The sequence below is a fragment of the Lactuca saligna genome, chromosome 6, assembly GCF_052625555.1.
Source record: "Lactuca saligna cultivar CGN05327 chromosome 6, ASM5262555v1, whole genome shotgun sequence".
In the NCBI taxonomy this organism is placed as follows: Eukaryota; Viridiplantae; Streptophyta; class Magnoliopsida; order Asterales; family Asteraceae; genus Lactuca; species Lactuca saligna.
Genome location: NC_136422.1, coordinates 43879658 through 43950572, shown reverse-complemented (window position 1 = coordinate 43950572; position 70915 = coordinate 43879658). Strand labels below are relative to the sequence as shown.

The 70915-nt window shown below is 36.3% G+C and overlaps 5 protein-coding genes across 5 annotated transcripts in view; 3 read left to right on the top strand and 2 right to left on the bottom strand.

The window, feature by feature from the left end:
• The first annotated feature begins 20256 nt into the window (after window positions 1-20256).
• CYP71 (cyclophilin71) lies at window positions 20257-24160 on the top strand. The gene is made up of 14 exons (XM_078960668.1): window positions 20257-20519; window positions 20922-21007; window positions 21088-21176; window positions 21243-21482; window positions 21554-21675; window positions 21780-21855; window positions 22033-22140; window positions 22239-22415; window positions 22531-22748; window positions 22835-22967; window positions 23071-23294; window positions 23396-23549; window positions 23642-23793; window positions 23883-24160. Exons 1-13 carry the CDS (start codon window positions 20353-20355, stop codon window positions 23723-23725), a joined length of 1878 nt encoding a protein of 625 aa, XP_078816794.1. The 5' UTR covers window positions 20257-20352; the 3' UTR covers window positions 23726-23793; window positions 23883-24160.
• A 947-nt stretch (window positions 24161-25107) lies between these two features.
• Window positions 25108-26451, bottom strand: LOC145002498 (uncharacterized). Its single transcript, XM_078961755.1, has 4 exons — window positions 26410-26451; window positions 26180-26317; window positions 25939-26082; window positions 25108-25734 (listed from the first exon to the last, which is right to left on the bottom strand). Exons 1-4 carry the CDS (start codon window positions 26449-26451, stop codon window positions 25264-25266), a joined length of 795 nt encoding a protein of 264 aa, XP_078817881.1. The 3' UTR covers window positions 25108-25263.
• A 956-nt stretch (window positions 26452-27407) lies between these two features.
• Window positions 27408-28656, bottom strand: LOC145001957 (large ribosomal subunit protein P2B-like). The gene is made up of 4 exons (XM_078961282.1): window positions 28544-28656; window positions 28177-28265; window positions 27707-27933; window positions 27408-27612 (listed from the first exon to the last, which is right to left on the bottom strand). Exons 2-4 carry the CDS (start codon window positions 28262-28264, stop codon window positions 27583-27585), a joined length of 345 nt encoding a protein of 114 aa, XP_078817408.1. The 5' UTR covers window position 28265; window positions 28544-28656; the 3' UTR covers window positions 27408-27582.
• Window positions 28657-36889: 8233 nt separating this feature from the next.
• On the top strand, window positions 36890-48754 carry LOC145000357 (DNA polymerase epsilon catalytic subunit A-like). Its single transcript, XM_078959567.1, has 46 exons — window positions 36890-37054; window positions 37143-37208; window positions 37284-37343; window positions 37429-37524; window positions 37626-37786; window positions 37894-37982; window positions 38080-38297; window positions 38406-38492; window positions 38580-38714; window positions 38802-38924; window positions 39008-39091; window positions 39622-39786; window positions 39889-40065; window positions 40161-40274; window positions 40351-40455; window positions 40680-40798; window positions 40879-41017; window positions 41072-41166; window positions 41254-41439; window positions 41527-41703; window positions 41800-41887; window positions 41988-42068; window positions 42148-42291; window positions 42405-42500; window positions 42648-42848; window positions 43027-43081; window positions 43171-43313; window positions 43429-43959; window positions 44037-44234; window positions 44328-44402; window positions 44477-44667; window positions 44751-44934; window positions 45040-45104; window positions 45203-45437; window positions 45521-45604; window positions 45731-45805; window positions 45908-45967; window positions 46057-46319; window positions 46396-46444; window positions 46530-46690; window positions 46770-46836; window positions 46958-47065; window positions 47159-47332; window positions 47419-47601; window positions 47673-47779; window positions 47855-48754. The coding sequence occupies exons 1-46, from the start codon at window positions 36890-36892 to the stop codon at window positions 48219-48221; spliced, it is 6546 nt and encodes a 2181-aa protein (XP_078815693.1). The 3' UTR covers window positions 48222-48754.
• A 12225-nt stretch (window positions 48755-60979) lies between these two features.
• The window catches only part of LOC145000356 (DNA polymerase epsilon catalytic subunit A-like), a 12601-nt gene continuing 2665 nt past the window's right edge, over window positions 60980-70915 (top strand). The window contains exons 1-36 of the mRNA XM_078959566.1: window positions 60980-61275; window positions 61365-61430; window positions 61509-61568; window positions 61689-61784; window positions 61917-62077; window positions 62174-62262; window positions 62363-62580; window positions 62658-62744; window positions 62832-62966; window positions 63074-63196; window positions 63283-63366; window positions 63456-63620; window positions 63895-64071; window positions 64165-64278; window positions 64355-64459; window positions 64675-64793; window positions 64874-65012; window positions 65108-65202; window positions 65292-65397; window positions 65491-65570; window positions 65662-65838; window positions 65933-66020; window positions 66120-66200; window positions 66280-66423; window positions 66527-66622; window positions 66812-67012; window positions 67787-67841; window positions 67935-68077; window positions 68214-68792; window positions 68881-69078; window positions 69300-69374; window positions 69483-69673; window positions 69759-69942; window positions 70016-70080; window positions 70166-70400; window positions 70504-70587. Coding sequence (XP_078815692.1) covers window positions 61114-61275; window positions 61365-61430; window positions 61509-61568; window positions 61689-61784; window positions 61917-62077; window positions 62174-62262; window positions 62363-62580; window positions 62658-62744; window positions 62832-62966; window positions 63074-63196; window positions 63283-63366; window positions 63456-63620; window positions 63895-64071; window positions 64165-64278; window positions 64355-64459; window positions 64675-64793; window positions 64874-65012; window positions 65108-65202; window positions 65292-65397; window positions 65491-65570; window positions 65662-65838; window positions 65933-66020; window positions 66120-66200; window positions 66280-66423; window positions 66527-66622; window positions 66812-67012; window positions 67787-67841; window positions 67935-68077; window positions 68214-68792; window positions 68881-69078; window positions 69300-69374; window positions 69483-69673; window positions 69759-69942; window positions 70016-70080; window positions 70166-70400; window positions 70504-70587 — 4977 coding nt within the window. The 5' untranslated portion in view covers window positions 60980-61113. The remainder of the gene's footprint in view (window positions 61276-61364; window positions 61431-61508; window positions 61569-61688; window positions 61785-61916; window positions 62078-62173; window positions 62263-62362; window positions 62581-62657; window positions 62745-62831; window positions 62967-63073; window positions 63197-63282; window positions 63367-63455; window positions 63621-63894; window positions 64072-64164; window positions 64279-64354; window positions 64460-64674; window positions 64794-64873; window positions 65013-65107; window positions 65203-65291; window positions 65398-65490; window positions 65571-65661; window positions 65839-65932; window positions 66021-66119; window positions 66201-66279; window positions 66424-66526; window positions 66623-66811; window positions 67013-67786; window positions 67842-67934; window positions 68078-68213; window positions 68793-68880; window positions 69079-69299; window positions 69375-69482; window positions 69674-69758; window positions 69943-70015; window positions 70081-70165; window positions 70401-70503; window positions 70588-70915) is intronic.

Sequence of the window (70915 nt, the reverse complement as noted above, 5' to 3'; positions counted from 1 at the left end):
TATTTGTGCATGTAGGATTAATTCTAGACCAATCATTTTAATTATTTTAAGAAAGTAATTAATGCATATTACATGATGAAGATATTATGAGTATTAATTAAACCTTCAGCATTTAATATAAATTAATTACTTTCTTAAAATAACTAAAATGATTGATCCAAAATCAATCATATATGCACACAATAGATGCTAGAAACAATTGAATCTAACTCTCTCTCTCTCTCTCTCTCTCTCTCTCTCTCTATATATATATATATATATATATATATATATATATATATATATATATATATATAACATCCTAAAATTCAAGGCCAAAAATTTCGTTTTTAATTAGGTTATTACATAAAACCCAAGTGACAATAATCAAAGCATTTTATCATAAAAGCGTATCAGAGTGTAATACCAACAATCTCATGTGCGGAAAACATAGTGTGATGCGTTGCGATCGAACCGGCTCCTTTCCTTTGAAAACAAAGCACCTGAAACCAAAACTGTAAACCGTAAGCACGAACCTTAGGGAGTTCCCCCATCATACCACATACCACATAGTACCATTGGTATCTTTCAACCGGTATCTGTCATCGGTATCTTTCAACCGGTAACCGGGGACTATTTCACCCCTACCACCATCACATAACAATATATCATAAACATACTGATCACATACTAACATCATAACATACTGATCACATACTAACATCATAACATAATGATCACATACCAACATATCATAAACAAATAGATAAGCATTGCATGGGTTATGTATACCCCTTCGGTATCTTTCAATCGGTATCTATCATCGGTATCTTTCAACCGGTATCTGTCATCGGTGTCTTTCAACCGGTAACCGCCATCGGTATCTTTCAACCGGTAATCGGGGACTATTTCACCCCTACCACTATCACATAATAACATATTGGCTCCATGATAACATAACATAAACATATGGAATCACATAATGGCATATCATAACCATATTGGTCACTTAATAGCATATCATACATGGGTTCTGTCTATCCCTTCGATATCTTTCAACCGGTAACTGTCTTCGGTATCTTCGATATCTTTCAACCGGTAACTGTCTTCGGTATCTTTCAACCGGTAATCGGGGGCTATTTCACCCCCTACCACTATCACATAATAACATTTATGATCATACTGCTAGGCATGCACGGGTACTATCTACCCTTCGGTATCTTTCAACCGGTAACTATGGGCTATATCAGCCCTACCACTACTAACACATATGTCATAGCATCCTAGCACATAAAGCATATCAGATAACAACACACCAGATAATTATCACAAAGACAATCATCTAACAAATAACTCTTATTAGTGGGTCGGCATTGTGGTCGTAGACCCACTCCTACTGGAAGGTAACTCACCTCGCACTGTTGAAGTCCCAAAGACTCAACCCCACACTGCTGACGTCCCGCAGACTCAACCCCAGCTGCTGGATGACAGATTCTCGGTCTGTCAATATCAAAACATTACCCAATTAATAATTGGGTTCCACTTCATAACCATAAGTACATGCTTTGGGTAATTACCACATTACCCCTATCTTGGCTTATTCAAGCCCAAAGCCCAATCTAAAGGTCTAAAAGTCCAACTATGGCTCAAAGCCCAACATATGGCCTAATTTTCCAAATTGGGCCCAAACCCCTTACATGACTTTATTCTAAGGCCCAACATCACATATAATCATTAAGGCCCAAACTATGGCCCATCTATGGCCCAATTTTCCAAATTGGGCCTAACTCCTCAAGCCCATTAATTATTCTAGCCCAATTGCTTGACATTGGATGGCCCAATAATAATCCAATCATGAAGGCCCAATAGAAAGGCCCAATAATAAACCCAAATGAAATTAGGGTTTTCACATAAAATGATGATTAGGGTTAAGTGTTTCTCACTTAACCCATTAAGGACCTAATCCATTAAGTCCATCATTCTTCTAAATAAGTCATATGGTGTGATTGGGCTTAATCACACAATTCCATTCCAATGGCCCAAAAGTGGGTCCCAATAAGTCCAATCCCATAAATCCAATATTAGGGTTTTCTAAACCCTAATTAGGGTTTCCAACCCCATCTTAGCCCAATAGGCCCAAAACCAAGTCCTTAAGCCCATTAGGGTTTTCCTTAGGCCAATTAGGGTTTATTACACCCATTAGTCACATGTTTGGGCTTTTGGGTCCATTAAGCATCATTGGGCCCATTAGGGTTCATTAAGCCCATTAAGCCTCATTGGGACCATTAGGGTTTCTTGGTCCCTTGTCCAATCATCCAAACGAGTCCAAACACCATCAAAGCACACCGCCACCCGACACGGCGGCCGGTGGCGACAGGAGGCGGCAACCACCACCTGACGGTGGTGGTTTCGAATTCCTTTCTCATTATTCCATTTTTTTGTTACAATGTACAATACGAAACCCCAAAGAACACACACACTAATACAACACACATACACACGCACAACCACCTTGTGGTGGCCGGCGGTGGTAGATGGTGGCAGCCATCACCTCACGATGGTGGTGGTGGTGGCTTTTCCGGCTAATTAAACCCACTCACATACACCTCTCGTCTTATAGCAGCAAAACCTAGCACACACAACCCACTTTGAACACAAAAACGCACCCCATTAGCAATCTTGAGGCAGCAGGAATGGAAAGGCAGCGATGACTGCCGTTCTACAGCGGTGTTGATGACGGCAGCCACCATGGTTGGCTGCCATGGTGGTCTTCATGCGTTTTCCAGCCAATACCTCCCACACACGGCTTAAATTCGATACACCCACTGCATGAGATACAACACAAAGAAGCCACCCGAAAGAGCTTCCCTCGTTGTGGCGGCGGCACCCAAAACATAGCAGAACCACCGCATGGAACGACGGCGGTAGCAGCAGCGAGCGACTGCTGCGAAGTCACGTCAGGAGCAAGGGCAGTTGAGACGTCGGAGACCACTATGAATGACTACGAACGGAGACAGAACAAAAGGAGAAGAATAAAGGGTAGAGGTGTGGCGGCAACGGTCATCGACTTCTCTCCGTCGCCGGTAGCAGAACGGAGATAACAGTGCTTCGACCGATGGTTCCCGACTCCGACGACAATGGCGGCTGGACACGAGGTTGGCGGCTGGAAGATCACCCGGTGGCTGCTCCTTAGGTTTAGGGTTTCAGCGTGTAGCGGGTTTATATATCCCGCATCATCCAAACTTCCTCCCATGTTTACACAAACAATCCCTCTTTCCCCATTTTCTTTCAAAACAGACCCAAGATTTACCTTTTTAACCCCTGATTCCATAAATCTTCACAATATAAATCCGGAATTTACATTTTATCCCTTGCTTCCATAATTCCTTTCATATTGAGTCCTAATTGTTACCAAGCAGCCCCTGTCTTCAATATTACTTACAATTTAAGTCCAAATTTTACACTTTAATCCCCGCCTTCTAAAATTATGACAGTTAACTCCTCGAGACCATCACCTTGCTATATAATTATTTATTTTAGGGCTTCAATTCATTCGTTAATTTATTTTTTTTATTAAATAAATAAACGGAGTGTTACAATATATATATATATATATATATATATATATATAGAGAGAGAGAGAGAGAGGGAGGGAAGCGTTCAATCAAGAACATTTCTTATCGCGAGAACATTTGAGAACAAATTTGGACCACACAATTTTTTAATTAAAAATATAAAATAATATTTATATAAATCAAAAAATAGTTACAAACAATTAAAAAACTCACTAACTAACACCACTCACCACCCAACCAACACCACCCACCACTACCACCCCCCATCACCACTCATCACTAACCACCACCCACCACCCATCATTACCAACCAACAACAACAACAACCACCCGCCACCACCACCACCATCACCACTCGTCGCCACCACCCATCACAACCGCCTGCCACCACACCCAACAACCACTACCTACTACCCATAACTACCCACCACCACCAACCACTACCCACCACCCGCCACCACCACCCACCACCACCAACCACCACCCACCAAAACCACCACCCATCACTATCACCACCAATTGCAACCACCCACCCACCAATCACCACACACCACCACTACCCCGCCTCCACCACCCGTCGCCATCACCCCACCCCCACCTACAAAGATTTGTTATTGTGTTTTTGATTCATTAGTTTTTATCGTGTATATAATAACATGTGATTATACGTATCGAGTCACATGTGATTATATGTATCGAATCATATATGATTTATATGTTATTAAATACATATAATCACATGTGATTAAATACACGTGAAAAACTAGTGAATCAAGAATTCAAAAATGAATATTGTTCATGTAAATCATATGTGATTAGATACATATAATTACACGTGATTATATGTATTTAATAAAATATTATTTACGTGGGCCGTATTATTTTTCGTGTTTTCGATTTAATAATTGGCATCGTGTATTAAATCACATGTGATTATATGTATTTAATCACATATGATTTACATGGACAATATCTGTTTTCACTTGTCAATAATTGTTCTTGTGTATTTAATCACATGTGATTATATTTATTTAATCACATATGATTCGTATGGAAAATATTTATTCTTGTGTCGATTCAATAATTGTTCTAATATATTTAATCACATATGATTATATGTATTTAATCACATATGATTTATGTGGACAAGATTCATTATTTCTTTCTCAGTTCAACAGTTGTACTCATGTACTTAATCACATGTGATTATATGTATCAAATCGCATATGATTTATATTGATAATATTCATGATTCAATATTTTTTCTTATGTATTTAATCATATGTGATTTTATGTATTAATCACATATGATTAATGTGGAAAAAGAAAAACTATTTAATCAAAAAGACGAAAATAAATCTTGTGTACAAAAATCATATGTGACTAAATTTACAAGAACAACTATTGAACAAGAATGTGAAAATGACTATTGTCCATATAAATCATATCTAATTAGATACATATAATTTCATGTAATTAAGCACACAAGAACAACAACTGAATCGAGAACGCGAAAATAAATATTTTCCACATAAATTCTATGTGATTAGATACATATAATCACATGTGATTATATGCATTTAATCACATATGATATATATGGACAATATTTATCTTTGTGTTCTCGATTCAATAGTTGTTCTTGTGTATATAATCATATGTGATTATATGTATCTAATCACATATGATTTATATAGACATCATTATTTTTTATCCGTATAAATCATATGTGACTAGATACATATAATCACATATGATTATATGTATTTAATCACATATGATTATAGTGGACAAAGAACAATTAATCAATCGAGAATGTGACAATGAATCTCATCCACATAAATCATATATGATTGGATACATATAATCACAAGTGATTATATGTATTTAATCAGATACGATTTATGTAGACAATATTTATTTTTGCGGTTTCGACTGAATAATTGCTTTTGTGTAATTAATGACATGTGGTTATATGTATATAATCACATATGATTTGAGGTGGACAAGATTTATTTTTTCCTTCTCGATTCAATAGTTGTGCTCATATACTTAATCACATACGATTATACATATAATCACATGTAATAAAATACACGACAACAACTATTGAATCGACAAAGCAAAAATGAATTATGTCCACATAAATCATATGTGATTAGATTCATATAATCACATGTGATTATATGTATTTAATCACATATGATTAATTTGGATAAAGATTTGTTTTCGCGTTCTTCGTTCTTGGTATGACCGGCGGCAACAGCACGACGACATCAACTACGGATGGTGACAGAAAGAAGGAGAAGAAGAGGCACGGAGGAAGGAAAATGCAACAGCAGCGGTAGTAACGGCCTTTAGGCCCATCGTCGGTGGTTAGTTGGGACCGCAACAATGGTGGTGGCAGACAGAAGAAGACGCAAAGAGGTGGCGGCTTCCACCGAAAATAGCATCAGCAACACCCCAAGGGTGAGTTCCTTCCGATCTCCCGCCACCATGACGTCCAAAGGTGACTTTGTCTTTAACGGATTGGCACAGCGGTGGCTCGGAAACATGAGAGGAATGGAGTAGTGGTGCGGCGTCGAAATGAGGAAGTTAAGATGGCGGCAGGGAGGAATGATTAGGGTTAGGGTTACATGGGCTCTCCATTCGACGGTATGGGGGCATCGGGTCTTAAATCCTGTCTTCATGCAACCTATAATGAAAATGGCAGAACTAGTCCCTCCTATTCCCAATCTCTTCAAACAAAGTCCAATATTTACCATTTATACCCTGCCTTCTGAATTTCCTTTCAAACCAAGTTTGAAATTTACCAAATAGCCCTCCATTTTCAAAATCCGTTCATGATAAGTCCAAATGATACCAAACACCCCTGACTACCAAAAATCTTTACAAAATAAGTTCGAAACTGCATGTAACGTCGTGTTTCTAGTGCGCATTTAAAGTATTATTTTTCCTTCTTATTTCAGAAGCTACCCGACAAGTCAGCGACCCTAACTCGTCAAGTAGCAGCGGGTCAGCATGTGAAGTTGGCGTGGCGACTCGACGAATCCATATTCCGGACTCGGCGAGTCCGCCAGTCTGGATGAAGCCCTAATTTTTAGGGTTTGTACCGTATTTAAACACCATTATAGCCCCAAACCAGCCTCCTTCACCTCTCAGAGACTTATTCCCGAAACCCTAGCCTCCTTGAAGTGTGTGTGAGTGATCTTTGCCCTTGTGAAGGAATCTTGGTGCATTGTTGAGCAAGAAGAAGAAGGAGAAGGTGGAAGAACTCAAGGAAGAAGAAGTAGATCCAGATTATACTCCTCTTTGGCCATCCTTTCTGGTAATAAAGCTTTCATCTTGGTTATTGTACTTCTAGATCTAGTTTGTCCCCAAATTAATGGTGTTGAGCTCAAAAACCCCAAATCCCTAGTGATGAAGCTTTGTAATCAAGCCATATCACGAATCTAGCCTCTCTTGAGTTCCAGGAGCTCAAGAAGGCAACCTTTTGGCAGCCATGGCTTTGTTCTAGTCAAGTAACCCCCATAATAGCCAAGTTTGAGTGTTATTGTTTTATTGCATCATAGATACACGTAAAGTTAGCAACTTTACGTGTTCAGATAGTCCCAGAAACCCAGATCTATGAATTGGATACAATAAAACTGATTAGAATCGACTGAATAGAAACTACACGCAAAGGAATCGGCGAGTCGTTCTTCTGACTCGGCGAGTCAGGTCACGAGTCTTAGATTCCCTGTTCAGTAGTAGCGAGTATGTTTAGTGAGTGGAGTAAAGACTCAGTGAGTTAAGACATGGATCTGAGTCTAGAGGGACTCGGCGAGTCTACGCCCTGACTCGGCGAGTCCAAGGCAATCTCCTTACCCGTAAGAACAGACTCGACGAGTTATTCATACAACTCGGCGAGTCACAGACTGGACGTGTTCTTACGTTGAAGGTGAACTCGACGAGTTGATCATACAACTCATCGAGTCAGATGAAGGTTGGTAGGATATCAGTAAAGAAGGAGAACCCGTCGAGTTTTGGTTAAACTCGACGAGTAGAGTCGGGAAGGGGAGTAGAAGGAAAGATAGGGACTTGACGAGTTGGCGGCCCAACTTGGCGAGTCAGGTCAACGGATTGTTGACTTTGACCAGGGGGTAAAATAGTCATTTTACCTTAAGATTAGTTATCAGTGTTTGATTAAGTGTCTTTTGGGAATTGTAGCCGGGGAGTTACCGGAGCAGCAATCAGACAGTTCCCGAGCAGCATTTCAGCAGCCAGCCTTACGAGGTGAGTTTCCTTCGAGTAAGAACGGGTCTACGGCCATAATGTCGGTCTGTTTAGTTAGCAATAGTTTAAGTTTTGGTATGTGGTAGTTTGGGGGAGCTCACTAAGTTTCGTGCTTACCGTTTAAGTTTTGGTTTCAGGTACTCCAACTAGCAAAGGAAAGGGCTCGGGATGATAGCATGGCACACACACCACAGTTTAGCCTGGGAGATTGACTCTGATATTTTTATATGATCTTGACATTAGTTTTGATTTGATAGTTTAGTATGACATTTGAGATACACGATTCATGGTTTTTATCTTTTGATATCTGATATTATGGTTTAGTAAGGTTTTTCAAACAAAAATTTTTGGGTTGTATTTTTGGGATGTTACAAGTTGGTATCAGAGCCTTGGTTTGAGGGATTCGGGCACACACTCTCGGGTGTGTATGAACTCAAACTGAGGATGTGATATGGAAATTTTCAAAAGGAAAGCAGTTTTCGTAAAAATGGATTTTTAGAAATGAAAAAGAGTTTTAGAAAAAGCGAAAAGAATTTAGAGAAAAGGAAAGAACTTTGAAAAGAGAAATGGGTGTGGTGCATGCAATTAGCCGAGTTCAAGTAAGTTCTCCCAAAATACTCATACAAGTTTATGTTATGACTATCAGTTTAGTAGAACAAGCATGCTAGATTAGGACTAAGGATCTAGGAATGATGCCTTATGTGCCTGTTATATGTGTATGAGCTTTATGAGTTGCATGCTAGTATAGATTCTTGTTATGTGGATATAATTGCTTGATTATGTTCTCGTTAGATTTTCCTTTTGTCTAAATGCTACTTGCTTTGTGCTTTGTGGGACTCTGATTGATGGGAGTTAGCCATTAGGTGAATGCGGCAAGTTACATGTGACCAGGGTTAAATAATCTCAGAGTGTTGGATTTGGCACTATTATGCAACTCTCGTTTGAGTCAAACTGTTGTAGGGACGAGTCCTTTACTCGAAGGATTATCTGAGCCTCTTCACATGTGATGGTATTCAGGTAGTGACTAATTGGCATTATAAAAATACCTTCAGTAGCTGAGTACTAGGTTCAGGGTGGAGGATACCACTGGGCAAGACTAGGATGATATTAGTGCTGAGAGCAATGTTAGTAGAAGGGACTTAGTGGAGTTGAGGCAATTCTTGTGGAAAGTACGGATAGATGTGGAAGGTAGTATGGGCCCGTCCTACTGAAAGCAGAGGATCCGTACTCGATTCGAGAAGTGTCGAGATGAGACCGGGAAACTTGTAGCGTGTGTATGATTCCGAAGCAGTAATGTGTATTTGATAGTTATTTTGATATGTGTTCAGCATGGTGACGTTGCGAGAAATACCAATTGGCAATTTAGGAGCCGCGTAGCTTGATGATTGGATGAGAGAATTTATCTCAGCAGAAATTATGCGCAACATCATGGATCAGACTCCTGTGATCTTCGGTTCGGTCAAGGAGACCATTGTGGAGCTTTTAGATAGCCGCCTCGGGGCCTTTCGGGCCAAGATTGTAGCAGAGCAGGTGGGGGCTCATCTGGAGCCCGAAGCTTGTGGACCTCTGGGATCCTTCTGGAAGGAGGATCCTACCGCTAGTTTTTGTAGTTTGGGGTCAAAAGTGAATGATGAACCATGTTTTTAAGGGAGTCAATTACAGGATTGGATTGTTGCAGAGGTTTCGCGGCCCCTCCGCGAAGAGTTACCAGACACCTTTGGGCGTATCACCGATAGAGTGGTCGCCAGGATCGAGAGGCGGGCCTCAACTATCTAGGCAGTGGGTGAAATGGTCACAGTGACCCAGGAACAGGAGATTGGTTCAGATAGTCAGTTGAGGAAAAGGAAGCGGTCTTCCGATCTAGCTCGGCAAGATGGACAGATGGACGTTGCCGTAGTTGGTGCCATGCACCCGCAGGGTCGAGATGGTTGAACGAGAAGGGAGGGAGCAAGGGATGATGTGCGCAGCAAGTCTAAGTGCGGCAGATGCAGATGGAAGGGTCATAGACTCCAAGAATGCACAATAGAAGTAGAGTTATGCCATCGTTGCCATCAGCCTGGTCATGTCAGGGCAAATTGTCCCGCTCAGCGGATGGGGTAGCCTCAGTATCATCGCAGGCTTCGGAAGGAAGGAGGATTTGGGGGTTCTTTAGAGCAGGTTGTGGGTATGAATCTTCCTCTCTCTATCATCTTATGTTATGATTTTATTGTTATGGTTCTGCATCGGCATTGATAATGATATTTCGGAATTTTGTTGCCTGCTTGTGATTGAGTTATATGCCATCTGCATGCCTTGGATTTTAGAATGATATTTAGAGGTCGTCTCCTTTAGAGCGGGTTACTTCGAATACAATAACTGTAGCATGTATGCGCGAGACTCGGTAGTGTCTCGCTAGTTTCAGGAAGGTGTCGTTTGGGATAGGTCAGTTAGATCCCTAGCTGTGGTAAGCTTGGGGTGTTCAGCAGATCGGTCAGTGGATGATAGGAAGGATTGGGAATCCTTTTCAAGCACTGAGTCGTAAGGTATTAGGATCAAAGTGGGGGAGGACCCTTCAAGTATTCAAGGTCAGTAGCATGCTAGACTTAGAAGGATTAGTGACCTCCGAGAAGGAAGCGAGAGCAGACCGAGGGGGTGACTGGGTTCAGGAGTTGAAAATTTTGGAAAACTTCCCAACGTCGGGTTCTGGTATTTGGGATTAGTAGACTATTGGTTTGGGGAAACCAAGCTGAAGATTTTCTCGACAGGATGTGAGTATAGCAAGGATGTAAGACTACAAGGTGGTTTTAACATTTGATGACTAAGGGCTGGTTTTGGAAATCAGGTTGGAGGATCGCCAGCAGGACTCGGGTGAGTCAGGATGCCCTCGGAATAGTATTCAGTAGTAGAGACAGCATGGAGAATGTAGTAGGACTACGGAATAGCCGTAGCTTTCCCCAGCAGCAAGTTAGTGAGGGAAGTGTTGTAAGTATACGAGTGTAGCTGTAGCATTCACTAGCAGCCAGATAGTATTAGAGTGTTGTCAGTCTGCGGGTGTAGTCGTAGCATTCACTAGAAGTCAGATAATATTAGAGTGTTGTAAGTATGCGGGTGTAGTCGTAGCATTCACTAGCAGTCAGATAGTATTAGAGTGTTGTAAGTCTGCGGATGTAGCTGTAGCATTCACTAGCAGTCAGATAGTATTAGAGTGTTGTAAGTCTGCGGGTGTAGTCATAGCATTCACTAGCAGCCAGATAGTATTAGAGTGTTCTAAGTCTGCAGGTGTAGTCGTAGAATTCACTAGCAGCCAGATAGTATTAGAGTGTTGTAAGTCTGCGGGTGTAGCCGTAGCATTCACTAGCATCCAGATAGTGATAGAGCGTTGTAAGTCTGCGGGTGTAGCCATAGCATTCACTAGGTTGGTAGAAAGCATGAGTGCGTTGTTAGGATGCGGAAAGAACAGTAGTACCCACCGGTTCGGGTGTAGCGCTGAGGATATGGGAATCCATGGATTGGATTTCGGAATTTCCCAGACAGATTAGACCTGGTTAAGCTAGTGGTAAGACCGTGGAAGCGCCACTACAGCTATAAGAGCAAGGAAGCAGTGGACTGCTTAAGGTCATTTATGACATAAGGCTACCAATGGTCATTGTAACGCCCGGGTTTCAGAGCTAAGCATTTTTGTCAATGTAATAGTCTAGGTCAACTCTTGTAACTCTTTTTGAAGTAATAAAGGTGAAATATTTGAGTATTATGTGAATTATGTGTGTTTATGTGTTTATTATTTAATTATAAATGTATAATTAATAAAGAATAAAACTGAGCGTCAAAATTAAAGTGTAAGATAATCCCGATATCTCTACATAAAGTTGTAGAATATGTCTCAAGGTTTCCGTGCATATAAGGAACGCCGAAATCCGAGTTATAACGAAGAAGTTATGACCCGTCGAAGTTTCACGGCAGAACCGGCACGATACCGGGAAGCGTGAATAGTGAATTTATGATAGAGCGAGATTTAGCCTTAGCGATCTAAACAAAAGTCGTAGAATATGTTAAACTAAGAACATCGATAAAAAGAACGCCCAAATCTGACTTCGTATGAAGAAGTTATGAGATTTTAAACAGACCAATCCTGTCCCGGCCTGTTAAAAATATAACTTTAAAAATAAGGTCAAAATTAGCCGACGGAGTCTAAACGAAAGTTGTAGAGTACGTCTCCACCTACGCGTGGATATAAAGAACGTCAAAAACGGAGTTCGTATGAATGAGTTACAAATTATAATAGCATATTTACGTATTAAAATAAAGTATAAATCATGTATATACGTACACATATATATACATATGTATATATCATTAGAAAGGTATCGACGATGCGGTCATTATAAGACTAATATTGAGTTCTTTCGACATTAGTTTAGTACAAATATCATTAAATCCATTTAAAATAGTATTATAGAGGGGTGTTTAGTTGTTTATATAACTAAAAGGTCATTAAGTAATTATGGAGGATAGTTTTTGAAAATTCAATTAGTATAAATAAGAGCCTTGGGCTCTCATATTTCTTGCACCATTCTCTTGATTCAAGAGTCTTTCTCTCCTTATCCCCCGAGCATTTCGGTCCCTCGTGATTCGACTTCTCTTTCTGTAGTTTAGTATAGTAAGGTGAGCGCTGAAGCGCTGCACGAATCTTTCTTAGAAAGATTCAGCGACGAAGTTCTGCCCCTGCAGAGACCGACTCCTAGCTAAAACCCCCTTGTAAATAAGTTATGCTTACCTTATTTTAATATAGCTTATATTTAAAATTAGTATTGTTATTATGAACTTATAATAAATACTTGGGCTATTATTATGGGTTATATAAGTATTTTTTTAACGCTTATATAATAATAATAATAGCTAGACTATTAATTAGTCTCGGCGAATAATAGACTAAACTCTAGTGGTAATAATACTAGGTTTCGTCGAAGAAAAATTCTATTTAAGAAGCGAAGCGCTGTCTGAGTTCGGAATCACCACCTTTTCAAGTGAGTGCATAGTTACTTTCATCTTACACATAGATATGAAGTATTTTATATATTACGTGCTATGTGTGCATATTATCTGTATACTTGTTATCTATGTTGGATTAATGTTTTTATACAAGTTTTAAATGATTTAAACTGTATATGTATTTTATATCTACAAAAATGGTGGGGTAAAACATGGGTAGATGTAATAAGACGATGTGTGATAAAATGATGAGAGGCCTCAATGTTGTTGTTGTTGATCCAGTCATCTAGCGGAGTATAGATGACGACGACGGACTCTTCTAGACAGTCCAGTGGAACGCTGGCAGGCTCGCAACCTGTAGGTGTTGTGAACGATGTGTTCACCGGTGTACTCCATCCCCCACATGGTTGCCTTTAGGACATTTATTGTTGAGGAACCCCCTTAGCAGTAGTGTCCGTCCCGATAATGATCCTTAGGCTAGGTCCCTTATGATAGGTGTTAAGGGACGTAAAGTGAGGATAACGGGAACGGGTAATCGGGTTATTGTTGATTGATGAAATTAATAAACTTATTTATTGTGGGTTGAAAACCCTATGTGCTCACCAGGCTCCCAAGCCTGACCCACTCAGTTTTATGTATTACAGGTAGTGACGCATGAGCATAGGTGTGATGTTTTGGACGAGGGATTACGGATATAGGCCTGTAGATATGAAATAATGTAGTAAGGCTTATATTGTACTGTTTATACTTTTGATCTGTAGGAACATGACATCCCGAGTCTTTTAATGAAATACATTTCTATGGAAATGCTTTTGATAAATCTTTATCAGATTATTGTTTTGGGACAAATTCCGCAACCCTTTTATTAAAAGATAACTCTGATTTTGAAATAAAGTATAAACAAAACCGGTCTTTTATGGCCGTGATTTTGGGGATGTCACAGTTGGTATCAGAGCCAGGGCACGGGTCGTTGTGTTCGATGGGGACGTCGAACCCTATAATGGGGGGTGAAGGTGGGTTAGATCTGATCCCACATCGGCTGGGAAGGAGAACTAAGCATTCCTTATAAGGGGTGTGGATACCTTCCCTAACACAACGCGTTTTAAAGTCGTGAGGGCAGCAGATCCCATAAGAACTCTGCAGTTAAGCGTGCTCGGGCGGGAGTAGTACCGGGATGCGTGACCCCCTGGGAAGTCCTCGTGCCGAGTGGCCCAAAGCGGATAATATTGTGATACGTGCCAGAGGGGGTGTTACAGTCATGTAGCAATCACTTTTAGCCTTGGGTTTAATGACGTCAGGATTCGACGCATGGAACCAATCAATTAGACCAGAAGGTCGTTAGAGCCACAGTGACAAGATAATTAGTAGCAAATAGTTCCAGAGAAGGATTTTGTTTGGAAGTCGAGTGAGGCGACTAAGTAGGGAGTCCTTTGCCTTTGCAGTCGGGTTAGAACCCGATAATTTAGATGATTGGCGAAAATTGAGACCATGTAGGTCTCGGTAGATGTTGGGAAGTAGCCATGTGGCAGAATACGGTTTCGGACAGTTTAGTGTTCGGGTAGTTCAGTGTTTCAGACAGTCGGTGTTTTAGGCAGTTCAGTGTTTTCAGGCAGATCAGTGTTTCAGACAGTTTTGGGTCTCCAGCAGTAATGGTATTTGAGGACCTCATGTATGATAAGCGTAACAGATTGCTAAGTAATGCTTAGTCACCCACCGCGGGGTTCATCAATAATGATTCAGTAAGAGTGGTCTGTTAGGGATTTAGAACATCTCGAGACATCAGAATTCAGATGAAGTAAATGTGATCTTATCGCGAGGGATTAGTTCGCCTGTAGATGTTAGGGTTTTGTGATGATTGGTCACAGCTACCCTGAGAAGGCTAGGGTGCGCCCAGGATGGTGACCGTGTTACTAGAGTGGTTTGGCATATAAGAGATGGTGAGGAATGATTTCGACGAGTTTTGGAAGCGGTTCCATAACGAGATGGGGACTCATCTCCTTTTCAGCACCGCTTTCCACCCTCAAACGGACGGGTAGAGCGAGAGGACGATTCAGACTCTTAAGGACATGCTTTGGGTATGTGTCCTAGATTTCGGGGGCAGTTGGGATACGTACCTTCCATTAGCGGAATTTTCGTATAACAACAATTACCACTCCAGTATAGACCGGCCTCCCTTTGAGATACTCTACGGGAGGAAGTGTAGGACCCCAATCTATTGGGGGCGAGGTCGATCAGAGAGTCATGGGGAGCACAGAGGTGGTGCTTAAGACAACAAATTTGATACAACAGGTTCGTAGCCGGCTCCAGACTGCTCAGAGTCGGCAAAAGAGTTATGCCGATAGGAGGCGTTCTGACTTGGAGTTTCAGGTAGGTGATATGGTCCTCCTGAAAGTGCCACCCTGGAAGGGTGTCATCATGTTCCGGAAGAGGGGCAAACTAGGCCCCAGGTTCATTGGACCCTTTAGGGTTTTGGCCCTGGTAGGTCGGGTTGCATATTGGTTAGATCTTCTAGCAGAGCTTAGCTAGATCCACAACACTTTCCATGTATCTCAGTTACGGAAGTGTTTGGTGGATGAGTCAGCAGTTGTACTGTTGGAGAGTATTCAGGTTGACAACAACCTGAATTACATCGAGAGACCCGTTGCGATCTTGGATCGGAAGACGAAAACCTTGAGGAACAAGGTGGTTCAGCTAGTGAAGGTGCAGTGGCAGCACTGGGAGGGTTCGGAATGGCATGGGAGACCGAGGAGGAGATGAGAGAGCATTACCCGGAGTTATTTTCAGATTCAGTAGCAGACTTCGAGGAAGAAGTCTAAGATAAGTGGGGGAGAGTTGTAACGCCCCGTTCCTGGTGTGCATTAAAGTATTATTTTTCCTTCTTATTTCAGAAGCTACTCGACGAGTCAGTGGCCCTAACTAGTCGAGTAGCAGCGGTTCAGCACATGAAGTTGGTGTGGTGACGCGACGAGTCCATATTCCGGACTCGGCGAGTCCGCCAGTCTGGATAAAGCCCTAATTTTCAGGGTGTGTACCATATTTAAACACCATTATAGCCCCAAGCCAGCCTCCTTCACCTCTCAGAGACTTATTCCTGAAACCCTAGCCTCCTTGAAGTGTGTGTGAGTGATCTTTTCCTTTGTGAAGGAATCTTGGTGCATTGTTGAGCAAGAAGAAGAAGGAGAAGGTGGAAGAACTCAAGGAAGAAGAAGTAGATCCAGATTATACTCCTCTTTGGCCATCCTTTCTGGTAATAAAGCTTTCATCTTGGTTATTGTACTTCTAGATCTAGTTTGTCCCCAAATTGATGGTTTTGAGCTCAAAAACCCCAAATCCCTAGTGATGAAGCTTTGTAATCAAGCCATATCACGAATCTAGCCTCTCTTGAGTTCCAGGAGCTCAAGAAGGCAACCTTTTGGCAGCCATGGCTTTGTTCTAGTCAAGTAACCCCCATAATAGCCAAGTTTGAGTGTTATTGTTTTATTGCATCATAGATACACGTAAAGTTAGCAACTTTACGTGTTCAAATAGTCCCAGAAACCCAGATCTATGAATTGGATACAATAAAACTGATTAGAATCGACTAAATAGAAACTACATGCAAAGGAATCGGCGAGTCGTTCTTCTGACTCGGCGAGTCAGGTCACGAGTCTTAGATTCCCTGTTCAGTAGTAGCGAGTATGTTTAGTGAGTGGAGTAAAGACTCAGTGAGTTAAGACATGGATCTGAGTCTAGAGGGACTCGGCGAGTCTACGCCCTGACTCGGCGAGTCCAAGGCAATCTCCTTACCTGTAAGAACAGACTCGACGAGTTGTTCATACAACTCGGCGAGTCACAGACTGGACGTGTTCTTACGTTGAAGGTGAACTCGACAAGTTGATCATACAACTCGACGAGTTGGATGAAGGTTGGCAGGATATCAGTAAAGAAGTAGAACTCGTCGAGTTTTGGTTAAACTCAACTAGTAGATTCGAGAAGGGGAGTAAAAGGAAAGATAGGGACTCGACGAATTGGCAGGCCAACGGATTGTTGACTTTGACCAGGGGGTGAAATAGTCATTTTACCTTAAGATTAGTTATCAATGTTTGATTAAGTGTCTTTTGGGAATTGTAGTCGAGGAGTTACCGGAGCAGCAATCAGACAGTTCCCGAGCAACATTTCAGCAACCAGCCTTACGAGGTGAGTTTCCTTCGAGTAGGAACGGGTCTACGGCCACAATGTCGGCCCGTTTAGTTAGCAATAGTTTCGGACTACAGTCTGATGCAGTAGTTCAGTATGCTTGGTGTCTTTGTGATATAGGCATGGTATGTGTTATGTGTTCCGGACTATGGTCTGATGCAGTATATGTGTTCATATTATATGTTATGATTATGTTATGCTATGTTCAGTCAGTTCCGGACTTCGGTCCGATGCAGTTTCGGACTTCGGTCCGATGCAGTGGGCAAGGCCCTAGTCAGTTCCGAACTTCGGTCTAATGTAGTGGGCAAGGCCCTAGTCAGTTCTGGACTTCGGTCCGATGTAGTTTCGGGCTTCGGTCTGATGCAGTGGGCAAGGCCCTAGTTAGTTTTGGACTCTGGTCCGATGCAGTGGGCAAGGCCCTAGTTAGTTCCAGACTTCGGTCCGATGTAGTGAGCAAGGCCCAGTATGTACTTTATATGTTATTGTATGGTATGTGGTAGTTTGGGGGAGCTGACTAAGCTTCGTGCTTACAATTTAAGTTTTGGTTTCAGGTACTCCAGCTAGCAAAGAGAAGGGCTCGGGATGATGGCATGGCACACACACCACAGTTTAGCCTGGGAGATTGACTCTGATATTTTGATATGATCTTGACACTAGTTTTTATTTGATAATTTAGTATGACATTTGAGATACACGATTCATGGTTTTTATCTTTTGATATATGATATTATGGTTTAGTAAGGTTTTCAAACAAACATTTTTGGGTTGTATTTTTGGGATGTTACATTACACTTTAACCCCCGGGAACTTCAATTCTTGTCATTTGGCTTCCCGAAACCAAAACCCCACTAATTATTATTTAATTTTGGACTATAATAATATAAAATAATAATAAAAATTACTCCTCAGGGTTCCGGGTTTATTATTTAATTATTCTATTTTAAACGGGATGTTACAGAGTACTTGTGAACCTTTGTGTGGTTTTTGTGGTGTTCTTGTGCCCCTTGAAGGAAGTGAAGTTGTTGTGGACTTGGAGCTTGAAGATCCAGGATCTTCATCAACTTTGCAAGTTATTTGAGGTATAAAGCTCTTAACATGATGATTCCTTATACTAGATCTAGTTTAGGGCTTTTGTGTATTTTTTGGTCCTTTAAGCCATGATTGGGAGTATGGGCTACTCCAGAAGATTAGGATGTTAGATCTTGGCTTATCTGATGTTCCTTATTCATAAAAATGCAACATTGATGTCTTATTTTGATCCATGCATGATTTAGGGTTCTTAATATGGGTCTTAATAGTCAAAATTGAGTGTTGGGTCCTTTTGAGCCATGCAAAGGCTCCAAGTTAATAACTTTATGGATTAGGACATTCATTTAGACTTGGATCTGAAATTTGGATGCTTGAATGCAAGTATTAAGCACTTAAGGAAAAAGTGCTTAATAGGCGTGTACACTGGGCGTACTCAAGAGTACGCTAAGCATATGTCCCCGTGTCCGCGACCATGCATGCAAACCAGTAAGCAGGGTGTACGTCTAGTACGCGCAGCATACTATGCCTATAGTGGGTTTTTGCGTCATTTTCGGACTAGTGGAGTTTAGGTATTGTTGGTCCATCAACCCTTCTTGTTTTAGGGCATTGTTAGGCTCTTGACCTTCTTGTGTTCAGTCCCATAATGGGTTTTGGTTATCTTTTAGAGCTTTATGCCATATTGCGCTTTTTCGTGCTATTGGATTGGGCCTCGGATTTTGGGCCAAGTGGGAAAAGGGTAAAATGGACTTTTACCCTGAGTGTTGGACAACTGGACTAGGATTTCAGCTATGGGTTGTGGACCAATTATTAATTGGATATTATTTGATGATGTTAGCATGGGGATTTTCCGGATCGACAGTCCGAGCTTTTATCTGAGATATTCAGCAGCTTGAGGTGAGTTTCCTCATTGTGCTTGGCATGTCGAAGGCACCAATGTCGGCCCATGGTTTATTTTGATTAGGATGCTAGTTGTATGTGTGACTCTTGCATGTATGTTATGTGATATGTATACCGGGTGGGGCCCGATGCCAGACGAGGCCTGATGAGTGTATTGTATGTTATTACCTTTGTGATTCTTGCATGTGTTTATGTGTCTGTATGTATATCGGGCGGGGCCTAATGAATGTGTTGAGGCGAGGCCCATATCATGCTGCTGACAGATCTGTTCCGAGGGGGCCCGACGGCTGGCGGGGCCCATTATATGTTTGATATGTATGGTATGTGGTGTTTTAGGGAACTAACTAAGCTTCGTGCTTACGGTTTTCAGTTTATGTTTCAGGTACTTTTGGTTCGAAGGGGAAGAGCTCAGGATGACCACATTGCACACACACTATGATTCCAGCTTTATATAACTCTGATGTATCGGTCATTTGACATGCTCTGATTTTCTTATATGGTTTTATAAAACACGTTTGGGTTAATGGTTATTTATAATTAAAATAAAAATTTTTGTATTAATTTTTGGGACGTTATAGTAAATCTATTTTTCCCTCTGCAAATCCAATTTTGGAGTATGAACTTTAGTTCAAACTCCATTAATGGTGAAATCACATCTACCATTTTGTTAATAAAAAACCTCACATGGTGTTGATTTCTCAAATAATTTGTTTAATGGGAGTGTACCAAATCTAAAAGGGTTGTAGAATCTTGAAGTTATTGATTTTGTAGTAATCGTTCAAGTCCAAAATACCCTTCTTTGAGTTGCAATCAGTGGAGCATTGTTTCAGTCTCAAACTTTTTTCAAACATTTTACCTCTTAATTGGCAAGTAAGCTCCGAACAACTTCTTACTTTATATGTAAAGTTCTTGTTAAATATGAATCAAGTCACTATGTAGTTTTTGGGAAATAAGTCATGTTGTAGAGAAGATTCTCTTGTAAAGAAATTAGTTTTTAATATTACCTATAACAATTTGGATGTAAAATAACATTATTATTGAGAGAATCAGTATGGATTGTCTGGTTTGCATTTGCATACATGTATATTTTATATATATATATAGGTAAAGTTGGATATTTAAAAGGCTACCTAACATTAAAAACAAATAATCTATTGCATTAAAACTTTTTGTATGAATACATTAAAAAAAAAAAATGGTCCTCATCCTTTTCGGCAGAGATAAAAAAACAAGACATTTTACTTATTCAAACACAAAAAAACCGCCTTACCTTAGTGTTGGTGTTGTATTTCCAAAAGGCTTGTGCATCATAAAATATGGGCCAGGCTTTTATGGGCTGTATCGTGGGGGATCGCGTCCCAAGCACCTTCGCTGCGCACACTTTACAGTAACACCAGTCGCAGGTCTTTTTGACCTTCGCAAATTTCAACTACGCTACGCTAACACTACAACAATGGAGGATACTCAGAATGACAACAAAGATGACAATGGAAGCTCCTTGGTGGAGACCGCTGCGGATGACGAGCCAATGGTGGGACCGGGACCCGCTCCAGTCCGTCGCCCAAAACGCCCGCTTCAGTTTGAACAAGCCTATCTCGATTCTCTTCCGTCTGCTAACATGTAAGATTAGGGTTTAGGGTTTTTGATACTTTGAGATTTTGAATTTCTTGTATAATACCTGAGTTATAGTACTTAATATACTCCCTTGATACCCTGAGAAATTAGATACGCTGACTTTCGGGATCAAAGAAGCCACTTCTTAACCTCATAAGTCATGTGAATTCTAAGGCGTGCAAGAAAAAAACTTCATAACTATATTTGAAAGGCATTGCCACTAAAATTATATTGGTGTTGGATTTTCCACAATATCCATATGAATTTTGAATTTGGAAAATATTAGGATAACCTAGGTGTAAAAGAAGATCATATTTTAGTATGTAGGGAGTATTGTAGTAATTTCATGCTTTGTTATATTGCATTCTTTGTTGAATTTTTGGGGATTAATAACATTTCTGGATGCAGGTATGAGAAAAGTTACATGCATCGGGATGTGGTAACTCATGTTGCTGTTTCATCAGCTGATTTTTTCATCACTGGAAGTCAAGATGGTAATTTACTTCTACATCACTATATGTGAATAACAGCATGTAGGGAGAATCTTGTAGTAATTTACTTCTCCCCTTTTCAGGACACTTGAAATTTTGGAAGAAAAAAGGACTTGGGATTGAATTCGCTAAGCATTTCAGATCCCACCTTGGACCTATCGAAGGTCTTGCAGTAAGTCTTCCACACTCTAATTAAACACTCACAAGGGCATTTTCGTCATTCCACTTTTTATGTCAGGTTAGTGTAGACGGATTGCTTTGCTGCACAATTTCAAGTGATAGATCTGTGAAAATATATGATGTGCATAACTATGACATGATGGTGATGTTACGCCTTCCATATACACCTGGAGCTGTTGAATGGGTTTACAAACAAGGAGCTGTGAAAGCCAAACTTGCTATTAGTGATAGAAACTCTTCTTTTGTGCATATATATGATCCACGAGCTGGAACAAATGATCCCATTGTTTCCAAAGAGGTAAGGTTGACTTTTTTTTCTTCGATTCTGTTGACCATTTATCACTGAAAACTATTGTTTTTGTTAATCAGATACATTTGAATCCTGTTAAAGTAATGAAATACAACCATGCTTTTGATACTGTGGTATCTGGAGATACCATGGGGATTATTGAATATTGGGATCCTGCTACACTTCAGTTCCCTGAAAGTGGGTATGTTTTGTAATTGTGTGAAATTGTGAATACTTTATGATTTTCTTGTTTTGTTTGTTGTTTGGCTTCATATATTGATGTTTCTTGTTTGTTGGATTCTTCAGGGTTAATTTCAAGTTGAAAAGTGATACTGATTTGTTTGCTATTGTCAAATGTAAAACTGCTGTTTCTGCTATTGAGGTAATTATTTAAATTCAAGCTAATGTTTTGTAGAGAGTAATAGCCATTAGAAAAGTGATTTTGTTGTAATTAGGATAATATTTGTAATCTCTATAAAGCAACCACCTTTACAAGAAGATTTATTTCATGTATCGTTAATTATTAACACACATTTAAATATTTTTTTATTTCTTTTAGGTAAGCCCAGATGGAAAACAATTTGCAATCACATCACCAGATCGAAGAATACGTATATTTTGGTATAGAACAGGTAAACTAAGACGTGTCTATGATGAATCACTTGAGGTAAGTAAATTTACTCTTTTGCCCTCAGTTTCATGACATTTAAATGTATATATATCATTAACTATTCTCAAGATTTAACCTAACTTTGGTTTGTTTAGAATGCTCAAGATCTTCAAAGGAGCGATGTTCCTTTGTATCGATTAGAAGCTATTGATTTTGGGAGAAGAATGGCAGTTGAAAGAGAAATTGAAAAAACAGAAAATGTCCCACAACCAAATGCACTGTTTGATGAAAGCTCTAATTTCATTATTTATCCAACCCTCCTTGGTATTAAAGTAAGAGATTTATGTTATTGCATTTAACATTTTGTTTTTCTCAAGTTCAATAAATTCAAAAAACAACATATCCTAAGGTATTTCTTCTAATGTTTTATTCATAATTTGGTGATAGATTGTAAATCTGCACACAAACAAAGTTTCCAGAATTTTAGGGAAGGTGGAAAATAATGACAGGTTTTTAAGAATTGCTTTGTATCAAGGTGATCAAAGCAGTAAAAAAGTGCGAAAAATTCCTGCTGCTGCTGTAAATGTGAATGAAAGCAAAGATCCCATGACAGATCCTACTCTATTATGCTGTGCTTTTAAGAAACACAGAATCTATTTGTTCAGGTATATTATTTTTTTTTTTTTTATTTTGTGTAAAAGTAAAATCATATATTTATGATTGTTCATATGTTATATAAAAATAAAAATAGCCGAAGAGAACCAGAGGAACCTGATGATGCAACCAAGGGTAGGGATGTCTTTAATGAAAAGCCTCCTCCTGATGAACTTATGGCTGCATCTGATATTGGAAAGTCTGTTACAACATCTCTTCCAGAAAATGTGGTAAGTACTCTACTTTTTGCTTTTAAAATGATTTATTTGATTTTAATAAATAATAATTAATATATCCTTGATGATATATATCTATATATAATATATTTACCAGATTATGCACACAACACTTGGTGATATTCACATGAAGTTATACCCAGAAGAGTGTCCAAAAACAGTGGAGAATTTCACAACACATTGTAAAAACGGATACTATGATAATCTCATATTTCATCGTGTCATCAAAGGTTTTATGATTCAAACTGGAGACCCTTTGGGAGATGGGACAGGTGGCCAATCCATTTGGGGTAGAGAATTTGAAGATGAATTCCACAAAAGGTGTTATAACACATGACATTATTACTATAACACCTTATTATATGAAAATACAATGAATGGAAATAAATAATGTGATATGTAACAATTTATTGGTGTTGCAGTTTAAGACATGATAGGCCTTTCACATTGTCAATGGCGAATGCGGGGCCCAATACGAATGGGTCCCAGTTTTTTATCACAACTGTGGCTACACCTTGGCTGGATAATAAGCATACTGTTTTTGGCAGAGTTATAAAAGGCATGGATGTTGTTCAGGTATATAACTGAAAATATTGAGAATATTCTATATTCTATATTCGATGTATATAAATTTTTTTCTGAAAATTCATAAAACGTGGGTTTTTCAGGGAATTGAGAAAGTGAAGACAGATAAGGGGGATAAACCATATCAAGATGTAAAAATCTTAAATGTCACAGTTCCAAAGTCATGAGTCATGACTGTAGTAAGTTGGAGCTCATGATCTCTGGCATTTGACCAAAAATTCAACTTTTAAATCAGGTAAATGTTTTTTTTATATTTTTATATTTTTGTGAAATGAGGTGTTATTTCTTGCGTATAACACAATGTAATATGATTGTTTGTTTAAGGTTGCCGAGATTTTCAATGACTGAAGAACATTGGTGTGATTGATTGTGTAGATGTGGCCTCATCATGTGAGGAAAGAAGTTACTTTTCAACAATGGTTTTGTAATTTATGACAAGATAGATATCTTTTGATTAACAAAAAAAATACTTTGAAAGAAAAAATCAACTGATTTCTTAGGGATCATGTCTGTGTTGGTATTTGTGGTATGTCCATTTGTTGTATTTTAGGAAGACATTATATTATTACTCTTGAGAATCCTATGTTGAGAAATTGTTTTCATGTTGTGTTGGGCTTGTAGATCAAGAAATCAATGATTATGCAATTTTCAGTTGTTAAAAGAATGTCTTGTACTTCTTCCCAACTACTCAATATAGCTTTCTTAGTCATATAATATCATTAGCTATGAATTAGTTAATTTGTTGAGAGATATAGTAGCAAGCTTTGACCATTTTATACACTTTTTTCCTTGGGGGAAATCTCCACTAAAATCCTAATATTTTAACTCATTTTATAAAAAGGTTCCAAAATAATTTATGTTTGCAGAAAAACATAAAGTACCGGCTAAAATTTTGGAAAAATCATTTATTTGTAATAGATGTTCTACAACTATTTTCATATAAAAAGAACCTACCAATAAAAATTTTGCATCTAATAATAAAATATAAGTAAAAAAACTATAGTTGTAAATTAAAAATATTTAAAACCATTTTAATGGGTTACTTCTAACCTCATTTTAGATAAATTCATATCTTGACAACATAAAATAGGCTTATGATTTCGTGGTTTGTTGAAAAACTTGTCTCTTTTGGCAATCAATTATTGTGGTAAACTAGCCAAAAAAATGGTTTTACTTTGATCCAAGATATCAATAATTAGAAACAAAGTGTATTCTTGGCATTATTGGTTGTATATAATCTCATGATTTCCTTGATTCCCAAAATTCATGTGAATGTTTAGTATCTTCATTTTAAGTAATTTTTAATCAATCTTGTTTTTCTAGAATTTAGCGATACAAGTCAAAATTTAGCTTCACAATGTAGCCTTCCAATGCATCTTGGAAATTAATAAAAAATTCTTCTTGGTGAAACCCTAAAACATTCTGTCATTACTTCCTGTTAAACCATAGGCTTATAACCAAAAACTGACTGATGCAATATAATATCATAATCATTTTATATTTCTATATATGTATTATGTATTGGATCATGACAAAGTATTACCTTATGACTTATGGAGTTTTGGGGTTTTCTTGAAGAATCATACAATCAGGTTGCTAACTGATACCAAAAGAGATAATAAAAAAAAAAAAAAACTAAGTAAAAATTATTAGGATCTTACAGTTTATATCCGATCAGCAAACGCTTAAATCACCGATGACAGTTTTAGGTTGGTGAAGGGCCATTGTAAGAGCTTCCATCGGAAAGAAGGAAAAATCCAGAAGAAACAGCGATTATACACAGCACAAAGCTCAGCATCGTGATCTTTATTCTCCTTGAAAACAGATGAATAACCATGTCCCTTTCTTCATGCAAGCTAAAGAACTCTTCAATCACCATCTTAACCAACGAATCCAGAAGCTTCTTATACTGTGGATCAATATCAGCTGAATGCAAAACCTCGAACATGGATTCCCTTAGATGCTTTACCAGAAATTCTAGTTTAAATGAATCGGTTTGATCTTGTGTTGTAGATCCATCACCAGAAGAAACATGAACTGGAGAAGCTTCAGCAGTTATGGAGGATGAAAATGGAGTCGTTTCAACAGTTGTTATGGATGACAGAGCAGGCGAATCGCATGGCAATGGAGTTACAGATGTTGGTGAAGCGAAATGATCCAAAGACACAATGTAGCTCTGAAACATTGAAAATAAATCTAAATTAGTGCAAATTGAAATCGTATAACAAAATGATAGAGCATAACAAACGGTAATCACTAGCCAATGTTGATTTAACTTGTTTTGTAATCCATAGCAACTTCTAACTTCTAAGCAGGAATAAGACCTCATATCCGAAAAATAGAAGCAACCGTAACAGGTTTAAGCGGATTGGCAATATACCTCGATTGACTCATTGGATCGATCTCTACCAAAAACGAAAGCCTCTGAGATTGTAGCGATCTCAACCGACTCTTCTGGATGTTCAAGCACAACGGATTTGTCCGGAATAATCGTTTGATCAGAAGTTAAGCTCGGTTTGCCGATCTGAGCATAAATATAAGAGTAAATGACGAGAAGAACGAGTGAAAATGAAACAATCAAATAAGCACAATGATTTTAAAAGGAAATGGATTCCATATACCTCTACAGTAGACTGATCAGCGTCAACCGAATCTGAGATCGACGGGAACTTCTCGGTTGCCTCTTTCTCCGGAAGGTTTAAGCCAACATCCTCCTCAGTAACAGAATTTAAAACAGAACTCAAGTTCTTCTTGACGCTCTGTTACGAAAAATTAAAACAGACGTATACACAAAACATTCAAATTAGTAATTAAGAACATTGAGAAATTGTATTAATTGAGATTGTTCGACCTTTTGCTGCTGATGATGTAGCTTCTTCGATGCAGCATTCATCTGTTTAGCCTTGCGAGTGGAAGGAAGTGGTAGATGTTCCTTCTTTGGTGTTTGAATTTCATGATTATCCTCTCTCATCTCTCTCTCAAACACGCAAACATGGAGTTCGTTCTTAGCGCCAGAATTTCGAAAGCTTTTTATTTATATATTATAATTATAATAGGCAATATCGAATTTTTTAAGAGTAGAAGCTGTAGCCCATTTGTGTTAATTTAAAATGGGCTTAAATCGGCAAACAATGGGCCGAACTCTTTAAACCGAAAGCTTGATAGATTTAATTCATTTCATTTTGATATAGATATGGGATATTTTGACATGCATTTGGAAAATGTTTCTAGCTATTATAATATTAAAGATTTTCTTTTTAATCACTAAAACTGATTTCTTTACATTCTTATACTTATTTTTGAGTTTCTTTGCGATGTTGATCTTTGAAGCTAACATCTTAATTTTAATTCGCTAAGTTAATGTTGAAAACTTGAAATTGATTGTTTTATTGATGTGTATCAAGGTTAGTTATAGGTTACTCGAGGTTTGATTTTGGTTTCCATATCATGCATGGCATAATGCATACTTATATACATTGTTTACCTTTATGATGTGTTTATGATATTAATATGTTTTTATATCCTACACTTATAAGGCTTTCCCCAATTTAGTGAAGTTTTGATAAAATTTGAGTTTTTCATACATGTTTCATGATTACTTTTGGTCATGCTTCAAGTAGTTTGCACCCTTTTCTTTGATTCTTGTACTAATTGTTGGAAATGAATGATTGAATATCTACATTTGGTGGCATATATAGCATTTCTCAAGTGGATATAGTCATAAACATCGTCTTTGATATAAAGATTCTAAGATACTTAACAACAATACATATCTTCTATCATTTTGCATAAACAAAACAACCCACCACATGTTAAAATTTAAGACAACAAGCATAAATAAACCAGAAGTATCAAATCAAACCACTTCAATTAAAAATCTTAAAACTTTCAACTAATCCTTTTACATCCAAGATCTTTTTAATTGTCTCACATAATTCAAGCTAAAAAATACCAAAACTTCATAACAAAATATAAAACCTTAGATGCATCAAAACAAGAAGAACACAAAAGTATCATCACCCTTCTAGTCATCAAATAAACTGAATCCCATTTCCTGCAAAAACAATATACAACCAAACATGTCAAGAAAATAATAATTATTGAAATAACTCTCAACTTCAAAAGAAACAAAGAATAAAGAAGCTTACATCATCAGACTCCTCCTTCTCCTCAACTTTCTCCTCTTTCTTTGGTTCCGCAGCTGCTGCAGCAGCAGGTGCAGCACCACCAGCGGCGGCAGCAACAGCAACACCACCACCACCGGATGGAACTGAAGCCAACTTTTCCCTTCCGGATGCAATCAATTCAGTGATATCTTTACCCTTGACTTCGGACAAGAGCAATTCGATTCTATCATCATCGGCTTCAGCTCCAACTGCACATTATCAAATGCCATACATTACATCAAAAATCAAAATTTTAACAAATTTAACTAGCAAGTAGCAAAAATCGTTCTTCATCGCTCACAAAACTAGTTAATGATATAGATCAATTGGTATTATGTAGTTTTCACGACAACCCACATCTAATGTAGCAAGTTTCATACAAAGAAACGAAATTACAAGAGAAACGAATCATAGGATGAAAAATTAACGAGCTTAAATACTGGAAGGCATACCTGAACCGAGAATTTTCTTCAAATCTTCAGCTGATGGGGTAGTGTTACCTCCCAAAAGAGCCAACAAATACGCTGCGACAACCTTCATTCTGCATCCAAAAACATAACAAATACAGTCACAATCGGATTCCATCATCGAAAGACGACCATTTACAATAATCACAACTGGCTCTTAAAACGCCTAAACGACTCGGGTTTTTCCCGATCAAACATACGATTATAATAGTATGCAAAGAACGAACAACGAGTTCGTCGGCAAACTAAAACCTTTGAGCAATCACTGAAATTTGTTTTCCAGAACTTCTGAATGTAAGATGTTTCCTAATGGAGGTAGACCAAACAAACCCTAGATTGCTAAGTAGAATACCTGCAATATCTGTTACAGCCGCTGAGTATCTCTTTGCTTCCTTGTGGGCGTTAGGGTTCTTCGGTCAGTTGGAACCCTAACCTCTTTATAACTTCTGTGAATTGTGATATCCCTTGTTGGGCTTCGCTTAAAGTATAGAGAATGGGCTCATCGAAGGATTGGGCCATTTGTTTTGTTTTGGTTTTATTTCATGTTTCTTGTCTTTTCCATAATTTATGTATGTTTCCTCGGTTCTTGTTTTTTCTCATTGTGATGTATCATGCAACAAAAATCACAACATCAATATACTCTATAAATGATAAATCCATTTTAATAGGATAAGAATGTAAATGTTGACACTTGTGTCTCAGCTGGAGGTACAACAAGTGTGTCACATAATAGCCATAAATGACACAAAAGCAAGGGGATAAGTCGTAAGACAAGATATGAATTAATCAAATATAAACACATAAATCTGGAAACATGAAAAAAAATGGAACAAGGGAATAACAAGTCAAAGTAAGCAGCGGAAACACATATCAATATCAACATGAAACGTGTGTCAACAATAAGATCGGAAAAAAAAAAAAAAACATACAAGGGGCACCACTCATCAAACTTGATCTTAATCATCCACACCCTCATATCTAAAGTCATGTATGTGGAAATAACAACCTCAATGTATGGAAGGAAACATGTCAGGGATAAGGCGGGGTTGGCTATCGATGTCCCTATCTCAAAGTCTCCTATCACATTCCACTCCCCATCTTATTTAGATTATTCCACTTAGAGCACTTGTAGTTTAAATCTAAGAACTATACATCTTGAATACTAAAGTTTTAATTCGAAGCACTAAACTAAATATTTAGTCTACTTAAACTAATTCTCTGATACCAATTGTAACATCTCTCGCATAGGGTGATTTTAAAATTGTTTTAAATCAAGTTTTTATATCAAGTTCAAAGTTTAAGTTTAAATCTTTGCGGATAAACATTTTTTCCCAATTCAAGTTTCGTTAAGTACATAAAAAGGATATTACAAACAATATCAAAACATAAGTAGAAGTACAATATTTACATCAATATTGTGTAACGCCCTGTTTCGAATCGTTTTCTATGTCGAGGTGGTAATCAAGGAGTGGGTATTAGCAGACTTATGACCCTTGAAGAATTCAGATTTAGACTCATTTGGAGGTGGGTGATGTAATTTGGATGATTCGGGTGTTCAGTTTGTGTTTTGGAGCCAAATGGTATTTTGGTAATTTGGCAGCTCGGACTTTTATGGAAATTTGATGTTTGTTTGGGAAATTGTAAGGTTGGTATGATCTGATTAAAGCGTAGAGCATCTTGTTACCTTTTCATGGATATAAGGATTGTCGGAATCGAATTTATAACAAATAAGCTATGGTCTTCAGAGTGCTTTAGGGTTTAAGAGGAAACCCTAGTGCGCGGGGTGTACTGATATGAAGGGCAGTACGTGAGGTGTAATGTGGTATATGGCCTAGGGATGAAAGTGGGTCCAAACCCGGACCGTTGGACCCAGGCCGGGAAAACCCGGAAACCAAAATTGGCAAATTATAAGACCCGATAACCGGACCGGTATACGGGAAGCGGTTCCGGTTCGGTTCCGGGTATCATACGGGGTAAAATGGGTATGGAACCGGTTGGAACCTGAAATTGAAAATTGGAACCAAACTCGTGTATTACACCCGGAAATGGAACCGGAAACCTAAAATTTTGGAATTGAAATCGTTAAATTTGGCAAAATACCATATTGTATTCCTAAACAACTTTTTCAATATCTCTTTGAAATATTTGTGTATATTTTTCTCAAACTCTATCGATGCTCTCTGTTTGTTTTCACTTCATCATCGATACACACACAAGGGATGTATGTATGTGTGAGTTTTGCTTGTTCCCATTCCCAAGTTAAACACATAAAAGTCCCTTGACATAAATTCAATATAACTTCATTTTTGTTGAGTTTGTTAGTTAATAAATAAAACATTAGCTCCCACTTATTATCCAAACACCAAAAATTATATATTGTTTTTCCTTTTCTTTTTCTAAATTCAAAAAGTCACATAAAACTATAAAAGTATATAAAACTTTATATTTGATATTTGATTTATTAATTGAGATAAAGCTAAACAAAAAAGGAAGTTAAGTTAGATTTATGGGTTAATGGGGCTTTTATGTGTTTGGCTGTGTTTTTGACACAGGGGAATATACATACACATGAGGCTTTTAGTGTGTGTATCGGCGAAAAGAAAAAGAGAACATCAGTGGATTTTGAGAAATATATACAAAGAGATTTCGAGTAACAGAGAAATGGTAGTTTAGTAAAAAAAAAAAAGACCATTCTAAATGTACAATGTTGTAAACCCGGTTCTGGTTCCTTGACCCATCAAACTGGTTCCGGTTCATTAAACCCGGTTTCGGTTTTTTTTACGAATCCGGTTCTAAAACCCGGAATACCCGTACCCGTTGTAGCACCTGGTTCATGGTATGTATTCTTGATTATTAACTCTCCTTATATATTGCATTTTAATCTTGGACTCGGCGAGTTGAAGGGCTAACTCGCCAAGTAGGAGCAGGACTAGTCACGGGATCAACTCTGTCTACTCGGCGAGTAGGCTCGTGGGACTCGGCGAGTAGACCCTGTCTGGATTGAAACCCTAACCCGAGTGTTTGCACCCTATTTAAACGATCTAACCCAACCTCCATTTCCCCTAGCACTCCCAAATATCTGTAGAACGAAACCCTAGCCCCCTTTGTGTCCTTGTGGATGATTTTTAGCATTGTGAAGGTGGTTTGGAGCTTGGGAGAAGAAGGTGAAGGTTGAAGAGTGCAAGAAGGGAAGAAGATCCGGAATCTACTCTGTGAAGGGATTCTATTCAGGTAGAAAAGTTCCTACCTTGATCTTTAGTTCATTGAACCCCCTTTTTGTCCCTAAAAAGAGGTTTTAAGCCCTAAGAACCTAAATCTCTATGTGTTTATGGTTAATGTTCTGCAAGGACTTGGGATTTGGACCTTTAGGACATCCTAGTAACATAAAGTCTCTGTAGTTGAGGTGAATGAGATCCCTATTGAGTGTAGGACCTCTTAAAGAGCTTGGAATTGCATGTTTGAGCTCTTAGCGTCGTGCATGCACGTAAAGTTTGCAACTTTACGTGGTAAACATGCCCTAGGACCTTAGATCTGTGGTTTTGAAGCATTGCATGTCTCAGATCTAGCCTACTTGGGAAATGGGTCGAGGAACTCGGCGAGTCCCAAAGTGGAACTCGACGAGTTCTATGAAGATGGTCTTAGACTCGGCGAGTTGGATGAACAACTCGGTGAGTCCTATGAAGATTGCCTGGAGCTCGCCGAGTTGTTCTTCAAACTCGGCGAGTCATATGAACTTTCGTAGAGCAAGAGGGGTTTAAGCGTTGAAGGGTCAACCCTTCGTAACCGCACGCGGAATTAACCGTGTAGCGAAGTCCCCAACACCCCAAACCCTCGTATTGGGTGTTCTGGTGTGGATTGGAAGTGAGTAGGGGATCCGCTCGAGGAACTTGGCGAGTTGCTCGCGGACTCGGCGAGTCGGTACTCGAGTCGGCCCCATAGTCCCGAGTGGTGAGTCAAGGGTGACTCAGTGAGTGGGGAGAGGGACTTGGCGAGTAGGACCGGATTAGTAAGGGAAGGACTCAACGAGTCCAGTCAACTGGAAGTTGACTTTGACTTGGATTTCGACTTGGTCAAGGGTAAAAGGGTCATTTTACCCTATGTACATCTAGTTGTGTTTGACTGATTGTTTTGTGGGAATTATAGCCGGAGGGCGTCCGCAGCAGCAGCAACAGCAATAGACAGTCAGTTTCCGATCAGATCAACAGCTACTTTGAGGTGAGTTACCTTCCAGTAGCGGCGGGTCTACGGCCACAATGTCGGCCCACCAGTAGGAGTTGTATGTAGATGATTGTCTCTGTGATATTCATCTAAGGGATTACTACTACCTGTGTTGTATTTATGTGCTAGTGACAGTAGGGGGAGATAGTCCCAAAGATATTCGATCGGTAGGGCCAAAGGGGTAGTCATACCCAGCCATGTTAGATAGATTCTGATATTGTGATACATGTTATGTGGTAGTAGTAGGGGGAGAAATAGTTTCCCCAGTATCCGGTCGAGAGGACCGAAGGGGAGGTCAGCACCTAGATATGTTAGACAGTATCCGGTCGAGAGGACCGAAGGGGAGGCCAGCACCCAGATATGCTAGGCAGTATCCGGTCGAGAGGACCGAAGGGTAGGCCAGCACCCAAATATGCTAGGCAGTATCCGGTCGAGAGGACCGAAGAGGAGGCCAACACCCAGACATGCTAGGCAGTATCCGATCGAGAGGACCGAAGGGGTAGGTCGGGCACCCAGATATGCCTGACAATTTATGTATGTTATGTGATTATATGGTATGTGGTACAGTGGGGGAACTCACTAAGCTTCGTGCTTACAGTTTTCAGTTTTGGTTTCAGGTACCTCTTCAGCTAAGGCAAAGGAGTCGTCGTGGTAGCAGCATATCACACACACTCTTGTTTCCGCATTTATGAGTTTATTCTGGGATTGATACTCTGATGTTTTGGTTGTTTACATGTTGTGGATTTCAAATTTGGGTTTTCGATGTGAAATGGTTTAATTAAACAATGTTTTAATTATTAGTGTTTTCTAAGTAAAGTGTTAAAAACGAAATTTCTGGACATGAAAATTGGGTCGTTACACCCGTACCCGAAATACCCGAACCCGGATAATACTAATTTTTAAACCCAATACCCGGACCGTTTAAGCATTTCTCGGATGAACCGGTTCCGGTTCCGGTCTGATACTGGTTTTCCAGTTTTATAACTCATCCCTAGTATATGCTTAGCGTACTGCGAGGGGTGGATTGGGGGTGCGAGACCTCATACGTTGTGTGTATAAGGAGTACGTGGGGCGTACAAGGTGTATATGAAAACCCTAAATTAAGATGTTGTACCATATATAGGCACTTTAAGTCTTAAGGATTGGTCTCTTTACCAAACTTCAAAGCCCTAAAACCTTAGAAATTGTCCCTTAGCCTCCATTGTGGTGTTTTTGAGCTCATTGTGTGCATCTTGGTGTGTTTTGGCTCTTATTCAAGAATATGGAGTTTGGTGCAAGGTTGTGGATCAAGAAAGAGCTTGTGGATCCTGGTTCTCTACTTCATTTCCAACTTCTTTAAAGTAAAAAGCTATGAACCTATTCATTAATGGCTTGGATCTATTGTATATGAGTTTTGATTCCTTTTTGGCCCTAAGAATGAGATCTAGTGGTTTGATACCACTTCAGGAGCTATGAGTTGCCACACTTGGTGTTTATGAGGTTCTAGATTCATAAAGTTGTCTCCTTTAGGGTTTAAAATCCCCCATGCATGAGATTGTGTCAATTTGGTGGAAGTTTAATGCCATATCTTGAAGTTTAGTTCTTTTGGGGCATACAAAGTCACCAAGTCAGAAAATTTATGGTTCTAGACACTTGTTAGTACTCAGATATGTGGTTTGGACTTCTGGACTTAAGCATTAAGAGCTTAATGAAGATTTTGGCTTGATGGATGAGTACGTTGGGCGTACAAGCCTGTACGCACAGCGTACAGCTGAATACGCCCCGCGTACTTAGTTAGATGGGATTCTGCATATTGGGCTTCAAGTTTGGGCTTTCTTTTGGGCTTAGGTGTTTACGTTCTTAATGGGCATCTGAGTACAAGTGTTTAGGATTAGGAAAAATGTTTGGGCTTTAAGGTAAGGCCCATGTAAGGGGTTTGGGCCCAATTTGAAAATTTGGGCCATAATTTGGCCTTTGTTGATTAATTGGATTTTGGGCCTTTTAGATTATGAGTTTGGGCCTTAGTCTTGGACCAAGCTAGGTTAGAGGTAAAATGGTCTTTTTACCCCAATAATGGATTTATGGATATGGATTGGAACCTAAGTGTTAATTGGGTGTTGTTTTGATATTGATAGTTTGGGGATCTGTTAGCCAGCAACCAAAGATTATTTATGATTCGGCAGTGCGAGGTGAGTTTCCTCACCGAGTTTAACGGGTCGAAGGCACCAATGTCGGCCATAGTTTATATGTTAGGATGCTAGATGTTTGTGTGACTCTCGCATGTGTTATGGATGATATGCTTACCGGGCAAGGCCCAATGCCAGGCAGGGCCTGCTGAGTATATCATATGCTAGTTATTAGTATCTGTTTTTATGCTTATCGGGTGAGACTCGATGCCAAGTGAGGCCCATTATGTGAGTGTGGGCGGGGCCCATATCTCAGTGGGTGGGACCCGTTATATGAGTGTGGTCGGGGATCATATCACTCATTGGGTGGGGCCCGTTATATGCTTAGATATGTATGGTATGAGGTATCTTGGGGAACTCACTAGCTTTGTGCTTACGGTTTTCGGTTTATGTTTTAGGTACTTCGATTTTCAAATGGAAAAGCTCGGGATGATTGCAAAACACACACCACATGTTTCGTACTCTGTGATTTACCATGATTTGATGGTGTCTTGATAAATATTGATTAACTTGGTTTTATGGAAATGATATGTATTAACGGTTTATTAATCTAAAAACGAAAATTTTATATCATTATTTTTGGGACGTTACAAATTGGTATCAGAGCCTTGGTTTGAGGGATTCAGACAAACTCTCGGGTGTGTCTGAACTCAAATTGAGGATTTGGTAAGTTTTTCAAAAACAAAAGAAAATTGATTTAATAAGGGAAAACAAGTTTTCTAATACAAGAAATGGTGTGGTGCATGCAATCAACCGAGCTCAAGTAAGTTTCTCCCAAAATATCCATACATGTTATTTGGTGTGATTTGATTTATGAATTTGTGAATCGTATATGGCTAAGGATATGCTCAATTTTTGCATGATAGAATTCTTAGAGAGATGCCTTGTATGTGCTTACTGTATGAGCTTGTAAACTTGCATGATAGTTCTGATTAGCCAGTGATACGTTGGTTTGATATGTGATGGCTTGTAGTCTAGGAGGCATGGGATGCATGATTGGGTATAATTTGTATGCGTAAGGCAATCAATAGAGGGAGTGGGAGCTCTGTGACATCCACAAATTCACGGTCAGAAAAGACCGATTTAATTTATGTTTTCCAATATGAGTTTTTCACTGGCTATTGGGTTTTCATAAGTTTATAGTACATAGAGATATATGCTTTTAAAAAACAGTGTATAATGTCACTTAAGAAAAAAAAAAAAGATAGAACATAGTGGAACATTGCCATTATAATTGATGAATTGCTTAGGTAATTGAAAAGATGGAAAATACATACCGGAAAGTAAACCGATTGCATCTTTTTACATATTGCTTAGGTAATTGAAAAGATGGAAAATACTTCGCTACAATCCTACAAATATCCATACAACTAGAATAACACCTAAGCTCACACCAAAGAACAACAATAATGGGTTGATACACCAAGATTGCATCTTTTTACATATTGCTTGATTTGTTAAATCTCACACGTGTTAAAACTTTAATGCCCAAAATGATATTGTAATCTTCACCCAACATGTAATTAAAGAGTTTAAGTCGACATTAAAGCATTGCATAATCATCCTCTATTATGGAGAGATCACATGAAATGGTGAGTAAGTGACTCGTCTATTAAATATGAGTTTTTCATTAACTATTGGGTTTATGCTTCACAATATGAGTTTTTCATTGGCTATTGGGTTTTCATGAGTTTATAGTACATAAGAGATATATGCTTTTAAAAAATAGTGTATAATGTCACTTAAGAAAAAAAAAAGATAGAACATAGTGGAACATTGTCATTATAATTGATGAATTGCTTAGGTAATTGAAAAGATGGAAAATACATACCGGAAAGTAAACCGATTGCTTCTAATGTCATTATCACCAACAAATGCATGCATATCGATTGCTTTGGTGTTTTATGATGAGCTTTAGAAAGAAATAAGGGTTCAATTTGTATTTTTATAGGGAAGAGAGTAGATGCTGAGGTCTGTTGCAAAGGGGAGGGGTGGTGGGGTCCCTTATGTTTTTCTTTCTTTAGTTAGTTAAGAAAAAGACAAAATAAATTAAAAATAGTGTATAATGACAAAAAAATTGAAACCATAAATCACATTGTGTAAATTTATCTAAAAAGTATATAACACGCTACAAGTTTAAATTTAAAAAATGCAACTTCATAATGTAATTGACAAAATAGCGGGAAAACATACGTATCCCCTTCTCCGATTCTCCCGGGATTTTCTAACCCCCGGCCCAAATCACCCTTTACCAAGGGTTCCTGTCATCTATCCCCGGCGTCATCAATCCAGATCTCTGTTACATTTTTCCAAAAATGGTCGGCGATAACCGAAGAAGAAGAGTAGATCGCAAAGACATAATGATTTCCAAGAAACAGAAGCTTATTCTCTCAGCCGAAGAAAAGCTTGAGACCAAGCTCGGTTTTGATCTATTCACTGAAGGAGAAAAACGCCTCGGCTGGCTACTCACATTTGCTTCCGTAAGTTCATACAGTTCTGTTTCCATGAAACCTGTTTTCGAATTGAAGCATGGTTGGAACTCATTGACTCGATTTCATTTTTCTGTAGTCATCGTGGGAGGACCAATACACTCACAAAGTGTATAGCTGTGTCGATCTTTATTTCGTTTGTCAGGTGATTTTTCTATAATTGATTTTAACCGTTGTCTCATCGAAGTGATATCTAATCTCCACTTGATTTTGATAACAGGATGGTTCGACTTTTAAAGCCAAATACAAGTTCAGACCTTATTTTTATGCTGCTACGAAGGTATGCCTATATGGAAATGATTATAGTAGATCACTAAGCCAGCCATGTTGTTAAACCATTTCATTTGATTATTCTAAACTTATAGGATAAGATGGAAACGGATGTTGATGCATATTTAAGAAGAAGATATGAAGGGAAAATTGCTGATATCCAAATAGTGGAGAAAGAGGATCTTGATCTTGTAAGCCATTATATATGCTTTACAGATGATCAGGTTTACCATGTCAAACTATAATCATATTGCAAAAGCTATACCAATGATTTCTTCGATGCTACTTACAGAAAAACCATCTTTCTGGATTGAGGAAAACTTACTTAAAGATATCATTTGACAATGTACAACAATTGATGGAAGTAAAGCGTGACCTGATGCATGTGGTTGAAAGAAATCAAGAAAAGTTTAATGCTTCAGAGGCATATGAGTCCATAATAGCAGGCAAACAGTATGCATTTCCTGATTGAATCTTGAAAGTTTTATTAGTACTTCTTTAGAAAGGAGCTTGTAGCAATTTCAAAACCTTTAACCTGATTTCTGTTCTTGACTTCACAGAAAAGAGCAAATCCAAGATTTTGTATATTGTATTTCCGATCTACGGGAGTATGATGTTCCTTACCATGTCCGTTTTGCCATTGATAAAGGTGATAATTTGTTTTTTTTTAATAAAGTTCTTGTATATCATTTCACTTATTAAAATGTATATTTCTCACTTTATTTTACTCCAATCATAATTTTCAGATGTAAGATGCGGATTGTGGTATGATGTTAGTGTGTCGAATGATGGAGTTAAGTTAGAAAGGAGGCATGATCTTCTGCAACGTGCTGAAGTTCATGTTTGTGCATTTGACATAGAGACCACAAAGCTTCCATTAAAGTTTCCAGATGCTGAGTATGATTCAGTTATGATGATCTCATACATGGTTGATGGGCGAGGATATCTTATTATTAACAGAGAGGTAGATACATTAAATGCATCATTATCTTTAAATTCAAATAAGTATGATCATTGCAATTTGACTTAGTTTAATTTGGTCTTAATTGGTTTATTTTGCAATTATTTTCAGTGTGTTGGTGAAGATGTAAAGGATTTGGAATATACTCCAAAAGCTGAATTTGAAGGATACTTCAAAGTGACAAACGTAAAGAATGAGGTGTGATTTCTTAATATCCCTTCAAATTTTATTTATATGGTATCTAATATGCATGCTTTGATTCAACAATTTAATATCTTTTTACAGGAAGAACTTATCAAATTATGGTTTGCTCATATGAAAGAAGTGAAACCTGGTATTTATGTCACATACAATGGTGACATGTTTGATTGGCCATTCATGGAAAGAAGGGCAGCTCATCATGGCTTGATAATGAAGGATGTATGCCAATGTTAAATTTGTACGTTATAATTTACTAGAATAATGATTGTTATTATTATTTATTGCTCAATTTTTTTTGGGCTGCAGGAGTTAGGGATTCAATGTGACACATTGCAAGGTGAATGTCGTGCTAAATTTGCATGTCATCTGGATTGTTTTGCATGGGTCAAACGTGATAGTTATCTACCTCAAGGAAGCCATGGTTTGAAGGTAATTATTATTATTATCATTCATTTCAATATTCAAATATTGTTCAAATTTACAACTGGATTTCTCCTCTACTATGATTTCAGGCTGTCACTAAAGCCAAATTGGGCTATGATCCATTGGAGGTAAATCCTGAAGATATGGTTCGTTTTGCAATGGAAAAACCACAGGTATACCTTTTTACAAGAGTAAATTACACGAATGGTCCCTATGGTTTAGGATAATTTGCACGTTTGGTCCCTAACTTATTTTTTAAACTCGGAAGGTCCCTACTGTTTGTTTTTGTTACACGCTTGGTCCCTATCTTACCTAAAAAGATTATTATGCCCTTCATTTTTTTTTTTTTAATTTATTTAAATAAACACACCCCTAATCCCACCCTTCACCTTACCTCACCTGCCCCATCATTTTTTTCTCTTTAAATAATAGTCTTTTTAGATAAGACAGAGACCAAACGCGTAACAAAAATAAATAGTAGGGATCAAACGCGTAACAAAAACAAACCATAGGGACCTTCCGAGTTAAAAAAATAAGTCAGGGACCAAGCACACAAATTACCCCAAATTATAGGGACCATTTGTGTAATTTACTTTGTTACAACTGCTATTTTGTTTTCTATGGAGATTTAAAATTTTAAGTTTTCTAGAACAATTTCTTATATGTTCCATTTTCGGAAAAATAAAAACTTGGTTTATTTCAGATGATGGCTTCATATTCAGTATCTGATGCTGTGTCAACATACTACTTGTATATGACTTATGTTCATCCCTTCATTTTCTCCCTTGCAACTATAATACCAATGCCTCCTGATGAAGTATTGCGTAAAGGAAGTGGGACCCTCTGTGAAATGCTTCTCATGGTCGAGGTATGTGGTTTGGACATATTATATAAGGGTAAATTGCAGGGAATATCACCTTATCATGTTCTTTTTATACATGAATTATGGTGTTAATGTACATGCATGCAGGCATATGTGGCAAATGTTGTATGTCCAAACAAGCACCAATCTGAAACAGAAAAGTTTCATAATGGGCGCCTTTTGGAGAGCGAGACATACATTGGTGGCCATGTGGAGTGTTTGGAAACTGGTGTTTTTAGATCCGACCTTCCAACTTCTTTCAAACTTGATTCATCTGCTTTCACTGTAATTTACAACTCATTTATGGTTTTTTAATATTTACAGTTATTAATCACTTGGGCTGATGACTAAAAAGTTTAAATTATATATTTTTTTCACAGCAACTTATCGAAAACCTTGATCGGGATCTTCAATATGCTATTAAAGTGGAGGGTAAAATGGACATTGAAACAGTCTCAAATTACGATGAAGTAAAGGATGCTATTACAGAAAAGGTAATGTTAATAGTTAATTGATAATCTTGTATTTTATTGGTTAATTAAAGTCTCTATGAAACATTTATTTCTGCAGCTTGCATCATTACGAGATGAACCTACACGTGAAGAATGTCCTCTTATTTATCATCTTGATGTTGCTGCTATGTATCCCAACATTATATTAACAAACAGACTTCAGGTATACACATCAATGAGTTCTTTTAGAAGTTAAAATAATGGATAAGTTGCAGAGAATAGCAACATACTTTCCTCTTTTCACCAATATATGCAATTTAAAACATGAAGTATGTTGCTATTAGCCTATTATGGGTAAGATAATGATATTAGATTGTTTTTATGGATAAAAATAAAGGACATTGCCATATGTATATTTTACCTAACAATACTTATATGCCATGTCAGCCACCATCAATAGTTACAGATGAGGTGTGCACTGCATGTGATTTCAATCGCCCTGGGAAAACTTGTCTTAGGAAACTTGAATGGAAGTGGCGTGGGGAGACATACACAGCAAAGAGAAGGTACCCTACTTACGGATTTACCCCTCTATTTTAACATAATTTACCAACAGCTATTTATTGATTTTAAATTTGGGTATTAGTGATTACTATCACTTGAAGAGGCAAATTGAATCTGAGGTTGTTGCTGTTGATGGCCTTAAATCAACGTCGTTCCTTGAGCTACCTAAAGTGGATCAACAACTGAAGCTGAAAGATCGTTTAAAGAAGTACTGCCAAAAGGTATATGATTTTTTGACATGTCAGCATTTATAATAACATATTGTAATGTTACAGGCATATAAACGAGTGCTTGATAAGCCAGTTACTGAAAAAAGAAAAGCAGGGATTTGCATGCGTGAAAATGCATTTTATGTTGATACTGTCAGAAGGCAAGCATTTAACCAATTTTGCAAATTAGACTGATAATATAATTGTCTGTATTTGTTTTTATAACATGTTTTTTTTGTGCTTTATAGTTTTCGTGATAGAAGATATGAATACAAAGGACTTAATAAAGAATGGAAAGGGAAGTTGTCAGAAGCAAAAGCTAATGGAAATCCTATTAAGATTCAGGAAGCACAAGATATGGTGGTTCTTTATGATTCACTACAGCTGGCTCATAAATGTATTCTGAATTCCTTCTATGGATATGTCATGCGCAAGTATGTTTTTTTACACTAAGTTTCATCTTGTACATATGGATTTTGTATTTTATTATTTAATATAAAAGTAAAATGATATTGTTACAGAGGTGCAAGATGGTATTCAATGGAAATGGCTGGAGTTGTTACATACACTGGTGCAAAAATAATAAAAAAAGCCAATAAACTTGTTGAAAAAATTGGAAAACCACTAGAATTAGACACAGATGGTATATGGTGTGCTTTGCCAGGGTCATTTCCGGAAAACTTTACCTTCAAATTTAGGTATTCTTTTTTTCTGCTTAGTTATTCATTTGGAAAATAATGATCATTATGATTTGATGTTGACAGTTATGCCCTTTTATGACAATTTGATCACAGAGACTCAAAGAAGAAGTTTACAATCTCATATCCATGTATTATGCTCAATGTTGACGTGGCAAGAAACAACACAAATGACCAATACCAGGTTAGATAAAATATAAATCCTCTTTTTATATTTTGTATAGCTTATTAGAAATATATATTGTACAAACTACAAACATCTATTTTTCTATTTTTTTCATCAGACTCTCAAAGATCCTATCAACAGAACATACACAACACACAGTGAATGTTCAATTGAATTTGAAGTGGATGGACCATATAAGGTGATTAGTTAAATCCCAAAAATGACCTCATATTTTGACAGTTATCAGTTATTAATCATTATATTTATTGTGAATGTAGGCAATGATTCTTCCTGCTTCTAAAGAAGAGGATAAATCAATAAAAAAAAGGTATGCTGTTTTTAATGACGATGGTACCCTTGCTGAGCTTAAAGGTTTTGAGATAAAGAGAAGGGGTGAACTAAAGCTCATTAAAGTTTTCCAAGTATACTCTCCTTCTCTAACAAACCTGTTTGACTTAATTTTTTTTTTCAATTATCTTTGACCATATACTTTTATGTATTTTTCTTATACATGCTGATGTATATCTGTTTTCAGGCTGAGCTATTTGACAAATTTCTTCATGGGTCAACTTTAGAGGAATGTTATTCAGCAGTTGCTTCTGTTGCAAATCGTTGGCTTGATCTTCTTGATGTATGTAAATTGTAAACCAAACTTCATTTTTACCACTTTTGGTGTTTCATTAATCTACTTTTGTGCATTTTTTTTGTTTGTTAACCAAAAAAAGAAAACAAGAATATGTTTTTTTGGATATTGTGACTGATTCGTAAATATTTTCAGAATCAAGGGAATGATATTGCAGATAGTGAATTGCTTGATTACATATCAGAATCGAGCACAATGAGCAAGTCTTTAGCAGACTATGGAGTGCAGAAATCATGTGCTGTAACCACAGCAAAACGTTTGGCTGATTTTCTTGGTGATACCATGGTTAAAGACAAAGGGCTTCTTTGTCAATATGTTGTTGCATGTGAACCAAGGGTAATTGTGGAATTTATCTTTCAAAAACTTACCTTTAAGTATCTTCATTTGTGTATTCATGGTTAAAGTTTATTTCATAAATAATGTTTAGAGGTTTTAGCATGTGTAAAGTTTGATTTTCTTTTCTTATTATTATATTGCTTTAAAAATCTACTACTGATGATATAATATCAAACAGGGGAAAGACGTGAGTGAACGAGCAGTTCCTGTTGCAATATTTGAAGCTGATCCAGGTGAAACTCTAGACATTTGTTGTTATAAAACCTGAAAAAAATTGTAAAAGATACAAAGTTACAAACAAGTATTACATGTTTGTTTGCAGAAATTATGAAGTTGTATGTGAAAAAATGGTGCAAGATCTCATCAGATATTGGCATTCGATCCATTATTGACTGGGAATATTACAAAAAACGTCTCAGATTTGCTATTCAAAAAATCATTACAATTCCTGCAGCATTGCAGAAGGTGCAATGTTTTTTATGATCCCTTTTTCTAGATTTTTATTCTCTACAAATAGATACCAATAGCAAAATACTTTTATAGTTTTCTATTCACAGTGGAATATAATAATTTATTTCAGGTTTCAAATCCAGTTCCAAGAGTAGCTCATCCTGCATGGTTGCACAAGAAGATTTCTGAGAGAGATGACAAAATGAGGCAAACAAAATTACCTTTTAAAAAAGTAAATGCTGCAAATGGAAAAAATCATGTACACGAACATAAAGTTGTGGATGTGGAAGATTTCGGAAGCAATAGAAAATCTTCCAATTATACCCCTAGATCTATTGTTTGTTCTTATGAAACTAATGGTAACACAAGTTCTTCCAAGGAAAAAGTTGACCATGGTCAAAGCGTGAATCCAGATATGGAGGATAATATAAACAGACATCTGGATTATCCAGGATGGCTTGATCAAAGAAAAAGAAAGTGGAAACAAGTTCGTGAAAAAAGAAAGAAACAGAAGTTAGACAATTTGGACAAAAATACCCAAAGGAATGGAGTTGCTGAGATCCGTAGTGGCGTGTCAGATAAAAGACAAGCTCAGGGTAGAACAGGGGTAAATTCGTACTTTGAAAGACACGAACTAGCCCTTACACGTAGCCACTGGCAGGTAATGTATATTTTATTCTTATTCATTTTGACTTAAGTTTACCCATTATACCCCTCAACTCATGTCTTTTTTACCAGATAATTCAACTTGTTCCAAGTTCTGAACTTGGGCAGTTTTTTGGTTGGGTTGTTGTGGATGGAATGATGCATAAGATTGGTATAAAAGTTCCAAGAGTATTTTACCTTAATTCTAAAGCTCCTGTAACTGAAGACTTTCCTGGAAGACGTGTCAACAAGATTCTCCCTCATGGACACCATTCTCATAACCTTATTGAGGTAGGTCTATTGATATTACATTTAGGGGCTGTTTTTTTTATTTATAGAATTAGTTTACTAGTCAAAATTCTAAATCATAAATACATTTTTTAGATCATTGTTGATGAAGATCAGTTTAGGGCAGAAAGCAGGAAACTTGCTGCTCACCTAGCAGATCCTGAAGTGGAGGTCAGTTTATTATTCCCAAGAGATTCATAAAAAAATGTTTCTTTTATCTGAATCTATCGGATATACTTTTTCAGGGAATATACGAAACAAAAATGGGTCTGGATTTCAGTTTAATTCTCCAAATTGGATGTGTTTGCAAAGTGGATAAATCAGCTAAAAAACGAAATGTGAAAGAGGGTTGGAATCTGAGTGAATTGCATATGAAAAGCACTACAGAATGCTCATACTTGGAATCATCTATTCCTTTCTTCTATTTATATCATAGGTAAGTTGCATTCTTCTTCCAGTTACTATACAAAAGCCTAAAAACTAAAAAAAAATATTTGTATTTTCTTTTTAAAATTTCAGCATATCTGAAGTAAAGGGAATTTATCTTGTATATTTTCCTTCATCCTCAACCATCCATGTGGTATTGGTGAACCCTTTCCAGAATAAAGATTTATCACCATATATTTTAGAAAAACAGTTTCGTGAAGCTTGCCAAGCTTTATCACTTAAATCTTCCATGTCTAGAGATGCTTCCAGCTTTAAGGTGTGGTTTGACTTTATTAATATACAAAAATGTAAATTTGTTTTATTTTCTTCTTGAAGTAATTTTTATTCTTAAGTGAAAATATATGGAACAATTCCAATTCAGGTGGAATATGTTGGAAGCCCCAAAGCCGCTGAAAAGTTGTTACAGAAAACAATAAGTGAGTTCAGGTATTACATCGTCTTTTGAGATTATAAAAATTATACTAAACATAAATAAAGATTAACATAAACTTTTAACTTTTTTTTTTTTTTTTTTTTTTTTACAGAGATGAGGTTCATGGACCTGCAATTGGTGTGATTGAATGCCCAGATGTTAAGTTAATGAAGTTGAGTATAAGAGCTTTGGATGATTTTCCATGTGTTTCCATTCCTTGTAATGCTCGCGATTCTCACTATCCCACTCTTTCCTGGCAATCTTTTGCTGCAAAAATTGGGATGCAACGTTGTGCTGCATCACCTCGCTGGTTGAATGAAAGAATCTCTCTTTCCAGATATTCCCATGTAACATTATTTATATTAATATATCTAATTTTCATTTCCATTTTTCTCATTTATAAGTTTATATGATTGTTCAATTTCGACAGATTCCATTAGGCAACTTTGAACTGGATTGGCTTATACACACAGCAGATATCTTCTTTGCAAGAGCTTTACGTGATCACCAACAGGTTGTCTTTGGTTTACTAATATATATTACCAATTTAGACAATCTACTATAATAGCAATTCACTTCCATTTCTTTATCTGTAATAACAACCTGCTTAGTGCTTACATTTTCTTTGTAACATATGCAGATACTTTGGGTGTCGGATAATGGAATTCCACATCTTGGAGGGGATTATGAAGAAGAAACTTGTTTCACTGATGAGGTCTGTATCAAGAATTACATAAACTATTAACTGGATTTACTTGATGTTCCAATTTTTTGTTATGGTTTTTAATGATCTAATTGACTTATTTTCTAAAAACAGGTTGTTCAACCTGTTCTGACTTACCCTGGTGCTTATAGGAAAGTCACAGTTGAGCTAAAGGTATGCAATTTTCTTTTCTGAAAAATGTCATTCTTAAAGCTAAATTACCAAAACTCAAATGTTGTAATTTATATTTGTAAATGATACAGATTCATCATCTGGCTGTGAATGCTCTGTTAAAAAGCAACCAAATAAATGAAATGGAGGGAGGTACCTTATTTGGGTTTGACCATGATTTGACCTCTGGATCACATCTTCCCAATGAACATTTAGGGTTAGATGAGGCCACTTCATGTTCATCTGCATTTCGTGTCCTCAAACAATTGATTCAAAGATGCCTTGCTGATGCGATTTCATCAGGAAATATATTTGCTGATGCAATGTTGCAACATTTATACAGATGGCTCTGCAGGTACTTTTTTATTATTATTATTTTTTAAATGCTTGTATTTTGTATTTTGACTTTATTTTTTGATTTACAATCCTAGTCCAAGGTCAAAACTCCATGATCCAGCTATTCATCGAATGCTTCACAAGGTAATTAAATTATTTACCTAATTAGTCTGAAACAAAATATTCTATATTTGACAAGGGTGTTAATTAATATTTAATATACATACAGGTGATGCAAAAGGTGTTTGCACTACTGCTATATGAATTTAGAAAATTGGGCGCCAATATTATTTTTGCTAATTTCTCAAAAGTCATACTTGACACTGGAAAGTCAGACTTATCTGCAGCCCAAGCTTACTGTGATAGTTTACTCAAAGCTCTACAAACAAGGTTAGGCACTCATTTGAGTTTAGTGTAAGTGGTTTGAGTAATTTGTATCTTCTCTAATTTCTAAGTTTCTTGTTTTTAGAGACTTATTTGAGTGGATTGAGCTTGAACCTATGCAGTTTTGGCACTCATTTCTCTTCATGGATCAAGTAAGTTAATTCGTATTTATTTAGACTGTTTATCATGTCTTTATCTCATATTATTATTTTCATATCTGTTTATAGTTATTATTTTAACCAAGGTTTGCCTCTGATGCTTTTTTTATGACAGTATAACTATGGTGGAATTCAGGCTAAATTAGATGCGAAAAATAGTGATCCTCAAGTGGAGTTAGTCTCCAGCTGGAATATAGCAGAAAACCTCCCCAAGGAGACTCAGGTACATAACCTGTGTCAACATGAAGCATCAAACTTACAATTTTACCCCTTCCATTTGCTATAACTGTCATCTGATACCAGTTAGATTCTACAGGATCATTTCATTTTAATAGTCACTGAGTTCATGCACCTCCCATGGAAGTTTACACAAGATGAAGCTATGAAAAGAGCAACTTCAAGAAATGATGATGACTCATGCACTCCATCCATCACAGCTGCAGCTGCTGAATCATTTGAGTCATGTGTCACTGAGCATCTTAGGGACCAGGTTGGAATTAAAAATTATGATCAATTATTTATTTAGAAACATTTAGTTTTGATTAAATTGTGAAATCATGTTATTTCTGCTTACAGATTAGATCTTACTTCACGGATAAACTATTGAAAATAGTTCGTGATCTTGTTCTTCACACGAAAGGGAAAGGCAAATCTAAGGAAGATGAAGACAATGTTTATAAAGGAGATCCTGCACTTGAGTTTATTAAGCATGTCTGTGCTGTTCTTGTTCTTGACCAAAATGTGCAGCATGATATTCTGGTAATAACTAATTCTTTTTATGTTTTTTGATTTTTCTATTTTGATTTTTTTGTTTTTGAAATAAAATGCAGATCATGAGGAAGAACCTGTTGAAGTATGTACGTGTAAGGGAGTTTGCTCCAGAGGCACAGTTTCAAGACTGTTCCTTTTCCTTCACTTTACCAAATGTCATTTGCAGGTAAAAATAAAAATACAAAATTTTCTAAACTCTAATCATATTTCTGACATGGGCCCACAAATATAATATTTACAGCTACTGCAACGACTGTAGAGACCTAGACTTATGTCGTGACAGAGGCTTGCTAACTCAAGAATGGAGATGTGGGGTCCCACAGTGTGGTCAACCCTACAACCGTGAAGTCATGGAAAATGCTCTTCTTCAGATAGTTCGCCAGAGAGAAAGACTTTATCATCTTCAAGATTTGGTCTGTTTAAAATGCAAGCAAATCAAAGCTGCACACCTGGCAGAATATTGTGGGTGTGCGGGCTCCTTTTGTCTCAAAGAGGAAGTCACTGTTTTCATGAAGAAGATGGAAGTCTTCCTGAACATTGGCATACACCAAAAGTTTGAGTTGCTTGTCGAATGTGTGTCATGGATTTTGGAGCTAAAACAGGTTTAGTTTAGGAGATGTTTGCATGTGATGTGGTGGGGACTACATCTCTTAAAAGACTACAGCCATCTCTCTCTCTCTCTCTCTCTCTCTCTCTCTCTCTCTCTCTCTCTCTCTCTCACATTGGCGAGGAGAGGAGAGAGAAGCTGGCTGTTTTTTTTTCTGATGGCGACTATGTGTTTTAACTTTTTTTTTCCTTGGTTTTGATGCAGCTGAATACGAACATGTATGCATGTTTTAAGCTTCTTTTCTTTGCCTTTGACGTTCACTTGCACACACACACACATGATAGATGATACTTGTTTTTATTTGTAGAAGAAGAAAGGGAAATGGAAGGACACGACAGTCTTGCTGGAGAAGTAGAAGAAACGGAAGGCTAGTGGGGTTGGTGTTTTATATTAGTAAAAATTGTAAATAAGTGAAAGATAAAACCAAAAAATAATATTGGATAGGGTAAAAAAGTCATTGGACCATGGGGACCAAGACTTTAAGATTTATAAACTATAGGGATTCAATATATCAACTTTTTAAAAGTTGGATTGAAATTGTGAATTTGACCTAATCATATAGGATTATTTCTGTAAATTAGTCACTTTTGAATTTTAATAAGATGTGTTTATTTGATTGGAATATAACTATAAGGTTATAACGTAATAAAAGTTTGTTGTTATTTCTATATGTTTTTTTTTAATAACTTATATCCAATATCATTACAAAGTAACGTAACCGACATGAATCGGTAGTTGATTTGAAAATATATCCACTTTTGGCATTGTATAATAATAGTAGAGTTTAGAGACACTTTTTGAAAGATCTTGGAAATGATTATATTTGAGCTTTGGAGCTCTTGGAATTGGAAGCAAATGGATTAAGCCATTTGAGTTGTTCAGATCATTCCTCATGGCGTGGCCTTAGGCTGCCACAACATGGCGACCGGGAGATCAGCAACTGTTTTGGCATTTTATGCCTACGACGTGGAGGGCTATTGATTAGCAACTTTGACTTTGGCCGTTGATTTTTTGATCAATTTGACTTTTGGCCAAACTTGAGTAGAAGTGAGCATTTGGCTAAGGATTGGTTTCGATTTGGCTTTAGGAAGCTTGGGTTGGATGTTCTGTTGTTGAGGTAGCTATTGGGCTTTTGTTGAACAGTTCAGGTAAGTCTCTTCACTATACTCATGGTTCGATGGCACCATTTCCGACCCACTGGATTATGTTTGTAGGATGATAGTTGTCTTTTGTGGCACTTGTTGATATGCTTATATGTGTTTGTTTTCTTTGTGATTCTTGCTGATATGATTATATGCTTAGTTGTAGAGTGAAATAGACCCGATACCAGTTGAAAGATACTGAAGGGGGTAAAATAGACCCAATAACGGTCGAAAGATACTGAAGGGGATGAAATAGACCCAATATCAGTTGAAAGATACCGAAGGGGGTGAAATAGACCCAATACCGGTAGGACTGTTCACTATTCGGATAAAACCGAATTACCAATTGGACAATTTGGATTGGACTATTTGGTTCGAATATTCGGATTTTTGGATTTGTTTTTAACAAAACCGAATTATTATTTTGGATTTCGGATTGGTGTTGGTTTATAAAATAAGAACCGAATAGTCCAAAAAATTGAATAAACATTTATTATTTATCTATTTATGATATATATCCATAGTTATTTATTAATTTGGTAATTTATTTTTTCAAATATGCGCAAAACATTTCATCCGGTAAAAAAAAACATTAATATGCATTTTCTCTCAAAAGTTTTCTATCTATAAAATATTTAACTATAATATATCTTCGTAGTAGTTGTGTATAAATTTCAAAACTCAACTAAATAATTTATTTTTGGTTCTTGTGTAAAGTTGAGTAATATTATAATTATATATCGTTTTAAAATGTTTCGTTTTTTGAAAATCGAATTACAAAAAACCGATCCAACCGAATTGTAATTGGATCGGATCAGATCGGATTTGAATTTAGATTGGACTATTCGGATTCATGTTTTGAAAAACCGAAATCAATTTGGATTCACTTGATTGGATCGGATCAAACCGATCCATCCAAACGAACACCCCTAAATACCGGTTGAAAGATATCGAAGGTGGTGCAATAGACTCAGTTTAGCTTCTAGTTGTTATATATGTTTGGTATGTGGTATTTTGGGGAAGCCACTAAGATTTATGCTTACGGTTTTATGCTTATGGTTTCAGGTACTTCTGTTTTCAAATGAAGGGTCCGACTTGATCGCACTGCATAACCTGGAGATTTATTTCGCACTGATGTTTATGAATTACTCTGATGTTTTAAGAATACTTTGACTATGATCGTCTTTTGGAGCAACGAATGAATGGTCTTAACTTATTTTAAATGAAATTTTTACTCATAAATTTTTGGACGTTACATAAGACCTTGAGATGAATTTTGAGTCGACTACAGATAGGTGTGAAAGGTAGTATGATCCCGTACTACTGAAAGCACATGATCCATATGAGATTCAGGTGAAACCTCGAGGCTACTAAGGAACTAATAGGAGTGTGGTATGGTGTGTTGAGCACTGTGTTATCATGTCTGATCTTTCCATGGTATATTTTCAGTATGGTGACTATTGAAGGTTCAAGATCAGGAGTTAGTGGCTCTGGGAGAACAGGTTTGAGTGAGTAGGAGGTCCGGAGGATCATTGCTACCAGAGTAGTCGAGGCGATTCCAGTATTGTTTGGGTCGGTCAAGACCGCATTGATTAAGGAGTTTGACTGATGCTATGCCGTTGTCATGCAGGTAGTTGTTGTAGCAGCCACAACAGCTATCACCATTGCAGGATCTTAGAGAGGCGTGGGGATGCAGTATCGGGAGTTCAGTGACACGAAGCCTCCAGAGTTCAGAGGCGACACGGGCCCGATCATTGCTTTGAGGTGGATTTCTGATGTGGAGGGATGTTTCTTTACATGTTTGTGTCCCGAGAACCATAAGGTGAAGTTTGTGTTTAATCTTCTTCGTTAGGGTGCGAAGGATTGGTGGGAGTTTGTGACTCGGGGCTTTTCACAGGCAGAGCGAGCCACAATGACTTGGGAGCAGTTTTTGGATATGTTTTGCACTGAGTATGTTCCTCTTGTGGAGCGAGAGCGGTTGGCACATGAGTATCTTTCGCTCAAATAGATGACAAAGTCGGTGAGGGAGATCACTAGGATGTTTATGGAGAGAGCTCTTTTCTGCTCAGCGTATGCCGCTTTAAAGCATGCACAAATGTCATGATACTTGAGTATGCTTAAGACGAAGATTCGAGAGTTTGTATATACTCAACAGTACCAGACCTTGACCGAGATGCAATCAAGCTCCAGGAAGAGGGAGATTGAGTTGGAGATTCAGCAGAAGGAGGAAGGAACAGCTTCAAAACAGTATTAGCCGGTAGCCAAGCGGGTCAAGTCCGCCAACTCGGGTTCAACATCAACTAAGGGGAGGAGTTCCGAGTGTGGAAGGTGAGGGAAGTTTCATGATGGAAGGTGCCAATCATTTGTATGTCGCAGGTATGGCGATGAGAGTCATTTTGGTAAGGATTGCAGGCGGGGTACTTGAGTTTTCTTCCATTGCGGCCGGGAGGCCACATTAGAGCTCGTTGGCCCTTTCTCATTTTGTTGTGAGGTATTGGACCCTACACCCTTAGCTTGGCAGTTACCAGACGGTCATTGTGGGACGTATGGAGTGTTGGATACTGAGGTTTGAGTTATTAGTTATTATGTTTAGTCGATTGCTACAGTGTCGGTATTCATCTGTAATTTATGTTTATGTTTCGAAGTTTAGTTGTAATCTTGGATGATAAATTGAATGGAATTATCTTATTTAGCTTTATTTTTAATTGATTTATTATTATGAATGGATTAATTATCATAGTCCTTGGTTGCATGTGTGTTGGAATTTGTGAATGTTGTGTCGGATTAGATTCTCCCCTGTACCTGGATACCAGTGGTTGGGATCGAGTACTAAAATTCGAGCTGGTTTGGGTATCAAAGGATTGTGAATTTTTTAGATTCTAGTTCCAAGTGGGGGAGAGTGGAATCTCGCAGCAGAAAGACCTTATGCCAAGGTTCAGTTCCCAGTCGAATTTCTCCAAGTTCAAGACTTTCGTACAACTGTTGAATCTTCCGGTTTCACATCAAGATTATCGTCAGTTGTTGGATTTCCCTTGAGTCGTATTAGTTTTTAGTTGCGATAGAAGTATGTAGGGTGTGTTAGTTCTTTAGACTCCAGGGTGTTAGGAGCCCAAGTTGAGGGATGTGATGAAGGCTTCCTTGTTTGTTCTTGTCTAATTGGGGCTTGGAAGTATGAGTCGCGACTCAAAGGCCTGATAGGGTCAGTGAAGTCTTGTTGGGATTGATGTGCATCTTGTTAGGCTGCGAGTGATGTTGTTGGTCAGTGGATTGGGGGTAAGCCCGATTGCTGATGTTGGTTAATGGATTAGGGGTAAGCCTGAGTGTTGTTGTTGGTTAGTGGATCGGAGGTAAGCCCGAGTGCTATTGTTGGTTAGTGGATCAGAGGTAAGCTCGAGTGTTGATGTTGGTTAATGGATCAGGGGTAAGCCCGAGTGGTGTTTTTGGTTAGTGGATCGAGGGTAAGCCTGAGTGATGTTTTTGGTTAGTAGATTGGGGGTGAGTCCGAGTGTTAACAATAGATATTTAAGCATGGTTGTCGGAGCCGAGTAGGAGCATGGTCTAGTTTAGTATGTGGCCAGTTAGTTTTCGTCACAATGGTGCACTTATGTGCAAGATTAACATGACAGTTTTTGTCCAAGAAGGTTTTGAGTTGATCAAATTTGTAGATTTTCGGTCAGTTTGGTTGATGTGAGGATTGCGTTAGGTTCTGAGTAGGGAAGGGGTTATTTCCATCATGATTTAAGGAGGTTGGGTGGAGACGTTTTCTTCGGGTCGTGTGGTATCACCAAAATTTATGGGCTGGCAGGATTGTCGAGGGATGGTCGACTGCTGAAGATGCTACAATAAAGATGAATCAGATCTTGGAGTCAGGTTTGAAGGGCCCTCGAGGGGTTACATCGAGAAGTGGAAGCGAGAACTGATTTTGATGGCGAAATCTAATTTAAGTGGGGGAGGATTATAACATCCTGTATCTAGTCATTTCTTAATTCAGGGTCGTGGGTTGAAAGTCAATTGTGTGATAGCTTCGGGTCTTAATGAGATAAAGTTAGGCCCTTTGGGAGGTGATAATGATGGTTGTGAGATCTAAACCCTTGAATTGTGTTATGATCCGAAGGGTAGAAAATGGAAAAGTCATAGACTAGGTTCTTGCATAAATTACGGGTTTTAGTTCGAGATGTTTTTAGTCCTGGATATCTAGATAATATTGTGGGACTCTTTAATACATTTCAGAGCATATAAAGAACGCCAAAATCAGAGTTGAAACGAAGAAGTTGTGGTAGTTTGAAAGTGTGTTAAATTTGGAATGAGGGTGGTATACGGGGCGTATCAGCTTGCCTTGGACTTTGACTTCCATTGACCATTGAATTTTTGACCAAGTTTGACTTTGGGTCAAACTTGAGGGTTTTGGACTGTTGATTCAAATTTTACATGGTTTTAGTGATTAGTGGATTCGCAGGAGAAAGTAGTGCAAAAAGAGAAGCGCGTCTCAGTATTTCGGGGTTCTTCATTTCATGTGAGTTTCTCCTCACTGTACCCGTGGGTCGAAGGCACCAATACCGACCCACTAGCTTTGATTATCATTTATTAGGAGGATGCCCTAGGGACTGTATGTAGTCATGTAGGATAGACTAAGGACTCTTGATCTAGGCTTTCCTGCATGTTCCTTGTTTAGTTGTGGCTCTAGAGTAGGATCATCTGTCCGGGTGGCTATCTCACATATGGTTACATATGGTTACAGATTCCTTGTTGATTTGGTCATGTATCCTTATGTATAGGATGTTGATATCTTGTAGTGATATGCTATATATATATATATATATATATATATATATATATATATATATATATATATATATATATATATATATATATATATTGGCGTGTAGTAGGTGCCTACTTGATCCTTGTTTGTTTATATGTCGACATATGGTGATGTTGAGGTTGAGGTGATCATGTTGTGTGTTGTAGGTCAAGATACCTAGTGTGGGCCGACTGCAAGCCGTAGGCACGGAGGCTCGGGAAGAGCGGTTGGGTTGAGGCGATAGGCCAACAAACCATGAGTATTCCAGTCCGATGACTGATTGGACCCGTTGCATGTTGGCATTCCAGTTTGATGACTGATTGGGCCAGGGTATTACAATTCGATGATTGTGGGCCCATTATGCATGCAATATGTTTTTTGTATGGGGTATTTTGGGGGAAACTCACTAAGCTTTGTGCTTACCCAGTTGTTTATGTTTCAGGTTCTATCGGTGATCATGGGAAGGCGAATGTGGGACTGTACACACTCATCAACAACATTGATGATTCCGTGTTTATTATAATTCTCTGATTTTTCAATAAATGTAATTGGAATAAATGACTTTTCTTTTAATGGATTTATAACTAAGAGGTTTTACCCTAATAAAAATGAAAATTGTTAGTTGTGAAAATGGGACATTACATTTTATCTCTTATTTGCTTTATCTCTTCTTTATTCTCATCTCTAATGCCTTGATATTTTGTTCTCATTTAGACCCAACGACCACATCACAAACCATACTCTAAGGGAACAACTTCCCACTACATTACCAGACACACTCACCCGATCCTACTCTTCTCTCTTATGATCCCTCGTGGATCCTTATTTTTTCTTCGTTCTCTTGAATCCCTTACAGATTCCTTACTCTTAATCCCTTGTCGATTACATCTAAGTCCTTACAAAGAACTTACTTATATTGTTCCTCTCGAGGAATCTTTCTCTAATCATACTCAATCTGGATTCCCACAAGAATCATCTGTTTACATTCCCAAAAGGGAAATGTCGTCTCTTTCCCTATAGGGACGTAATCTCATTCCTAAAGATCCATACTCTATGTACCAGATGGAACCATACTCTTATTCCCGAAGGAATCATACTCTTGTTCCCGTAGGAACCATACTCTTATTCCCGAAGGAATCTCTATCTCTTGTCCACGAAGAAACCATATATCTCTTATCTTCGTAGGAGCCATACTCTTATCCCTTAAGGAACCGTACTCTTGTCCGTGAAGGAACCATACTCTTTTCCCTAAAGGAACTATACTCTTTCTCCTGTAGGAACGATACTCTTGTTCCCAAAGGAACTTCTATCTCTTGTTCCCGAAGGAATATCTATCTCTTGTTTCCGAAGGAATCTCTATCATTTGTCCCCGAAGGAACCTCGATCTTTTGTCCCCAAAGGAACATCTATCTTTTGTCCCCGAAGGAACCTCTATCTTTTTGTCCCTAAAAGGAAAATCTATCTATTATCCCCAAAGGAACATCTATCTCTTTAACTCTATCTTTGTTATGTGACTCATCACATAACACTTGTCCCATGGACAATATATCTTTGTCTCATGAAGAGACTATCGAATCCTTTTCTTTTAGTACTTAACTCATTAAGTACTTGGTCTTTGTCTATTTCTAGCAACATATTGGTATTCCACGCAATACCAATAATGTCTAGACATGCATACTTAGTCTTATGATTATACTGCATATAATCCCCTTATTCTTTTACTTTTATCTCTTGGGTATTTACAAATACCCTTCTTATTTGCCCACATATGTTCTAGGTATACATGCATGCTCTGGTACATGCCTCTATATGTATACCTCATACATACTATCACTTTTTTTTTTTTCTCTCTCTCTCTCTCTCTTTTCTCTCTCTCTCTCACTCTCTATTTTCTTTCTCTCTCTCTCTCTCTCTCTCTGTCTCTCTCTCTCTCTCTCTCTCTATATATATATATATATATATATATATATATATATATATATACACACACACTAGGCGTAACCTCGCGCGTTGCGCAAGTATGCATTTAAATGGTTAAAATAATTATGGGAAAAAATAGAAATATGTTGAAATTTATGTTTTTAGTCATGTTTTGGGCATTAATTGAATTATCAAATAACATAAAAATCCATCAACTTATATTTTGATACTATCTAATATAATCCATACCTTATAAACTTTATTTTTATTTTTATAATATCCAATATATATTATAAGTTTTGTATAACATTAATATAATCTATTTTTCTTATGTCTGATAATATTTTTTGGATAAAATAAGAAATAAGTTATTTTGAATGAGCTATTAATAAACAATATTGAACTAATAAACTTTGTATTACACTATTTATATTACACCAAAACATCAAAGGTTTCATATATGAACTTTTAAATATTAAACATTGAAATTAAGAATGAAGTTATACAAAATATATCATTATACATAAATGTCATCAAGAGTTTTAAAATAAGTCAATTAGTAAATATGATATCTAATTTTAATTACATATTTTGCAAGGCATACGTTTGACTTTATGTTGGTGCGTCGGGAATCTTCTTCCTTAATTTATACGTAAAAAAATTAAGGTGAATAGAAATATAAAATAAATATTACTAAGCATTAATATAAATAATTAAAAAGAGTATCTGGATCTCCTACCACCGGTTAAAGACAACATACCTCTCTAGTGGTATCGATTCCTATGTGAAATTGAAGTATCCATTCTATGTACCTTGTTTTCTAATTACATAAAAAAATATGAGTAACCAAACATATAAATATTATCTTTATGTAGGAAAAATATTTTAGTTAGTTAACAAATTAAATAATATAAGTTTAAGAGTTAGGAGTTTCCAAACATTAATATTTTTATTAATCAATCAATTAACTAACACATGTTGAAAATTTTACAATCATTATTAAAAAACATTTGAAATATTAAATTTTAAATGAATTTTGGTTGAAGTGTTTTGACCTCTATTATATATATATATATATATATATATATATATATATATATATATATATATATAGAGAGAGAGAGAGAGAGAGAGAGAGAGAGGCGAGAGATAGATAGATAGATAGATGAAAAGTATAACACATGTATGAGTTTTAATTAATTATCCTTTTGAAACGGTACAATTACAAAACAAAAAAACATATTTAAAATATTTAATTAAATATTTTCGACATCACCCTATATAACATGTGATCAATATATTAACGATTAAACCACAATATACAACGACTGTATTACAGTAATCCAAAAACGAAGAAAATTTAAAAACGAGTTAGTATAACAAACTTACAAATTAAAAGCTCTAATATAATAACATATCTCCAAAAGTGGTCATAAGACCTCAACCCAACACAAAAACCTTTAAGTTTGTTTTCTTTCTGAAAACTGTATATGATTTGTATGCATGTCTTCCTAAAAGATTGACCTTTTTATAGTAAACTTTTCACTAAATGCTAATTAAAAATAATATAAGTTATAAAAGTTTTGAGTGTTAAATCATAATTAAGAAAACTTTTGAGTTGCATTAGTTAAAAAAAAAGGTTTCAAATGAATGTAGTTTGAGGAAGTTAAAAAAGGGGGTTTCAAATGCATGAGATTTAAGAAAAAATGTCAGCTTAATAAGTACGTATGAACGACTGTATTACAATAATAAAAAAACGAAGAAAATATAAAAACGAATTAGTATAACAAACTTACAAATTAAAAGCTCTAATATAATAGCATATCTTCAAAAGTGGTAATAAGACATCAACTCAACACAAAAACCTTTAAGAAGTTTTTTTTTTTTTTTTTTTTTTTTTTTTTTTTTTTGTTTTCTGAAATTTGTATATGATTTGTATGCATGTCTTCCCAAAAGATTGATATTTTTATAGTAAACTTTCACTAAATGCTAATTAAACATATTATAAGTTATAAAACTTTTGAGTTGCATTAGTTAGAATAAGGGGTTTCAAATGCATAAAATTCAAGAAAAATTGTTAACTTTATAAGTATATATATATATATATATATATATATATATATACACACACACACATACATACATACATACATACATGCTCTGCTACATGTTTTACACGTTGATTTTATTTGATTATCATCATTTTTCATGTTAATTTTTTGGTTTATAAACTTTTAGATTCATAAATCTATCATATTTTTCTTTAAAATGAGTAGTTGTTTGTTAAAATTTATTTGTAAATTGTTACTTTGGTTTGTTATTTTTATGTGTTAAGTAATTGTGTTATGACTGTAAACTAACTTTAAAAATTATCTATTATGGATTCATGTCTCAACTTTTGGTTTGTCATGATTTTGAACCACAATAAACAATTTTGTTTTGAAGTTTGATTTCGACCCCCTCACTTCAAGTATACATGTTCAGCCCTTGGTAAAAAGAGCTTTAGATGGGGAGGTGTTGGAAGTATGACAAAACCATGGACCACAACCTCTTCAAATTGCTGCCCACCAACTGAATTTGGAAATCAGGACGAGATGAGACAAAATCGAGCCTAGATGAATGCCATGTCGGGCTACAAACATAAATACATCACCACCTAAAATATCAATTAACTCTAGATATTTAGTCACATACAAATAACAATCAAATTGGGGCCTTTGGTAATGCGATTTTTTCTGAAGAAAAGAGATACAAAAGGCCATCTCTAATCAATTCCTCAATCACAAAAGGAAAAGAGTAATCATATATGATTTAGATATCTTTATATGTCTATCATGTTTTGATTAAATCATATATTATTATTCAAATATGTTTATTTCCTTTAGATTATCCATATATGATTATCGAGTAATCATATATGAATTATAAAAATCTCAAGATCTTTACTTTTAAAAAATCTCAAGTGGATCCTCCCATATATTATGACATTCATCAACTTTTTGGTTGTTTTAAAAATCATTTAAAATAAAATTTAAACAAATCTTTATTTAAATCGTCAATTCCCAGATTTTAAAGCATATGTTTTTTTATATATTTATAATTAAAAACTCATAGGATGTCAACTCATGTATACTGACTCATAAGTAAAAGCTTACCCGACTAAGGGGTCGTTTGATAGTTGCTAACTGAGTTAAATTCTGACTGAAACTTATTATTTAATTTTTCATCTGATCAACTATGCAAAATGACTATATTACGCTCAAATAACACTTTTTATAAGATTTTATTATTTTTGTACCCAAAATATTCCTGCTCATCAAAATGTCGCAAATAACAAAACAAATCAACCACACGTCAACAAAATGACCAAACATACATGATTTTTTATGCCCAAAATACCCCTGTTCAAAACATAACAACCATAATATATGACAAATACCCCGCCAAAATGACTAAATATACATGATCTATAATACCCAAAATATCCCTGCTCAACATAACAACCAAAATATATGATAATTCCTATGAAAAAAAAAATCTAAAATATAAAAATACTCGCCGCTCCCAAGCTTCACCGGTTCATCCCTACCCATTAGAATTGCCATTAGAATTACTTTGAATTACATGGAATTCCTCAAGAAAAAATAATTTTTTTTTACCTAAAGCATCCAATTCTTCTTCCGTGAACCAGATGGTCTTTATCTGTGTTTTCGACAATTCCATCACATCAATCAACATCCCAATTTTCCAATTGAGGTTTAGTTGAGGAAAAACCGAATGTAATCTACTGCTTCTATCTTTCAATCAATCAACAAATCTTTCAATTTCAGAGGTGAGTCGATTGAGGGTCAGTTGAGGAAAAATCGATTGTCATTTACCATTTGAGGATGAAATCCATACAAGCAATGTTGCTACCAGCTAGTTTTGCCGAACACACCCGTTATCTATTCTATTTTTTATATTTTGGGCTTAGTATATATATCATTTTTGTTCTTTGTTTATTGGGCTTTGCATGATATTTTGGGCTTCTAGGTATATATCATTTTTGTTCTTTGTTTATTGGGCTCTTCATGAGTAATAGACCAATCCAATATTAATTTAGCTTTACTTTTTCCTTTTTTTTGTTTTTTTATTATTAATAATATATTCTAGAGGTGGCATCTAACACCAACTTGACACGAAATAGGAGAGTTTGGGTGAAAGTTTTCAATTCGTTTAATTAAACAGTCTGATATGATACGACATTAAAATTAAACGGATAAAATTAAAGTTACGAATTTCAACTCGAATATGGCTCGAAAAAGACACATTTGTTTATACAAAAACTTTGTGAATTATATACATAAACTTGAAAGATCCAAAACCAAATAATATGTAAAAGAAAAACTTGGGTTTAGTCATTTTGTAATGTGGAAACCAATTAACTTTATTTTCAGTTTTTTCTATTCTTTGTCAAACTACAATGCCCTCAACTACTACTTCCTTCTCATGATCCCTCCGGACTTCATAACTTCTATTTTTTCTTTTAAACTTACTATGAATTTAACCGTTTCGCATCCCAACTACTAGTTTTTCCGGTTATTTACTTTTTCATTTATGCATATTTTAAGTCCAAATCTTTCAACATGTTTAAAGTTTTAATCTCATTCGACACAACACGACTCCATAATTAAATGAGTTGAGTCAAGATAAAAACACTCAAAGACATGACATGTTAATCTATTTTTTAATCCGAGGGACAAAAACATCATTTGAAACACTCCACAGTCTTCATGACTTGATAATTAAACAAGTTCAACGATTCGCGACAGATCTATCTATTTTATAATCGGAGGGACAAAAACGTCATTTGGAACACTCCACAGTCTACATATCACATTGACAAAAGAGCGGGAAAACTTTAGCAGCCATTTCTCCCTCTCATTTTCATCCCCGCCCCAAATCCACCTTCATCGAGGGTTCTTTACATCTATCTACGGTGTAATCAATCCAGATCTCTTTACGCGATTCACTGTGACACATCTCCAAAAATGAACGGCGATAATCGAAGAAGAGCAGACCGCAAAGACACAAGGATTTCAAAGAAGCAGAAACTCATTCTATCAACAGAAGAAAAGCTCGAGACCAAGCTCGGCTTTGATCTATTCACCGAAGGAGAAAAGCGCCTCGGCTGGCTACTCACATTTTCTACTGTAAGTTCATACAGTTCTGTTTTCCTGAAATCATTTCTGAATTGAAGCATGGTTGGACCTCATTGACTCGATTTCATTTTTCTATATAGTCATCGTGGGAGGACCAAGATACGCAGAGAGAATATAGCTGTGTCGATCTATATTTCGTTTGCCAGGTGAATTTTTTATATAATTGATTTTTTGCCCTAGTGTAATGGAAGTGATATTTAATCTCTAATTGATGTTGATAATAGGATGGTTCGACTTTTAAAGCCAAGTACAAGTTCAGACCTTATTTTTATGCTGCTACGAAGGTATGCCTATATGGAAATGATCTTTGCTCCGAGGCTAGAACTCGAGACCTATGCTAAACCAATCATTGGGTTATGTCATTTCATTTAATTTTTCAAATTTCGTGCTGTTTAAACTTATAGGATAAGATGGAAATGGATGTTGATGCATATTTAAGAAGAAGATATGAAGGGAAAATTGCTGATATTCAAATAGTAGAGAAAGAGGACCTTGATCTTGTAAGTCCTTGTATTATGCTTTATGTTTGTCTGTCTATTGTCTTTTTTCCCATGCTAGCTGATGATACTTACGTGTCTTGTTATTTTGAATAATTATTGATTCCCTTATAATTTATTCTATGCTAATGGCAGAAAAACCATCTTTCTGGATTGAGGAAAACTTACTTAAAGATATCATTTGACACTGTACAACAATTGATGGATGTAAAGCGTGACCTGATGCACGTGGTTGAAAGAAATCAAGAAAAGTTTAATGCTTCAGAGGCATATGAGTCCATAATGTCAGGCAAAAGGTATGCATTTCATGATGGAAAGTGAGATTGTAGCAATTGCAAAATCTTTAATCTTTCAAATTAAATAAGTCGCTGCCTGATTGGTTGACTTTACAGCAAAGAACGAATTCAAGATTTTATAGACTGCATCTCTGATCTACGGGAGTATGATGTGCCTTATCATGTTCGTTTTGCCATTGACAACGGTGAAAACTTTATCTTATAATAAACTTCTTCTATATCGTATCATTGTTTTATAAAATTTAACACATCTCACTTTATCTTACTCTTGATGATACTTTTCAGATGTAAGATCCGGATTGTGGTATGATGTCAGTGTGTCGAGTGATGGAGTTAAGTTAGAGAGGAGGCATGATCTTCTGCAACGTGCTGAAGTTCATGTCTGTGCATTTGACATAGAGACAACAAAGCTTCCTTTAAAATTTCCAGATGCTGAATATGATTTAGTTATGATGATTTCATACATGGTTGATGGAAAAGGATATTTGATTATTAATAGAGAGGTAGGTACAATAAACACATCACTATTTTTGATTTTTTTTTCTGATGTATGGTATTAACTAATAATGTTTTGTTACAGTGTGTTGGAGAAGATATAGAGGATTTGGAATATACACCAAAAGCTGAATTTGAAGGATACTTTAAAGTGACAAATGTGAAGAACGAGGTGTGATTTCTGAATATTCCTTCAGATTTTATTTATCGGGTACCTGATATACATCCTTTGATTCAAGAATTTAATTTCTTTTTGCAGGAAGAACTTATCAAATCATGGTTTGCTCATATGGCAGAGGTGAAACCTGGTATTTATGTCACATACAATGGTGACTTTTTTGATTGGCCATTCATGGAAAGAAGGGCAGCTCATCATGGCCTGATAATGAAGGATGTATGTCAATGTTAAATTCTTAAGTTATCTATTTGAAGGCCAATTTATAATATACTAGAATAATGATTGTTATTATTATTTATTGGTCAATTTTTTTTGGGCTGCAGGAGCTAGGGTTTCAATGTGACACAGTGCAAGGTGAATGTCGTGCTAAATTTGCATGTCATTTGGATTGTTTTGCATGGGTCAAACGTGATAGTTATCTACCTCAAGGAAGCCATGGTTTGAAGGTAATTATTATTATTATTATCATTCATTTCAATATTCAAATATTGTTCAAATTTACAACTGGATTTCTCCTCTACTATGATTTCAGGCTGTCACTAAAGCCAAATTGGGCTATGATCCATTGGAGGTAAATCCTGAAGATATGGTTCGTTTTGCAATGGAAAAACCACAGGTATACATTTGTAGAAATAATCTTATCTTAAGTTTTCTAGAACGATTCTTATGTTTCATTTTTGGAAAAAAAACTTTGGCTTATTCCAGATGATGGCTTCATATTCAGTATCTGATGCTGTATCAACTTATTACTTGTATATGACTTACGTTCATCCCTTCATTTTCTCCCTTGCAACTATAATACCAATGCCTCCTGATGAAGTCTTGCGTAAAGGAAGTGGGACCCTCTGTGAAATGCTTCTCATGGTCGAGGTATGTGGTTTGGACATATTATATAAGTGTAATTGCAGGAAATATCAATTTGCTTTTCTCTTTTTACAATATATGCAACATACTGTATTTTTTGTCCATAATAGCAATGTACTTCTATTTCCTTATAGTAACATTGTCCATATTGGTCAGTAGAGTAAAGTATGCTGCTAGTATTCATAATTTGCTCTATTTTATAATTATCACCTATTGTGAGTTCAATACACCAAAGAACACTTTCTCTTTATACATAATTTTGGTGTTAATGTACATGCAGGCATACGTGGCAAATGTTGTATGTCCAAACAAGCACCAATCTGAAGCAGAAAAGTTTCATAATGGGCGCCTTTTAGAGAGTGAGACATACATTGGTGGCCATGTGGAGTGTTTGGAAACTGGTGTTTTCAGATCCGACCTTCCAACGTCTTTCAAACTTGATTCATCTGCTTTCACTGTAATTTACATCTCATTTATTGTATTATTATTTTTACAGTTATTAATCACTTGGGCTGACAACTAAAAGTTTAAACTATATCTTTTATCACAGCAACTTATCGAAAACCTTGATCGGGATCTTCAATATGCTATTAAGGTGGAGGGTAAAATGGACATTGAAACAGTCTCGAATTACGATGAAGTAAAGGATGCTATTACAGAAAAGGTAATGTTAATAGTTAATTGATAATCTTGTATTTTATTGGTCAATTGAAGTCTCTATGAAACATTTATTTCTGCAGCTTGCATCATTACGAGATGAACCTACACGTGAAGAATGTCCCCTTATTTATCATCTTGATGTTGCTGCTATGTATCCCAATATTATATTAACAAACAGACTTCAGGTATTCACATCAATCAGTTTCTTAGAATTTAAAATAATGGATATGTTACATAGAATAGCAACATACTCTCCTTTTTTCACCAATATATGCAATTTAAAACATGAAGTATGTTGCTATTATGGGTAAGGTAATGATATTAGATTGTTTTTATGGATAAAAATAAAAGACATTGCCATATGTATATTTTACCTAACAATACTTATGTGCCATGTCAGCCACCATCAATAGTTACAGATGAGGTGTGCACTGCATGTGATTTCAATCGCCCTGGGAAGACTTGTCTTAGGAAACTTGAATGGAAGTGGCGTGGAGAGACATACACAGCAAAGAGAAGGTACCCTATTTACGGATTTACCCCTCTATTTTAACATAATTTACCAACAGCTATTTATTGATTTTAAATTTGGGTATTAGTGATTACTATCATTTGAAGAGGCAAATTGAATCTGAGGTTGTTGCTGTTGATGGATCCAAATCAAAGTCGTTCCTTGAGCTACCTAAAGTGGACCAACAACTGAAGCTGAAAGATCGTTTAAAGAAATACTGCCAAAAGGTATATATAATTTTCCATATTATAAACTTTAAATTTTATGTGACATGACATGTCAGCATTCTTTATTATAACATTTTGTGATGCGTGTGTTAAAGGCGTATAAACGAGTGCTTGAGAAGCCAACTACTGAAACTAGAGAAGCAGGGATTTGCATGCGTGAAAATGCATTTTATGTTGATACTGTCAGAAGGCAAGCATTTAACCAATTTTGCAAAATTAGACTGATAATATAATTGTCTGCATTTGTTTTTATAACATGTTTTTTTTTGTGCTTTATAGTTTTCGTGATAGAAGATATGAATATAAAGGGCTTAATAAATTATGGAAAGGGAAGTTGTCAGAAGCAAAAGCTAGTGGAAATCCTATTAAGATCCAGGAAGCACAAGTAATTTTATCTTCACTAAAACATCTTATACTGTAATAAGTAATAATAATTGTTAGTGTTTAGGGTTTTTATAGTTTTTTATTAATATTGCAGGATATGGTGGTTCTCTATGACTCTCTTCAGCTTGCTCATAAATGTATTTTGAATTCCTTCTATGGATATGTCATGCGCAAGTATGTTTTTTACACTAAGTTTCATTTCATCATGTACATATGGATTTTGTATTTTGTTATTTAATGTAAAAATAAAATGATATTGTTTCAGAGGTGCAAGATGGTATTCAATGGAAATGGCTGGAGTTGTTACATATACTGGTGCAAAAATTATCCAGAATGCCCATGAACTTGTTAAAAAAATTGGAAAACCACTAGAATTAGACACAGATGGTATCTGGTGTGTTTTGCCAGGGTCATTCCCGGAAAACTTTACCTTTAAATTTAGGTATCCTCTTTTTCATACCTAGTTATTCATTTGGAAAATGATCATCATGATTTGATGTTGACAGTTATGCCCTTTTATGAAAATTTCATCACAGAGACTCAAAGAAGAAGTTTACAATCTCATATCCATGTGTTATGCTCAATGTTGATGTGGCAAGAAACAACACAAATGACCAATACCAGGTTAGATAAAATATAAATCCTCTTTTTATATTTTGTATAGCTTATTAGAAATATATATTGTACAAACTACAAACATCTATTTTTCTATTTTTTCATCAGACTCTCAAAGATCCTATCAACAGAACATACACAACACACAGTGAATGTTCAATTGAATTTGAAGTGGATGGACCATATAAGGTGATTAGTTAAATCCCAAAAATGACCTCATATTTTGACAGTTATCAGTTATTAATCATTATATTTATTGTGAATGTAGGCAATGATTCTTCCTGCTTCAAAAGAAGAGAATAAATTGATTAAAAAAAGGTATGCTGTTTTTAATGACGATGGTACCCTTGCTGAGCTTAAAGGTTTTGAGATAAAGAGAAGGGGTGAACTGAAGCTCATTAAAGTTTTCCAAGTACACTCTCTTTCTCTAACAAACTTGTTTTGACTTTATGGTTTTTTAATACATTGACTTTCATGTATTTTATTCATAATTCTTGATATACTTTTCTTTTCAGGCTGAGCTCTTTGACAAATTCCTTCACGGGTCAACTTTAGAGGAATGCTATTCTGCAGTTGCTTCTGTTGCAAACCGCTGGCTTGATCTTCTTGATGTATGTTATTTGTAAACCAAACTTCATTTTTGCCATTTCTGGTGTTTTCTCAATCTCTTTTGTTCAAAGTTTTCTACCATGTTTTTGTTATATTTCCCATATCGGTAGCTAGAGCAAAGTAAGTTGCTGAGTTTTTGCAATTTTCTGTATATTATTTTGGTCTTGTTACTAATTAGTATATATTTTCAGAATCAAGGCAATGATATTGCTGATAGTGAATTGCTTGATTACATATCAGAATCAAGCACAATGAGCAAGTCTTTAGTAGATTATGGAGTGCAGAAATCATGTGCTGTAACCACAGCAAAACGTTTGGCTGATTTTCTTGGTGATACCATGGTTAAAGACAAAGGACTTCGTTGCCAATATGTTGTTGCATGTGAACCAAAGGTAATTGTGTAATTTATCTTTAAAAAACTTACTTTTAAATATCTTCATTTGTGCATTCTACTTCCATAATCTTGCAACCGAGATAACATTTCAGGATTTTAGATTTGTAGAATTTGGTTGTATAAATAATGTGTAAAGGGAAAAGTGCGAGAAGTAACTACATATCTTATTGATTTTACCTATATAGGCAATGCACTTTACTTTTTTTCTCATATTAGCAACATATTTACACTATTTAACCTATAATAGTAAGGTATATACCTTTTTTTTTTTTTTTTTTTTTTTTTTTTTTTTTTTTTTTAACATTAATAGCAAATATTTATTCCACAATAGCAACAAACTTACATTTTCTTTATACAAAATTGAAACATACTTACTATTTTGGCCCTTATTAGCAACGTATTTACATTTTTTTACTGATAATAGCAATATTCAATAAATAAAGTACATTTGACTATAATATTGGTAAAAAAATATAAGTATGTTGCTATAATGGGTAAAAACAAAAGTAAGTTGCTATTATGGGTAAAAAGTAAAGTACAACGCCTTTATTGATAAAAAAGTTAAAGTACGTTGCTATTTACAGCAATTTGTCTATTTTTAAACGCGTAATACGTATTGCACTCAATAACATATAGGGCTTTTAGCATGTGTAAAAGTAAGATAATAAATAAAGTTTAGAGCTTTAAGCATGTGTAAAGTTGATTTTCTATTCTTATTATTTTGTTTAAAATTTTCTACTATTGACATTAGTTTTAATCTTTATGACAACAGGGGACCCCAGTGAGTGAACGTGCAGTTCCTGTTGCAATATTTGAAACTGACCCAGGTAAAAAAACCTCTAGGCCTTTATGTTTAAATTGTTTAAATAATTTGAAGATACAAAAACTTATATAAATGTTTATTTATTTATTTTTTGCAGAAATTATGAAGTTCTATGTGAAAAAGTGGTGTAAAATCTCATCAGATATTGGCATTCGGTCTATTATTGACTGGGAATATTACAAACAACGTCTTAGCTCTGCCATTCAAAAAACCATTACTATTCCTGCAGCAATGCAGAAGGTTTAACATTTTTAATAATCCCTTTATGTAGTAATAATATTCATAATTTTTTTATTCTCTACATATAGAGACCAATATCGGTTACACTTTATATATTAAAACTGTATTCACAGTGGAATATAATCATTTATGTCAGGTTTCAAATCCTGTTCCAAGAGTAGTTCATCCTCCATGGTTACACAAGAAGGTTCGTGAAAAGGATGACAAAATGAGGCAAAGAAAATTAAATGTCATGTTTAGTTCAATGAAAAAGGCCAATGAAGAGGAGGTGAGAAACGACACAAATGGAAAAGAACATGTACTTCAAGAACAAGAAGTTGTGGACTTGGAGGATTTCGGGAGCAAAGGAAAATCTTCCAATTCTACCCCTAGACCTGTTGTTCGTTCTTATGAAAATAATGGTAAAACAAGCTCTTCCAAGGAAAAAGGTGACCACGGTCAAAGCATGAATCCAGTGGTTGATATCCCTGTGGAGGATAATATAGACAGTCATGTGGATTACCAAGGATGGCTTAATCAAAGAAAAAGAAAATGGAAACAAGTTCGTGAAAAAAAGAAGAAACAAAAGTTGGACAGTTTGGACAAAAATACCCAAAGGAATGGAGTTACTGAGATACGTGGTGGTGTGTCAAATAAAAAACAAGCTCAGGGTAGAACAGGGGTAAATTCGTACTTTGAAAGACACGAACTAGCCCTTACACGTAGCCACTGGCAGGTAATATATTCTCATGCATTTGGAATTGTACCCATTATATTTATACCCATTATGCCCCTGACTCTTATGTAATTATTGTTTTGGCCAGATAATTCAACTTGTTCCAAGTTCTGAACTTGGACAGTTTTTTGCTTGGGCTGTTGTTGATGGAATGATGCATAAGATTGCTATAAAAGTTCCAAGAGTTTTTTACCTTAATTCTAAAGCTCCTGTAACTGAAGACTTTCCTGGAAGACGTGTCAACAAGATTCTCCCTCATGGACACCATTCTCATAACCTCATTGAGGTAGGTCTATTGATATTACATTTAGGGGATGTTTTTTTTTTTCCTCTCCATCCAGTCCTGTATGGGTAATCATGTCTTTCTAGATGAAGTATAATACACATGAGGTCTGTTTCTTGTATGGACTGAACAAACGGTTTGAATGAAACAAAATGACCTTTTTACCCTTAAATTTGAAATAACAAAAATTGTAATGAGGTTAATAATAAGTACACTTTATATAGGTCATAGTTGATGAAGATCAGTTTAAGACAGAAAGCAGGAAACTTGCTGCTCACCTAGCAGATCCTGAAGTGGAGGTGAGTTTATTATCATATTTGTGTTATAATCGTTCAATTATAACTTATTTAGTTTATCTGATTATTCAATTACTTGTTAAGCTAACTTTATCGTATATACTTTTTCAGGGAATATACGAAACAAAAGTCGGGTTGGATTTCAGTTCAATTCTCCAAATTGGATGTGTTTGCAAAGTGGATAAATCAGCTAAAAAACGAAATGTGAAAGAGGGTTGGAATCTGAGTGAATTGCATATGAAAACCACTACAGAGTGCTCTTATCTTGAATCTCCAATTCCTTTCTTCTACTTATATCATAGGTAACTTCCAGTTTTCTGTTATACATCAGGTACTTTAAAATAAGGGTGAAAATTAATTTTCTTATGTATATATCTATCATTTCAGCATATCTGAAGTAAGGGGAATATATGTTGTATACTTTCCTTCATCTTCAGTCATCCATGCAGTAATTGTCAACCCCTTCCAGAATAAAGAATTAACTCCCAATATTTTAGATAAACAGTTTCGTGAAGCTTGCCAAGCTTTATCAGTTGAATCTTCCATGTCCAGAGGTTCCTCCAATTTTAAGGTGAGGTTTAGCTTTTTTAAACTCAAAATTTCTTTTTGAAGTAAATCTTAATTTTTTAAGTGGAAACTATCAGGTGGAGTATGTTGGAACCCCTAAAGATGCTGAAAGGATCTTTCAAAGAACCATTAGTGACTTTAGGTATTACATCGTCTTTTGAGATTATAAAAATTATACTAAACATAAATAAAGAAAAAGTAACATAAACTTTAAACTTTTTTTACAGAGATGAGCTTCATGGACCTGCAATTGGTGTGATTGAATGCCCAGATGTTAAGTTGATGAAGTTGAATATAAGAGCTTTGGATGATTTTCCATGTGTTTCTATTCCTTCAAATGCTCGTGATTCTCACTATCCCACTCTTTCTTGGCAAGCTTTTGCTGCAAAAATTGGGATGCAACGTTGTGCTGCATCACCTCGCTGGTTGAATGAACGAATCTCTCTTTCCAGATACTCCCATGTAACATTATTTATATTAATATATCTGATTTATTTCTAGATCTAATTTTCATTTCCTTTTTTCTCATTTAATTATAAGTTTATAATTGTTCAATTTTGGACAGATTCCATTAGGCAACTTTGAACTGGATTGGCTTATACACACAGCAGATATCTTCTTTGCAAGAGCTTTACGTGATCACCAACAGGTTGTCTTTGGTTTACTTTTATTATTTTGCCCTTTTTATGCATAATAGCAATCTACTTTCATTCAATGATAATAATAACAAATAAAGTACAATGCCTGTATGGGTAAAAAGTAAGGTATATCTCTCATATTGGCAACGGGAGTGAAGTATGTTTGCTATCATTGGTAAAAATATGGTGCATTGTACCTACATTTCCTTACAGATATTAGCAGTATGTACATCGCCCATATTGGTAGTTAGAGTAAAGTAATGTTGCTATCATCCACAGTTTGCTTCATAAATTTAACAAGTATTAGATCCATTAATTTACCTCAAGTTCTTTATAACA

Coding starts and splice junctions, on each gene's coding strand:
- LOC145002498 (XM_078961755.1), bottom strand. CDS start 26,451: ATGAATGCTGCATCGAAGAAGCTACATCATCAGCAGCAAAAG. Junction 26,318..26,409: donor TACATCATCAGCAGCAAAAG/GTCGAACAATCT, acceptor TTTTCGTAACAG/AGCGTCAAGAAGAACTTGAG. Junction 26,083..26,179: donor CTGATCAGTCTACTGTAGAG/GTATATGGAATC, acceptor ATTTATGCTCAG/ATCGGCAAACCGAGCTTAAC.
- CYP71 (XM_078960668.1), top strand. CDS start 20,353: ATGGAGGATACTCAGAATGACAACAAAGATGACAATGGAAGCTCCTTG. Junction 20,520..20,921: donor TCTCTTCCGTCTGCTAACAT/GTAAGATTAGGG, acceptor TTCTGGATGCAG/GTATGAGAAAAGTTACATGC. Junction 21,177..21,242: donor GACCTATCGAAGGTCTTGCA/GTAAGTCTTCCA, acceptor TTTTTATGTCAG/GTTAGTGTAGACGGATTGCT.
- LOC145001957 (XM_078961282.1), bottom strand. CDS start 28,264: ATGAAGGTTGTCGCAGCGTATTTGTTGGCTCTTTTGGGAGGTAACACT. Junction 27,934..28,176: donor GAAGAAAATTCTCGGTTCAG/GTATGCCTTCCA, acceptor GATAATGTGCAG/TTGGAGCTGAAGCCGATGAT. Junction 27,613..27,706: donor AGAAGGAGGAGTCTGATGAT/GTAAGCTTCTTT, acceptor TTGTTTTTGCAG/GAAATGGGATTCAGTTTATT.
- LOC145000357 (XM_078959567.1), top strand. CDS start 36,890: ATGGTCGGCGATAACCGAAGAAGAAGAGTAGATCGCAAAGACATAATG. Junction 40,799..40,878: donor ACATACACAGCAAAGAGAAG/GTACCCTACTTA, acceptor TTTGGGTATTAG/TGATTACTATCACTTGAAGA. Junction 41,888..41,987: donor ACACAAATGACCAATACCAG/GTTAGATAAAAT, acceptor TTTTTTCATCAG/ACTCTCAAAGATCCTATCAA.